Source organism: Anabrus simplex, chromosome 11 (genome assembly GCF_040414725.1).
Source record: "Anabrus simplex isolate iqAnaSimp1 chromosome 11, ASM4041472v1, whole genome shotgun sequence".
In the NCBI taxonomy this organism is placed as follows: Eukaryota; Metazoa; Arthropoda; class Insecta; order Orthoptera; family Tettigoniidae; genus Anabrus; species Anabrus simplex.
The window spans coordinates 60632781-60698972 of NC_090275.1; the positions used below are offsets into that span (position 1 = coordinate 60632781).

The window sequence follows — 66192 nt, forward strand, 5'->3', positions numbered from 1 at the left end:
CCATTTTAAAGACAAGATCACGACACTTACGAAGTTATGTAGCGTACGTAGGCGTTAAAGCCTCGGTTAGATGCTTAACCGTTAGTTCACGACCGGTTAATTTTTAATCAAGGTAAAACGTCACAAATTTCAAAACAGGCCTGAATGCAACTGAAATTCAACTTAACTGAGGTTGACGCACCATGGCTGGAGATATTAAAATCCACTTTTGATTGAATATGTTCCATAACTCAGGTTTCTCACGTGTAGAGAAATCAGTTCCTGCCAAGAGCCGGTGCTGTGTGAATTCGCCAAAAATATGATTGTACTCAGTAGGCAAAAGGTGAAGTTCAATTCTTCGCAGCTTATTTTTCAGTCTTTCCGAATTCGAGATTTACATAAGTCACAAAAAATAATCCCTTACAAGCTGTAAGTAGTCCATGATGCTAGCAAAAAGCAATAAAGGCATGAGAATACTAAGGAGAAGTGGACTATCAGTTTAATAAGAATTTACGAAAATTTTTAAAAATATGACCAACTATTTTCGTGACGTCCAGAAAACCAGCAAATTGGTCAGAACGGATATAACTCAGTGGAACGTTAGAGTTACTTCAGTCTGCAAATAAAGGTCTCTATTAACATGGGATATACGATGTATTGAGACTTAAACTTTCGCTATACGATGATAGAAACTGTTAAATATTTTATGAAAGCGAAAAATGTAAAATAGTATTAAGAATAAACCGCAGGTCAAATTTAAATTTTCACTTAATATGTAACGTAACTCAAAAGAGAAACTAATCCAGTTAAGCGGAAATTAGCGCTATCTCCCGTTAAAATTTAGTGACTATATAATAGGTTATATTTCTAGAAAACAGAACTCAGAGAACTGGAGTAAGTTAAACATTACGTATATATGATCCTCTAATCAATAATAGTCCGGGTCCATGGCTAATTGCTTAGTTTGCTTTCCTTTGGTCACAGTGGTCCCGAGTTCGACTCCCGGCAGGGTCGGAAATTTCAGCCATAATTGGTTAATTCCGCTGGTTCGGGGGCTGGGTATAGGTGTTGTCTTCATCATCATTTTATCCTCATCACGACGGTCAGGTCGCCTACGGGAGCCAAATCGAAAGACCTGCATCTAGCGAGCCGAACTTTTTCTCGGACACTCCCGACACTAAAAGCCATACGCCATTTCATGTTTTTTCATCAATAATAGGGGAGTTCCTCAAGGCAGTATTGGGCCATCATATTTTCCATGTATAAATGATATGAGTAAATACGGGAATCAGAGATAAGGCCTTTTGTGGTTCATGTTATCCTGCATGGCGTAATACAGAAGGTCGTTGGGGATCTCTGGTGACCAATTTGAAGGCCGCCTGCGGTACTGTTATCAATCTCAGGACGTGACAATAGATGCAAAGATGCCGAAGCGGATTCACCCTTACTGGTAGGGCTACGTTACAGCCCTCTCCGATGCTAAATATAGCTATTCTGCAATGCAAGGAATGTGATTTCTTGATATAACAGAATGGGATTAGCGCTGTATTGAATAAGAAAGGCAAAAGCCGTCTGGGTTTATTTACGGATGGGAAAAACTGGCAAATCCACGACCAGCCACCAGCCCTACTCCAGAAGTGGTGAGTAAAGTGAAGGCTCTTATCTCAGGTGGTAACCCTGCCCCACAAAGGACTACCGCACGCAAGTTGGGGATGTCCGTTTCAACAGTTAACACCACAATAAACAAGGACCTGGAATTAGTTGAGCGGCATAATCGTCGAATTCACAAGAAAGCTGTATGAGGGCCAACTGGCAGGGGACAGATAGAAAAATGTGGTGACATTACACGAAGCATATGTGTACCTTAGTGACTGTAACAAACTCCGCTCGATTTACTACCGTCCTAGAGACAAAAACAATTATCAAACATTGTGTAAAGAATGCCAGAAAAGATTTCCAAGAAGTTTCATGATCATCGCTGGTTACTGCTACAATGGCAAGTTAACCATTTGCCGTGTCGCTAATAATGTGTAGGTGAACTATACATACTGTCAGCAAGAGGTTTTAGCACCCATTTACAACACAGATATTCCAGCACTGTATGGGAGAGCAAAAAATCAGATATGGGTACATCAAGATACAGCATCCAGCCACATCTCTCCTTCACCTCGTCTATTCTTAGAGAGAAAGGAGATGGAAACTGAAATATGTGCAATTTCTTTTACTGACAGTCCGCTGAAGGCACCCGATTGATCACCCATGGATTTTTATGTATCTGGACCCCTAAAAAGGGCCTTAGGAACTAGACGTCCACGTACTAACAATGGCCTCTGGAAAGCCTGTCAGGAGGAGTGGGATAAGATAAATATGCTAGCTCTGTGAAAAAGTCTGCTGCATTCTAAATTACGTTGTCGGGCAATAGCTAGAAACGCTGGCTTTTTAATTAATCATGATCTTTGGTGGAGAGGTGGCTATTCAAAAGCTAATTATCCTTCAAACATCGTTTCCACAGATCCCGGGCCATCTTCTGTAAATAGGTTACAGAAATTTGAGTCAAGAAAGACATCGACACTGTTGTAAGGTGGACAGCAAACAATGGTATGATTATAAATGGGGTGAAAAGGAAGGTGTTGGGGGTCACCAAGAGGCTAAGTCCTCTGATTTTTAATTACTTTGTTGATGAGGTGAATGTACCTCGGGGGCGGTGGAATCACTGTAAATACTTAGGTGTTAATATAAGGAAAGGTTTACAGATCTTTTCATATGGTTACGAGGGTAATTAGGGGTTGGAGTAAGGATTCAAGGAAAGGCTGTATAAGTCACTGGGAAGATCATAGTTTATGGGACCCCCACCAGAATTACGTGATACGAGAACTGGAAAAGATCCAAAGGAAATCGGCACGAATTTTCAGGGTGATTTTCGACATACGAGTTGTGTTACGAAAATATTACAATCTTTAGTCCAATAAGTTTGAGTGGCGTTTCAAAAAGTAAGAAAGATGATAATACGAAGATAAAATTGGAATTCAAGAGGAGAATTTTCAGAAAATATTTGTTTATAGGAATAGGAATTAGGGATTGGAATAATTTATTAAGGGAAATGTTCGATGAATTTTCAATTTCTTTGAAAAGACTAGCGAAACAACTGATGGGGAATCTGGTTTCTGGTAGACTGTCCCAAATGCAGATCAGCGGTAATTGAAGAAAATACATTAAATGAAGGAAATGTTAGTATATTTGATCACATAGGGACCAAATCGGAGCGCAACTCAGTCTGGGGTTTCGTTCCCAGAATACTCAACATATTACATTTAAATATCGTCTGTGGTGGAAAGCATTGCAAGAAAGAGAACGAAAGAAGTCTAGAGGTCAAGAAGAAGGATTATTATTCAGGATAGTGGTAGTGGATAGTGATTGTTCATATAAGGTCTAAGCCAACAAAACATTATTACGATTTGCTTGGAATGGCTTGTTGTACTCTTGTTGTTGTAATTGTGGTTGTTGGGTAATTAAGTTTTAACTATACTTCATTATCATTTTTATGTTTAAGGTATGTGTGAATTTGTACACGAACGTGTTGTATTTATAATGTTAAGATAATTGTTAGTAATCGGGCCACTCAATCTACTGTAAATCATAGTGTAAAATTTTAAAATACTTAAGGAACGTGTGAATTTGTAAATGATTTTGCTGGATTTAGAATGTTAAACTAGTAGTATTCCATGTAATACTTCCTTTCCATGGAATTGCATGTTGCATGCTTGTAGTTGTAGTTGTTATTAGTTGTGTTGTTGTGTAATTATGTTTTAACTTCACTTTATTATCACTCTACTGCAAGTGATCATTGTCACCGGGCTATTTTCCAATTGCCTTGTAATAAATAAATAAATAAATAAATAAATAAATAAATAAATAAATAAATAAATAAATAAATAAATAAATAAATAAATAAATAAATAAATAAATAAATAAATAAATAAATAAATAAATAAATAAATAAATAAATAAATTGGAAATATTAAAAAGAAGAATTATAAGGGAAATATTAGGTCCTCTAAGAATTGCAGAATTTTGGAAATTAAGAAGTAACAATGTCATTTACCAGTACATAGAAAACATATCAGAAACAATAAGAAAAAGGAGATTGCTATTTCTTGGACACATTTACAGAATGAATGACAATAGGCTAACTAAACGAATCTTCAAGTACCTTTTGGAAAAGAAATAAACTACCACCTGGATTCAAGAAGTCAAGAAAGACCTGGAAAGGAACAACATACGAGAAGAAGAATTATTGGAAAGAACGATTTTTAGGAAGAAATTCTTACAAATGGAAGGATTCCAAGGGAGGAAGGAAAAGAAAACAGGCACAGAGTGGTCTGAAGACAGGAAAAAGAAGCACAGTGAAACAATGAAAGACTACTGGAAGAAAAGGAAAGAACAACTAAGGAGGAAGAATTGAAATTGTAACGTGGTCCTTAGAAGGCCGGAACGCAAGAAGAAGGAGAATAGATAGATAGATAGATAAATAAATAAATAAATAAATAAATAAATAAATAAATAAATAAAATTTTCTCGTATAACTAACTAACTAAATGAGGCCACAACACTAGTTACAAATCGAGGATTGTGGCGACGTTTAGTAAATTTTCAGAGGCTTGCAGACTGAACGCTGAAAGGCATAACAGTCTATAATGATAATGTATGTATGTATGTATGTATGTATGTATGTATGTATGTATGTATGTATGTATGTAACTAACTATAAAGTGTAGAAAGTTGATTACATTCCCTGTTGTACTTCTAAACATCGTGTATCTAAAACTACTCTGTTTGTTGGATTATTTTAAAATATATAATCAGAAAAAAATACTCTCTAAATTTTTGTTTAAAATTTGAAGACTGAAATAAATCCTCTTAAAAATGAACTATTCAGAGAAACCTACAACCAAATGCAGTTATAAATAGCCACCTGTTTATTATTTAACGAAACGAATCAGATCTGAACGTACTTAAAAATCACAGTTCTAGCCCTTCAGGCAAGAAACAAACTGTTGAAAACATCCGAGGGGTATGGGCTACAAAATTTAGGTAAATAAAATTTAATAATATTTATGATTTTGAAGATGATAGGGATCAGATACCGAGAACGAAGAATTATCTACAATCTGTATAAAAATCAGTCTGCAGTGATAAGAATCGAGGGCTTGGAAAAAGAAGCAGCAATCCAGAAAGGAATGAGGCAAGGCTGTAGTTTGTCCCCTCTCCTTTTCAATGTTTACATAGAACAGGCAGTAAAGGAAATCAAAAAGAAATTTGGAAAGGGAACCACAGTCCAAGGAGAGGAAATTAAAACCTTGAGATTTGCCGATGATATTGTTATTTTATCTGAGACTGCAGAAGATCTCGAGAAGTTGCTGAATTGTATGGATGAAGTCTGGGGTAAGGAGTACAAGATGAAAATAAATAAGTCCAAGACAAAAGTAATGGAGTGCAGTCGAACAAAGGCAGGTGATGCAGGAAATATTAGATTAGGAAATGAAGTCTTAAAGGAAGTAGATGAATATTGTTACTTGGGTAGTAAAATAACAAACGATGGCAGAAGTAAGGAGGACATAAAATGCAGACTAGCACAAGCAAGGAAGAGCTTTCTTGAGAAAAGAAATTTGCTCACTTCAAACATTGACATCGAAATCAGAAAGATGTTTTTGAAGACTTACGTGTGGAGCGTGACATGGTATGGAAGTGAAAGATGGACGATAACTAGCTCAGAAAGAAAGAGAATAGAAGCTTTTGAAATGTGGTGTTACAGAAGAATGCTGAAGGTGAGATGGATAGATCGAATCACGAATGAAGAGATACTGAATCGAATTGGTGAGAGGAGATCGATTTGGCTAAATTTGACGAGAAGAAAAGATAGAATGATAGGACACATCTTAAGACACCCAGGACTTGTTCATCTGGTTTTTGAAGGAAGTTTAGGTGGTAAGAACGGTAGGGGTAGACCAAGGTATGAATATGACAAGCAGATTAGAGCAGATGTAGGATGTAATAGTTACGTAGAAATGAAAAGGTTAGCACAGGATAGGGTGGCATGGAAAGCTCAAGCACACACAATATATTCTTTATTTATTCCTAAAAAATTACAATTCTCTTCTTAATCCTCGTTATCCGGTCGATTAGATTAGCAGTTTGACATTCTCTACCACTACGAGCGCTAATGTCAGTCAATGCAATTCAAAAATAAAAAAAAACGCCTGAGGGTATTGAACCAAGAACACATTACAGAAAGAAAACGATTAAATAAACAAGCAATTTTAGGCTGTTTTCCGGAGCTGAATTTAGGTCGGAAGTGATCTTCGTAATTATTTGATTTTTAGTTTGATAGGGCTACCCAAGATTCTCAATTTGAAAACTTTCCGGGCCCTTCAGACCTTCATTTTTCGGCAAAATTGAGTAAATTGCTTGATTTTTCGGTTTTCGTATTATTGGGAGCCCGACTTTGAATGCTAAGAAACGTTTTTAACATTAAAATGAGTAAATAACATGATTAGGATTGTCAGACCGTCATGTTCAGTAAAGTGCGCCGTGAATAAAATTGATAAAATGTTGTTTCGCCAGACCTTTCAGCATACATTGCATACATTCTACCGCTCCATATTCACTGCACTGTATTATACCACTAGTCTAGACTTTACATTGCTATTATCTTTCTTCTGCCATGCTTGTGGACGTAACACTTATTAAAAGTCTGCCTTTTTTAGTTTGTTTTCGCAGCGCCTTGGCTTTGATCTTGGTAGACTACAAAAGCATTCCAACCACTCCAGATGGTGAGCCTTTCTGAAAGTATTCTTGAAGAAGCCGAAGAAGTTGTCCAGGTGACCTTCAAGTTGCCTCCCCATGTACTTGTCACTTAGACCTCGTAAATTATTCCAGTCTCCGTATGCAAATTTATGACTCAATAAAGTTATAGCTTCAAAAGGTTGCCTGCCAATATCCATTATTATTAACACAGATATGTTGATTTCGAGTAGCTGGCCACATGATAGCCTTCGAATATGCTCAGCTTTGTAGCTCAATAATATGACTAACCTGGCTTCTTAAAAATTCTCACCGAGCTCGATAGCTGCAGTCGCTTAAGTGCGGCCAGTATCCAGTAATCGGAAGATAGTGGGTTCGAGTCCCACTGTCGGCAGCCTTGAAGATGGTTTTCCGTGGTTTCCCATTTTCACAACAGGCAAATGCCTGGGCTGTAACATAATTAAGGCCACGGCCGCTTCCTTCCAACTCCTAGGCTTTTACTATCCCATAAGACCTATCTGTGTCAGTGCGACGTAAAGCAAATAGCAAAAAATAAATAAATAAATAAATAAATAAATAAATAAAAATTCTCACACAGTTACCTGAAGAATGGAGATTATATTGAAGTTTGAACAGCGTGCTTTGAACAATTGGAAGGCCCAAGAATTCGGGAAATTTGGAGAAGAAATTATCATTATTTCTGTTGTAGAACTAAATTTATCATTACAGTAAGGGATAAAAGTGTAGTAAATGAGGCAATGACTAGGATATTTTATTTCAGATCGGGTTAGTTTTGAAGTGATCTAGATAGTCTGAACTGACAATAAATTGTATAGATTTCACGGAACTACTACTACCACTACTACTACTGCAGATTAACATTCAAAGTATTCAAGTTCCTTACTTTCTTCATTAATCCGTTTACCTTCCATGGTTTTTCCCCGGACTCAGCGAAGGATCCCACCTCTACCGCCTTAAGGGCAGTGTCCTGGAGCGTGAGACTTTGGGTCAGCGATACAACTGGGGAGGAGGCCCAGCACCTCGCCGAGGCTACCTCAACTGCTATGCTGAGCAAGGGCAATGTGGATGGTGGAAAGATTGGTAGGCATAGACAAAGAAGAGGAAAGGAAGCTGCCGTTGCCTTAAGTTGGCTACCATCCCGGTATTTACCTGGAGGAGTAGTGGGAAACCACGGAAAACCACTTCGACGAAGACTGAGTGGAACCCGTTCCAGCCTTTGTAAAACTTTTCAAAATTCGTGACAGAGCCGGGAATCGAACCCGGGCCTCCGGGGTTGGCAGCTAATTTTAGTAACCACTACACCACAGAGGTGGACCATTCAAGTTCCTACATACATACATACATACATTATCATTATAGACTGTTATGCCTTTCAGCGTTCAGTCTGCAAGCCTCTGAGAATTTACTAAACGTCGCCACAATCCTCGATTTGCAACTAGTGTTGTGGCCTCATTTACTTCTATACCTCTTATCTTTAAATCGTAAGAAACCGAGTCTAACCATCGTCGTCTTGGTCTCCCTCTACTTCTCTTACCCTCCATAACAGAGTCCATTATTCTCCTAGGTAACCTATCCTCCTCCATTCGCCTCACATAACCCCACCACCGAAGCCGGCTTATGCGTACAGCTTCATCCATCGAGTTCATTCCTAAATTAGCCTTTATCTCCTCATTCCGAGTACCCTCCTGCCATTGTTCCCACCTGTTTGTACCAGCAATCATTCTCGCTACTTTCATGTCTGTTACTTCTAACTTATGAATAAGATATCCTGAGTCCACCCAGCTTTAGCTCCCGTAAAGCAAAGTTGGTCTGAAAACAGACCGATGTAAAGATAGTTTCGTCTGGGAGCTGACTTCCTTCTTACAGAATACTGCTGATCGCAACTGCGAGCTCACTGCATTAGCTTTACTACACCTTGATTCAATCTCACTTACTATATTACCATCTTGGGAGAACACACAACCTAAATACTTGAAATTATCGACCTGTTCTAGCTTTGTATCACCAATCTGACATTCAATTCTGTTGAATTTCTTACCTACTGACATCAATTTAGTCTTCGAGAGGCTAATTTTCATACCATACTCATTGCACCTATTTTCAAGTTCCAAGATATTAGATTGCAGGCTTTCGGTACAGTCTGCCATTAAGACCAAGTCGTCAGCATAGGCCAAACTGCTTACTACATTTCCACCTAACTGAATCCCTCCCTGCCATTTTATACCTTTCAGCAGATGATCCATGTAAACTACGAACAGCAAAGGTGAAAGATTACAGCCTTGTCTAACACCTGTAACTACCCTGAACCAAGAACTCATTCTACCATCAATTCTCACTGAAGCCCAATTGTCAACATAAATGCCTTTGATTGATTTTAATAATCTACCTTTGATTCCATAGTCCCCCAGTATGGCGAACATCTCTTCCCTCGGTACCCTGTCATATGCTTTCTCTAGATCTACGAAACATAAACACAACTTCCTATTCCTCTCGTAGCATTTTTCAATTACCTGGCGCATACTGAAAATCTGATCCTGACAGCCTCTCTGTGGTCTGAAACCACACTGGTTTTCATCCAACTTCCTCTCAACGACTGATCGCACCCTCCCTTCCAAGATGCCAGTGAATACTTTGCCTGGTATACTAATCAATGAGATACCTCGATAGTTGTTGCAATCCTTCCTGTTCCCTTGCTTATAGATAGGTGCAATTACTGCTTTTGTCCAATCTGAAGGTACCTTACCAACACTCCACGCTAATTTTACTACTCTATGAAGCCATTTCATCCCTGCCTTCCCACTATACTTCACCATTTCAGGTCTAATTTCATCTATTCCTGCTGCCTTATGACAATGGAGTTTATTTACTATCCTTTCCACTTCCTCAAACATAATTTCACCAACATCATTTTCCTCCTCCCCATGAGCTTGGCTGTTTGCAACACCACCAGGATGATTTACTTTTACATTGAGAAGATGTTCAAAATATTCCCTCCACCTCTCCAGTGATTCCCTGGGATCTATTATGAGTTCACCTGAATTACTCAAAACACTGTTCATTTCCTTTTTCCCTCCCTTCCTAAGATTCTTTATTACTGTCCAGAAAGGTTTCCCTGCTGCTTGACCTAGCCTTTCCAGATTATTACCAAAATCTTCCCATGACTTCTTTTTGGATTCAACAACTATTTGTTTCGCTCTGTTTCTTTCATCTACGTACAAATCCCTGTCTGCCTCGGCCCTTGTTTGGAGCCATTTCTGATAAGCGTTCTTTTTACGTTTACAGGCTGCTCTCACTTCATCATTCCACCAAGATGTTCGCCTTTTCCCATCTTTACACACAGTTGCTCGTAGGCATTCCCTTGCTGTTTCTACTACAGCATCCCTGTATGCCACCCATTCACTTTCTATATCCTGAACCTGCTTACTGTCAACTGTTCGAAACTTCTCACTAATCATATCCATGTACTTCTGTCTAATTCCCTCGTCCTGGAGATTTTCTACTCTTATTCGTTTGCAGACAGATTTCACTTTCTCTACCCTAGGCCTAGAGATACTTAGTTCACTACAGATCAGATAGTGGTCTGTATCATCGAAAAATCCGCGAAAAACTCGTACATTCCTAACAGATTTCCTGAATTCAAAGTCCGTTAAGATATAGTCTATTATGGATCTGGTGCCCCTAGCCTCCCATGTGTAGCGGTGAATAGCCTTATGCTTGAAGAATGTATTCGTAACAGCTAAACCCATACTAGCACAGAAGTCCAGCAAACGCTTCCCATTCCCATTAGCTTCCATATCTTCCCCACATTTACCAATCACCCTTTCGTATCCTTCAGTTCTATTCCCAACTCTCGCATTGAAATAGCCCATTAGCACTATTCTATCCTTGCTGTTGACCCTGACCACGATGTCACTCAATGCTTCATAAAACTTGTCAACTTCATCCTCATCTGCACCCTCACATGGTGAATACACGGACACAATTCTTGTCCTGATTCCTCCCACTGACAAATCTACCCACATCATTCGCTCATTTACGTGCCTAACAGAAACTATGTTGCGTGCAATGGTATTCCTGATAAAGAGCCCTACCCCAGACTCTGCCCTTCCCTTTCTAACATAATCTCCTACCTCTTCCTCATTATCTCCCCTTACCCGAATATCACTTACTCCTAGCACATCCAGATGCATCCTCTTTGCTGACTCAGCCAGTTCTACCTTCTTTCTTCCATAAGCCCCATTAATATTGATAGCTCCCCATCGAATTCCATTTCGTTCGCCAAGTTGTTTCCGAGGAGTCCCTCGCCTGTCAAATGGGAGTGGGACTCCATTACTCCCATAGGTCCGAGGCTTGCTTAAAGTGTTCTGAGCTCGGTAAATTCATGAAGCAGGATGCTGCCCTCCTTACACATAGTCCAAGTGAGGATCTCTACTCTAACGGGTTATAGACCACCGGTGAATTGTGTAGTCCTAGCCGCCTGAGCACAAGGAGGACCACGACTCAGAATATGTCCGAGATGTCCACTCCCATTCCATAGCAACTGGTATCCCGACTCTCAGGACCAGTTACTAGTTCATCCAGCCGTTGCCCATGGTTCACGAACTAGGACGTGACTACAGTAACCCACACAATGAACCATTCGAGTTCCTTTGGGAGGAAAATTCAACAACCTGGATTCAAGAAGTCGAGAAAAGTTTGGGAAGAAATATATACGAGAAGAAGAAATCAAAGAAAGATATATATGTTTAGAAATAAGGTGTTAATGGAAGGATTCCAAGGCAAAATGGTAAAGAAAGCAGGTACAAAGTGATCTGTGGAAGAAAAGAAGAAACACAGCGAAAAGAAAGGGGAAACATCAGTGGCTGCAGAATAATAATAATAATAATAATAATAATAATAATAATAATAATAATAATAATAATAATAATAATAATAATAATAATAATAGCCGAATCAGTAATGGAGTGGTGAGTGTGATTAGTTGCCACCTCTGGAGGCCCGGGTTCGATTCCTGGCTCTGCCACGGAATTTGAAACGCGGTACGAGGACTGGAACGGGGTTCACTCAGCATCGAGAGCTCAACAGAGTAGAGGGGTTTCGATTCCTACCTCGGCCATCCTCGAAGTGTTTTTCCATGCTTTCCCACTTCTTCTCAAGGTAAACGCCGGGATGGTACCTAACTTAAGGCCACGGCCACTTCCTTCTCTCTTCCTTGTCTACTCCTTCCAATCTTTCTATCCCCCCGCCCCCACACACAAGACCACTGTTCAGTGGAGCAGGTGAGGCTGCCTGGGTGAGGTAATGGTCCTCATTGCCAGTTGTATCACCGAACAAATGTCTCACGATCCAGGACACTGCCCTTGAGGCAGTAGAGGTGGGATCCCTCGCTGAGTTCGAGGCAAAAATCAACCCTGGAATGTAAACGGATTAAATAATAATAATAATAATAATAATAATAATAATAATAATAATAATAATAATAATAATAATAATAATAATAATAATAATAATAGGTTGATTCCATCATGCTATCAAGTTTAAAGTATTGGGGACATCGATCTATGTCGGTGTCATGGTTACAACTGAAGTAGTGAGGTTGCTGAAGATGTTGGCGAGCTGTGCCTGTTTTTGGTGCGCGAGAGGTATTTTATTTCCCTCAAACCCTCCGGACAAGTCCGGCGAGCCTCCCAATTCGCCACCTGGGACGCGCCTGTTAGGGGAACAGGCTGAAACCCTTGATATGTAGAAATTTCATCATCCGTATTGAAGTGTGATTACAATAATTGAAATTAAGAGGGTTCCTCCTATTCAATACAAAGATATTTATTAACGTGAATGAATCGCATATCGTTCACATGAGGTACTAGTTTTGGCACCAAACTTGTGCCATCATCAGCCAACAAGTCAAATCGGGCAAACACAATATAACCTTAAAACAACTTTAAAACACACTATAACACCTGCACAGATGAATATGAAATAAAATATGGTACATGCTGATGTTGCATTTCAATTTAAAATCCGTTAAAGTGATGATGACTCCGTTGTTGTATACCCATGAAGGTTTGTCCAGCTTGTATATGTCTTTAGTTTTTTTTAAACTGTTAAATTATGCTGCGGAGTTTAATCCCATATGAAGTTGACACATTGTGTATTCTGTAGTTTGGTTTCGAAAATTAACATCCATATGATGAACTTGGTTAGATACAAAGAATTAATTCCCACTTCAATATGGGTTTTGCAGCCTGAGTCGTCAGTCTATAGACTACCTTGATGCAGCCCTCAATGCCACCCTTCCCTGTGCTAATCTGTTGATTTCTGCATCCTACACATACTCTGATAAGCTTGTCGTAATCATACCTTGGTCTACCACTACCGTTCTTACCGTCTACATTTCTCTCAAAAATTAACTGAACATGTGCTGAGTGCCTGCAGATGTGCCATATCATTCGATCGCATGTTCTGGTCAAATTTACCCAAATGGATCTCCTCTCACCAAGTCGATTCAATTTCGATCTACCTTCAACATTCTTAAGTAACACCACATTTCAAAAGATTCTATTCTCCTTTCTATGAACTAGTTATCGTCCATGTTTCACTTGCATACAATTCAATGCTCCAGCCTAAAGTTTTGAAAATCATCTTTCCATTTCCTCTATCAATGCTCGAAGTGAGAAAATTTATTATTTTCTTAAGAAAGTCGTTCCTTGCTTGTGCTAGTCTGCATTTTATGTCCTCCTTACTTTTGCTATCGTTAGTTATTTTACTACCCAACTAGCAATATTCATATACTTCCTTAAAGACTTCATTTCCTAATATAATATTTCCTGCATTGGCCATAGCATGGAAAAGATAAATATGGTGTGGATATTAATCCAGATCTTATGCAAGAATCCGGAAGCCTTTGGAAGGTAGGTTTACTGGCGGATGTTAGGTATCTCATGGAAGGGATTGTGCCCAGTACCGAGATGATGGACAGGCTACATAAAAAAGACGTAAGTATTACCGTCTACCGGAAGGCAATAGCTTGAATATTTCGGATACGTGATACGCAACGAAAAGTTAAAACAAATATGACTTCAGGGACCTGACTGATGAAGGACCTGAAAGACCGGTACCAGAAAAACTTCCCTGAGCTACAATATCCAGAAGCTTAAAGCGTAAAGTGTCATTTCCCGTAAACTTTTGAGTGTGGTAAACTAACAAATTGGCCAAAATATGGAACAGAATATATTATCTGGGGGTAATGATGTGGTGTGGATATTAACTCAGATCTTATGCAAGAATCCAAAAGCCTTTGAAATGTGGCTTTACTGGCTTCGATAGAAGATGACACACGAAAAAAAGAAAAGATGTGATAAAGTCAATTTTGGAAATCTCATTGTGGCTGACGTGCAAAACTTTCAAAAATATAAATTTAACATTTCTCTTATTTCAATGTGCTGCTTTTTTTAATGTACCTCGCTAAAGTTTGTATTCAACTCCTGGGCAACACTGTTACCTCTACACGTCTGAAGTTTGATAATGTTTCTACGTACTGTATGCTTGTCTCATTGGCTTTCATGAAGTGCCCTAAATCCTTTTCCCCTTCTGTCTCTGCCAAAGAATTCTTCCCAAAGTACTGCTGTCTGTTAGATCATCAGCCCAGAGGCTGGTTGAATCCTCAAGTTGCACCACGAAGGTTATGCGGTGATATGGAAACCGCAAAAGCAATGGCATCACCAAAATGAGGCGTACTAAGCAAGATGAGGAGTGAGGTAGTTTGCCATTGCTTTTCTTACTGGGCCAGAACGTGCTATTGCAGCACGACTGATCCTATGAGCAACACCTTTCATAACACTCAAACACACTGGTCATGATCCGCATGTCATTACACAGCACCGCCCATACCCCAGCAGCTCCCATATTGTCACAGGCATGGATGAGAGTGAGACTTCCGTGGAAGCTACACGTTTGCTCTAGCCTGTAACAAGAGACACATGCAAAAGGACTGAATCCATCAAAAATGGCAGTAGGCGGAAAGAAGTACTAAATTAAAAAAAAAATCCTGTAAGTTCATCCACCAGATCTCAGTATTTTAAATCTTCTTGAAGTATTTTTTCCTGTTCATCTCTTATTTCGTTGTCTTTCGAGGTTTTGGGCGTTGTAAATCTCTTTGCTGTGACTTTCAAGTCTCAATAGAGCTGAATAGGCTATACAATTTTCTTCACTTCTTCCCAACATGCTTATGATTTTCTCTCCATGTCTCTCTCCCTTCCTCGTCTTCATTAGTGTCCAGAAATATTCTTTCTATTATTATTAATTAATCGGTTGACCGTCCAGTGCTCGTTTTTCCCTCGAACTCAGCGAGGGATCCCACCTCTACCGCTTCAAGGGCAGTGTCCTGGAGCGTGAGACATTGGGTCGGGGATACAACTAGGGAGGAGGATCAGCACCTCGCCCAAGCATCCTCACCTTCTACACTGAACAGGGGCCTTTTGAGGAATAGGAGGATTAGAAGGGTTCGGCAAGGAAGTGGAAAGGGAGCTGCCATGGCCTTAAGTTAGGTACCATCCAGGCATTTTACCTGGATGAGAAGTGGGACACTACGGATAACACCTTCGAGGATGGCTGAGATGGGAATCGAACCCCTTCTACTCAGTTGACTCCCGATACTGAGTGAACCCCGCTCCAGTTCTCATACCATGTTTCAAATTTCGTGTCAGATCCGGGAATCGAAGCCGGTGGTGGAAGCTAATCACACTAACCACTATACCACAGAGGCGGACACCAACAATTATTCAACTCTACAATACATTGACACCCTCTAGACTTGAATGTGCTACTGTTATATGTAACCAATGTACAATAAAGACATCGAAATAATAGAAAGAGTTCAGAAACATTCACTGACATTTTTTTGTTGAGAAAATATGGTAAATTTCCTTTTGATATGAGCTACTAGGGTCAGCTCATAGATGCCCATTTCAAATCTCTTAGGTCGTGTAAGGATATGTGATATTATATTTATGTAAATAGTTGTCAATATCATTTTTGATAATTCGTATTTTATTTCATTATTAATGTCAAATTTCCGCTGGTGACTTTCACTTACGATCTACCGAGAAGATGTGAAAACAGTCGCTCACAATAACTCACCATTTCACGGAAAATGCAACAAGTATAATAGCATTGCCATGAACAGCATGAATCGATATTTTGCCTCCAACAAGCAGAATTTTGTGCAACTGCTTAGATTCATGATTTATGTAGTAAAGTTTAAAATGTGGTCTATGAACCAGTAGTTAATTTCGTTCGTTCGTAATCTGTTTACCCTACAAGGTCGGTTATTCCCTCGGACGCAGCCAGGGATCCCACATCTACCGACTCAAGGGCAGTGTCTTGGAACTTCAGACTCTGGGTCTGGGGATACAACTGGGGAGGATGACCAGTACCTCCTCCAGGCGGCCTCACCTGCTATGCTGAACAGGGGCCTTGTGGAGGGATGGGAAGTTTGGAAGGGATAGACAAGGAAGAGGAAAGGAAGAGGCCGTGGCCGTTAGGTACCATCCCGACTTTGCCTGGAGGAGAAGTGGGAAACCACGGAAAACCACTTCCAGGATGGCTGAGGAGGGAATTGAAACCCCCTCTACTCAGTTGACCTCCAGGGGCTGAGTGGACCCCGTTCCAGCCCTCGTACCACTTTTCAAATTTCGTGGCAGAGACGGGAATCTAACCCGCGCCTCTGGGGGTGGCAGATAATCACATTAACCACTACACTACAAAGTAGGAGTTATTAGTAATTATTACATGAAATTGTTACCATCCTTGCCATCATAAAGTTCTTTTTTATGTATTAATAACGCATATCTCATTATTATAATAATTCTTAAAATAAAAAGTATAGGTATTGTTATGTCTTTAATTTGTAAGGTGTACTGCAGTTGGAGACTTCTTCTCTGGTCTATGCTTATCATGAAAATTAAAATTAAAATATCAAGCTCACTCTGAATACATCTGCCTTTTGAAAACAGGCAATTATTTCCACAAATTCTCAGTTTGAGATTCTCTTTCCTTCTTCGCTTAAGAAGTTGGAAAAGTCTATCTTTACGTTGGTAAACGAGTGCAGTATTTCAATTTGGACGCGACGTACTTGTCCTGTCCTCGGTGGTGGGGGCGGGAGGAAGGTCACAAAACCACTGGCTACTTGGTATAAAAGAGAAGAACATTGAAGGAGCCAGTATCTGTCTCATCTGTAGCCAGCACTGACCACACAGGCACCAAACCACAGCATCATCATGAAGTTCTTGGTAAGATACAACTACCGTAATTACGTACTTTGGTTCATCATTAATATAGCAATTGATTGGCTACGAAACACAACAGCCTTTCAAGGTTTTTTCCCTTGCTCTTCCCTTTCTAGCCAGAGATAGTTTAGCCTCTGTCTTATTTCTGACCTGCTCTTTTGGAGAAATCTTAGGCCTATCTGGGCGAATATCGAGATCCTCGAGATGACTCACTTTTTCCCAGATATCAATTATTGTGATATATGCCGTATCTCATTCCTAGTGCACTTCTTGAAGCCACATAGGTTATACCTCCTCTTCTCTTGAAGGATGAGAATTAATGTGTTCGTCATCTTATCGATGCCTATAGTTCATTACTAGAGCCGGGAATTTTAGGCAGTAATAGGTCAGAGTGTCCGCCTCTGTGGTGTAGTGGTTAGCGTGATTAGCTGCCACCCCCGGAGGTCCGGGTTCGATTCCCGGCTCTGCCACGAAAATTTGAAAATTGGTACGAGGCCTGGAACGGGGTCCACTGAGCCTCGGGAGGTCAACTGAGTAGAGGTGGGTTCGATTCCCACCTCAGCCATCCTCGAAGTGGTTTTCCGTGGTTTCCCACTTCTCCTCCACGCGAATGCCGGGATGGTACCTAACTTAAGGCCACGGCCGCTTCCTTCCCCCTTCCTTGTCTATCCCTTCCAATCTTCCCATCCCTCCACAAGGCCCCTGTTCAGCATAGCAGGTGCGGCCGCCTGGGCGAGGTACTGGTCATTCTCCCCAGTTGTATCCCCCGACCAAGAGTCTGAATCTCCAGGACACTGCCCTTGAGGCGGTAGAGGTGGGATCCCTCGCTGAGTCCGAGGGAAAAGCCAAACCCGGAGGGTAAACAAATGATGATGATGAATAGGTCAGAGTGCAAACTTACTTCAGGGAGTAACAAGAGTACATTAATCTGCACAACGGCTGTGCTTTGAGGTTTGCTTGAACATTAGGGGTAAGGCCCATCAGAACCCATATAATGTATGTTATTCTCGCTACGTTGAGAAAGAGCTGGCTAGTGGTCACTTCCTAATAACTAAATTGGTTCACACGCTAACCTGTTACTGCATGTAATCCGGGCTCGTTTCATTACTGTTCTAGTATCTGCATCTAGGACTAATTTAACTAGGCTATGATTTCCGTAAGTAAAATGGCCAATTTCTTCACGTCCCTTGAGTAGCACGAGATCATCCACGAACGGTCCAGCTCCATGGCTAAATAGTCAGCATGCTAGCCTTTGGTCACAAGGGTGCCTGGTTCGATTCCAGTCAAGGTCGGGAATTTTAACCATGATTTGATTAATTTAGCTGGCACGGGGTCTGGGTATATGTGTCGTCATCACCATCATTTTTTTGTTTTCTATTTACTAAGTTTTACATTTCCTCGCTCTTTTCCCTAACCCTTTCATGAATGGCCGCTATTCAAATTTTCAAGTCTGATTCCTTTCCTTCATTTGCGAAGTTATTCTCCTCCATATTAAGTTTTCAGCTTCTCACATGAGGTCACTTTCCTTTTTACCTATTATCCATCATCCATTCCCACATAGCAGATCAGTTCAAGCGAAGAAATTTCGTAAGCGAACTAATAGCTGAAAGATCGGATGCAAAGTTATTCAGTATACAAAGCATGTTTTAATTACTGAGATGATTATGTTTACCTTTAAGAGATGATTAATGTTTGTTCAGATGTCATCATCATCATTGTGGTCATGTGACAGCATTTCGTTCTATCCTTCATTCAGAATATTTCTGCTACGTTTTTTATTGTTGGCTATTCTTTGTCTAGCCACATTTGTTCGAAGATTAGATTCCATTTTCTGGATCTATTATTTCGAGGTTTTCCGGTAGACTGGTTCTCCTGTCGACACTTTTCTAGCCGCCATAATCATCCACTTTTTTCAACAGCTACAATGTAGGTTTGGGTTTTGGTATTCCTTAATTCTCGAATTCCTTTCTCTCCATGCAGCGGTTTTTTTTATGGGGCCAAATTCTGCCTCGGCGTTATCTTTTCAAAACTATAAATCCTTGTTGCACCTTCATCATTGTACTTCCATGTTTCGACAAAGTGAGTTAACACGGTAAGATCATGGTTTTGTGTGTCCTTGATAATATTGTACTAACATACAGTTTATCATATGAGCAAGGATTTTCAGGAAGAAAAAGGTTGGAATGCAATCTTACTAAAGCGAGTAACAAGTATACACTATATTGTATAACGATTATGCTATGAGATTTGCATAAATATTAGGAGTATAGGCTATCAAAATCCCTAGAATGTATGTTTCTCTTTCTACATTGTGGAAGAGCGGGCTAGTCGACATTTCCTGCTCAATAAATAGCTTGCATTCTAACGTATTACTGCCTGAACATCCGGAGTCTATATCATATGTGCCTCTGATTTCTATGTACTTCATTTGTTGATACAGGGATCCCTCCTCGTGGCCATCGTCGCCCTGGTTGTCGTCGCTTCTGCCGTCGAAGAGTCCAGCAAGGAAAAGCGTGGTGTGGCTGGTCTCGCCTACCCCGGTTACGCCGGTCTGGGCTACTCCAACCTGGGTTACTCTAACCTGGGCTACACCAACTTGGGATACTCTGGACTCGGCTACTCCGGACTGGCCTACCCTGCCTACGCTGGTGCCTATGGTGGTGCCTATGGTTATGCTGCTGCTCCTCATTACATCGTCTAGATCACTTCTCGTCTCCCGTGAAAATTCTCTCTCTCTCTGTATTTCACTTCTCCTTCCTAATAAATTGAGCACTCTGTAAAACGTGTGACTTTCAATTTTTATTTCGTAACAACTAAACTGAAGATTGCCTTATGATTGTTCCTTTCATTTGAGTTCACGTTCCTGTTTTCCTAACCAGCCCTAACTAAAATAAAATTTCAGCTGGTCCTCAAATTTCAATAATAAGTGCTGAAATAGGAGGCACAAAACAATTTGTTACCGGATCGTTTGAGAACTGATCTGAGTAATTTATATTAGAAATGCACGTCTTGATGTGCGAACGAAAACTACATTGAGTAACACATTTGACATTGCTTACAAGAGTGTTGTAAAATCTTCTAAAGAATATTTTTGAACATGTTCATGCAAATCCAAAATGATAAAATTTCTTAATAGGATCACATCTTTAGTTCTTCAGGTGCAGTTTTCAAATGAATCTCGATATCTAGGGTGACAATTTCCAGAGACGAGGAATGAGGAACGGAAAACGGGAAAGCAGCAGAATTTTGAAGGACAGAGGATAGCATATAATTTTGAGACAGAATTAAATCCTCTTTCTGATATAATCAAGTCTTAAAGCTACGGATCATCCGAATATTTGTGTAACCAACAAAATGTGTGACAAGCAGGCTGCGATGTCAGGTATGGATGGATGGCCCGACAGCGTTACCTAGCAACCGTGCAGGCTATGTCTTATTGCTGGTGGTCATCTGAAATTAGTCTGATGGGTGGCCATGACCGAGAAACGTATAAGACATGTTTTTGGCCATTTTGTTTTCCCATAGGTAATTTTGACAGCATAATTCTTTGAACGTATTACATTTAAAATTTGTTTTATAAACCATGTTTTACATTTTGAACACTAAAAGGGAAATTTGTAATGATTGCAGGCATAGATAGAGTACAGAACGACAAATGTCTTAGTAGTTTACTTGTGGACATACTAACGTATTTGCAAAATCATTTTTTTTGTATTTTATTAGTTATATTAATCTTTTCGAAAAATTACTGCAAGGAGTGAAGCATTGGTTTGATTCTTCAATTTACCTAGCATCAAAAACACAGCAGTGTTAGTCCAACATTAAGTTTCGGCATATCACATCTACGTAATAAAAATCCTTACCCAGATGTTAGTATGGGCAACGTTTCATTATCGATTATTGAAATCATCGGAAACCATCGTGAGAACCAGAAAACCGAGATGGTTGCCTTGGGGTTAGGGGCTCGCATCTTGCATTCAGGAGACAGTGGGTTCGAATAACATTGCAGGCAGCCCTGAGGATGGTTTTGCGTGCTATCTCATTGTCTCACCGAGACAATGCCGGGGATGTGCCTTAATTAAGGCCACGGCCAATTACTTCCCATTCCTAGCATTTTCCTATGCCATTATCGCCATAAGACCCACCTGTGTCCGTGCGACGTGAAGAAAAAACAAAAAGTCAGTAAATGAAACATAGAGAAAACAGTTAATTTTAATTAACTAAAAAATAATATTTGCGGGCAATAACTGGTTTCTTTCTCGGAGTATTTTATAAAAACTCGAAACACAAGATTGTCCCTCAGCATTCGGGACAGGGGATCATGATATTAAAATCTTATTCCTTACCTTGTTTCATTAACAAAAACCCTTCTATAACTGTTATTGGATAATAATAATAATAATAATTCCTCGGCCACCGTGTTGCAGTCATTTAGATTTGATTTCATTATGACTACCTGCGTGTTACTTGCGGTGTTCTGTTGTACTTGGTGAGATGCCCTGTTCCTTCGTTGAATGATCAGAATAGTAGAGCCCTGTATTCGATTCCCGAACGGACCAGGTATTTTATCTGCATCTGATTAAAACGCTCCGTCTATGAGGTTAACAATTTGCGTTCGTCTTAATAAATCTTCGTTTACATAGGACACTCAATCAGCACTGATGTACACAGTAGGGAAATCATCCTTTCACATAGCGCTCGTGTCTGGAAACTAACTGAGAAAAAGTGCATCATTATATTCCAAATGTTTTTACAGGCATGTGATGGCGACACAGTTATAATGATGGTACGTTGGTACATAGTGCATGGCATACCGCTCCTCACCATTAGCTACCCTCTTCAGCCAACCGGATCACTTGCTCCAGGTTGGTATTCAGCAGGGTTTCTAAGGCATCAGATCAGCGGAAAGTAAAGCTTGTCATGTCGTGACTTCTCGTTGGAATTCCCTTGGGCCACCAATTCTCCACGTAGGGGCGCGAGCAAAGTGCCCAAAGAACGACTTTTGCATTAAGTTTTACGTCTCATGTAGATGAGATAACGCGAACTTCGTTACAAAGATGGATGCGCCAGTTCTATATGTTATCCACGGAATGCGAAACGTACGTTGTCAGCATCACAGCTCAAATGTCTCTACTCGGTGGTGGGCAGCGTTGCGTAAAATCCGGCCGTGGCCTTAGGTACCTTTCCCGCATTTGCCTGGAGGGGAAGGTAGGAAACCACAGAAAACCACTTCCAGGATGGCTGAGGTGGGAATCGAACCCACCTCTACTCATTTGACCTCCCGAGGCTGAGTGGACCCCGTTCCAGTCCTCGAAGCCGGGCCTCCGGGGGTGGCAGCTATTCACACAGAGGCGGACATGTAAACACACAACAGGAGATATTTAAGTAAACTTTGTGGAACCAAGGTCTGCAATGTTATATCACGCTTTGCACTCACCAAACTAGTTCTTCTCCACGCCAGTGACTCATGTCAGGCGACTCAACATGAGTAAGATGTAAGTCCGCAAGCAAGGGATTTTTGGCATTGTAGCCCGGATAGCTCAGTCGGTAGAGCATTAGGCTTTTAACCTAAGGGTCCAGGGTTCGAGTCCCTGTTCGGGCGGTAATTTTTATCCGCCCCTGTACATTTCAACTATTGGTCTCTAACGGGTAGCTATCGTTTGAAATTATCGTTGTATAAGATGCCATAGTTGTTCCCAACTCTTTCACCGAGTCTGTTGCTATTTTCATACCATTTTCATATCATGATCAAATGTAATAATTAATACACAAGATCAACAGTGTTCGCCTCTGTGGTGTAGTGGTTAGTATGATTCCCGTCTCTGCCACGAAATTTGAAAAGTTGTACGAGGGCTGGAACGGGGTCCACTCAGCCTCGGTCAACTGAGTAGATGGGGGTTCGATTCCCTACTCAACTATCCTCGAAGTGGTTTTCCGTGGTCTCCCACTTCTCCGGGTAAAAGCCGGGATGGTACCTAACTTAAGGCCGCGGCCGCTTCCTTCCTTCTTCCTTGTCTATCCATTCCAATCTTCCCATACCCCTGCAAGGCCCCTGTTCAGCATAGCAGGTGAGGCCGCCTGGGCGAGGTACTCCCCAGTTGTATCCCCCGACCCAGAGTCAGAAGCTCCAGGACACTGCCCTTGAGGCGGTAGAGGTGGGATCCCTCACTGAGTCCGAGGAAAAAACGGACCCTGGAGGGAAAACAGATTACGAACGAACAAAATTTAATATTACACTTCGAGGTGACGGTGCATTATATTCCGTAACCTTCTTTTTCGACATCAAAATTTCACGTCTGTTCTCAGATATAAGTTCCCTGTAACCAAGTGTCCTGATAGGCCTCCGAAGAGGCATGGTGCAGGTTATTCTATTTGACGCCCATGTGCGACCTGCAACATCTGAATGCGAGATGATGATGAGCTAGGGAGGTGAAATATTTCGGCAGATAGTCTAATCCTGTCGAATAACAACAAGGGGACTGTTCGGAGCTTAACGTCTCAAGTGATTCCTCCTTCGGAAAGTAAAGATCATTTACAGAGAATAGGGAATCTCAAAGCCACCTCTATATTATGACATTGCTCCCTTGCTTCAACACTTTATTGATTGGCTGCATTATTTCCCACTCTCATTCGCTGAATTCGTCTCTGATAATTTATGATTCCCTTGGATAATGATACAATTAATTGAGTACCTCTTTCGCATTAGTATGAGGTATAAGATTAGCTGCCACCCCCGGAGGCCCGGGTTCGTTTCCCGGCTCTGCCACGAAATTTGAAAAGTGGCATGAGGGCTGGAACGGGGTCCACTCAGCCTCGGGAGGTCAACTGAGTAGAGGAGGGTTCGATTCCCACCTCAGCCATCCTGGAAGTGGTTTTCCGTGGTTTCCCACTTCTCCTCCAGGCAAATGCCGGGATGGTACCTAACATAAGGCCACGGCCGCTTCCTTCCCTCTTCCTTGCCTATCCCTTCCAATCTTCCCATCCCTCCACAAGGCCCCTGTTCAGCATAGCAGGTGAGGCCGCCTGGGCGAGGTACTGGTCATTCTCCCCAGTTGTATCCCCGACCAGGAGTCTGAAGCTCCAGGACACTGCCCTTGAGGCGGTAGAGGTGGGATCCCTCGCTGTGTAAGGGGGAAAAGCCGACCCTGGAGGGTAAACAGATGATGATCATGATGATGAGGTATAAGCCTCTATATGTGCTCGTCAGTTACACAGAGGGAAAGATGCAGTGAAACTAGGGATGCTCCTGAAGGTATGAATTGGAAGGGTTTTGTTTAAATTTAACTCCCCAGTAAGTAAAAATTATTCTGAAAGTTAGGAGCTTGTCCGCCTCTGTGGTGCAGTGGTCAATGTGATTATCTGCCATCCCCGGATGCCCGGATTCGATTCCCGGTTCTGGCACGAAATTTGAAAAGTGATACGAGGGCTGGAATGGGGTCCACTCAGTCTCGGGAGTTCAACTGAGTAGAGGTGGGTTCGATTCCCAAGTCAGCCATCCTGGAAGTGGTTTTCCGTGGTTTCCTACTTCTCTTCCAGGCTAATGCCGGGATGGTACCTACCTTAAGGCCACGGCCGCCTCCTTCCCTCTTCCTTGCCTATCCCTTCCAATCTTCCCATCGCTCCACAAGGCCCCTGTTTAGCATAGTGGGTAAGGCCGCCTGTGCGAGGTACTGGTCATCCTCCCCAGTTGTATCCCCGACCCAGAGCCTGAAGCTCCAGGACACTGCCCTTGAAGCGGTAGAGGTGGGATCCCTGGCTGCGTCCGAGGAAAAAATCAGCCCTGAAATGTAGACGGATTAAATACTACTACTACTACTACTACTACTACTACTAATAATAATAATAATAATAATAATAATAATAATAATGTCTTACCATCTGACTAAAAATGTCTATAACAAAAGATCTATATCTCTGAATGCATAAATCAAACACTATTGCACTGTCATCCGGCCAGAGGCTCTATATGCAGCGGAGTGTCTCGCCATGAACAAAAAGGCATGATGGAGGCCAAGGAAAGAAAAAAATTTGAGAAAAATCTTAGGCTCAGTCGAAGACAACGGCGTGTTTAGAAGACAGCACAACCAGGAGTTGTACTCGCATGTGGAGGAAATAACCGACGTGATGCGAAAAAGGATGATTACTTTTTATGGACACATGGCCCGAATGAAGTCAACACGGTTAACCAACCGCATTTTCACTTTCCTCCAAGAGAAAAAGGCAAAAAGGGCATGGTTCAGTGAGGTACAGAAAGAGCTGCAGAAGATTGGGATCTCATTTGAAGATATCCAGGAGAGTTGACCCGCTTAATAAAAAAACTCCAAGAACATCAGAGTTTCCAACCAAAGCCGACGCTGAAAACTGGGAAGGCATGGACGAAAGAGCGAAAGGAGCAACACCGTATACGAATGAAGGAATACTGGACCAACATTAAAGCTCAAAGGAAACAGTTGGAATGACGTGGTCCTTAGCTGGTCGAAACGAAATGATGATAATAATAATAATAATAATAATAATAATAATAATAATAATAATAATAATAATAATAATAATAATAATAATAATAATAATAATAATAATCGTGCCGGAAAGTCCACCTCGACGTCGCGCATTCAAAATTAGCGCCTAAATGAACTCCTCTATCGAACTGAAGTGGAAACAGGAAATTAGAACTTGAATCAGAAGATGTCACCACCGAAAAATTATGTAATTTTGTTATTGTGAAGCTTCCTAAACTGACTGAATTTCTCCTTGTTTTGGTTTGCTCTACATCAAGAAGTTCTAAATAAGTACTAAAATTAAAAAGAAATCCTGTAAGTTCATCTACTAGATCTCAGTATTTTAAATTTTCTTGAAGAATTTTTTCCTGTTCATCTCTTATTTCGTTGTCTTTCGAGGTTTTCTGCGTTGTAAATCCTTTTGCTGTGACTTTCAAGTCTCAATAGAGCTGAATAGGCTATACAATTTTCTTCACTTCTTCCCAACATGCTTATGATTTTCTCTCCATGTCTCTCTCCCTTCCTCGTGTTCATAACTGTACAGAAATATTCTTTCTATTATTATTAATTAATCTGTTGACCGTCGAGTATTCGTTTTTCCCCTCAGACTCAGCGAGGGATCCCACCTCTACCGCTTCAAGGGCAGTGTCCTGGATTGTGAGCCATTGGGTCGGGGATACAACTAGGGAGGAGGATCAGCACCTCGCCCAAGCATCCTCACCTGCTACACTGAACAGGGGCCTTGTGACGAACAGGAGGATTAGAAGGGTTCGGCAAGGAAGTGGAAAGGGAGCTGCCATGGCCTTAAGTTAGGTACCATCCAGGCATTTTACCTGGATGAGAAGTGGGACACTACGGATAACACCTTCGAGGATGGCTGAGATGGGAATCGAACCCTTTCTACTCAGTTGACTCCCGATACTGAGTGAACCCCGCTCCAGTTCTCATACCATGTTTCAAATTTCGTGTCAGATCCGGGAATCGAAGCCGGTGGTGGAAGCTAATCACACTAACCACTATACCACAGAGGCGGACACCAACAATTATTCAACTCTACAATACAATGGCACCATCTAGACTTGAATGTGCTACTGTTATATGTAACCAATGTACAATAAATATATCGAAATAATAGAAAGAGTTCAGAAACATTCACTGATACTTTTTTGTTGAGAAAATATGGTAACTTTCCTTTTAATATGAGCTACTAGGGTCAGCTCATAGATGCCCATTTCAAATGTCTTAGGTCGTGTAAAGATATGTGATATTATATTTATGTAAATAGTTGTCAATAGAAATTTTGATAATTCGTATTTTATTTCATTATTAAAGTCAAATTTCCGCTGGTGACTTTCACTTACGATCTACCGAGAAGATGTGAAAACAGTCGCTCACAATAACTCACCATTTCACGGAAAATGCAACAAGTATAATAGCATTGCCATGAACAGCATGAATCGATATTTTGCCTCCAACAAGCAGAATTTTGTGCAACTGCTTAGGTTTATGATTTAGATAGTAAAGTTTAAAATGTGGTCTATGAACCAGTAGTTAATTTCGTTCGTTCGTAATCTGTTTACCCTACAAGGTCGGTTATTCCCTCGGACGCAGCCAGGGATCCCACATCTACCGACTCAAGGGCAGTGTCTTGGAACTTCAGACTCTGGGTCTGGGGATACAACTGGGGAGGATGACCAGTACCTCCTCCAGGCGGCCTCACCTGCTATGCTGAACAGGGGCCTTGTGGAGGGATGGGAAGTTTGGAAGGGATAGGCAAGGAAGAGGGAAGGAAGCGGCCGTAAGTTAGGCACCATCCCGACTTTGCCTGGAGGAGAAGTGGGAAACCACGGAAAACCACTTCCAGGATGGCTGAGGAGGGATTTGAAACCCCCTCTACTCAGTTGACCTCCAGGGGCTGCGTGGACCCCGTTCCAGCCCTCGTACCACTTTTCAAATTTCGTGGCAGAGACGGGAATCTAACCCGCGCCTCTGGGGGTGGCAGGTAATCACACTAACCACTATACTACAAAGGAGGAGTTATTAGTAATTATTACATGAAATTGTTACCATCCTTGCCATCATAAAGTTCTTTTTTATGTATTAATAACGCATATCTCATTATTATAATAATTCTTAAAATAAAAAGTATAGGTATTGTTATGTCTTTAATTTGTAAGGTGTACTGCAGTTGGAGACTTCTTCTCTGGTCTATGCTTATCATGAAAATTAAAATTAAAATATCAAGCTCACTCTGAATACATCTGCCTTTTGAAAACAGGCAATTATTTCCACAAATTCTCAGTTTGAGATTCTCTTTCCTTCTTCGCTTAAGAAGTTGGAAAAAGTCTATCTTTACGTTGGTAAACGAGTGCAGTATTTCAATTTGGACGCGACGTACTTGCCCTGTCCTCGGTGGTGGGGACGGACGAAGATCACACAACCACTGGCTACTTGGTATAAAAGAGAAGAACTTTGAAGGAGCCAGTATCTGTCTCATCTGTAGCCAGCTGACCACACAGGCACCAAACCACAGCATCATCATGAAGTTCTTGGTAAGATACAACTACCTTAATTACGTACTTTGGTTCATCATTAATACAGCCATTGATTGGCTACGAAACACAACAGCCTTTCAAGGTTTTTTCCCTTGCTCTTCCCTTTCTAGCCAGAGATAGTTTAGCCTCTGTCTTATTTCTGACCTGCTCTTTTGGAGAAATCTTAGGCCTATCTGGGCGAATATCGAGATCCTCGAGATGACTCACGTTTTCCCAGATATCCTCTATTGTGATATATGCCGTATCTCATTCCTAGTGCAGTTCTTGAAGCCACATAGGTTATACCTCCTCTTCTCTTGAAGGATGAGAATTACTGTGTTCGTCATCTTATCGATGCCTATAGTTCATTACTAGAGCCGGGAATTTTAGGCAGTAATAGCTCAGAGTGTCCGCCTCTGTGGTGTAGTGGTTAGCGTGATTAGCTGCCACCCCCGGAGGTCCGGGTTCGATTCCCGGCTCTGCCACGAAAATTTGAAAATTGGTACGAGGGCTGGAACGGGGTCCACTCAGCCTCGGGAGGTCAACTGAGTAGAGGTGGGTTCGATTCCCACCTCAGCCATCCTCGAAGTGGTTTTCCGTGGTTTCCCACTTCTCCTCCAGGCGAATGCCGGGATGGTACCTAACTTAAGGCCACGGCCGCTTCCTTCCCCCTTCCTTGTCTATCCCTTCCAATCTTCCCATCCCTCCACAAGGCCCCTGTTCAGCATAGCAGGTGAGGCCGCCTGGGCGAGGTACTGGTCATTCTCCCCAGTTGTATCCCCCGACCAAGAGTCTGAATCTCCAGGACACTGCCCTTGAGGCGGTAGAGGTGGGATCCCTCGCTGAGTCCGAGGGAAAAGCCAAACCCGGAGGGTAAACAAATGATGATGATGAATAGGTAAGAGTGCAAACTTACTTCAGGGAGTAACAAGAGTACATTACTCTGCACAACGGCTGTGCTTTGAGGTTTGCTTGAACATTAGGGGTAAGGCCCATCAGAACCCATATAATGTATGTTATTCTCGCTACGTTGAGAAAGAGCGGGCTAGTCGTCACTTCCTAATAACTAAATTGGTTCACACGCTAACCTATTACTGCATGTAATCCGGGCTCGTTTCATTACTGTTCTAGTATCTGCATCTAGGACTAATTTAACTAGGCTATGTTTTTCGTAAGTAAAATGGCCAATTTCTTCACGTCCCTTGAGTAGCACGAGATCATCCACAAACGGTCCAGCTCCATGGCTAAATAGTTAGCATGCTGGCCTTTGGTCACAAGGGTGCCGGGTTCGATTCCAGTCAGGGTCGGGAATTTTAACCATGATTTGATTAATTTAGCTGGCACGGGGTCTGGGTATATGTGTCGTCATCACCATCATATTTTTGTTTTCTATTTACTAAGTTTTACATTTCCTCGCTCTTTTCCCTAACACTTTCATGAATGGCCGCTATTCAAATTTTCAAGTCTGATTCCTTTCCTTCATTTGCGAAGTTATTCTCCTCCATATTAAGTTTTCAGCTTCTCACATGAGGTCACTTTCCTTTTTACCTATTATCCAATATCCATTCCCACATAGCAGATCAGTTCAAGCGAAGAAATTTCGTAAGCGAACTAATAGCTGAAAGATCGGATGCAAAGTTATTCAGTATACAAAGCATGTTTTAATTACTGAGATGATTATGTTTACCTTTAAGAGATGATTAATGTTTGTTCAGATGTCATCATCATCAATATCATCATCATCATCATCACTGTGGTCATGTGAACAGCATTTCGTTCTATCCTTCATTCAGAATATTTCTGCTACGTTTTTTATTGTTGGCTATTCTTTGTCTAGCCACATTTGTTCGAAGATTAGATTCCATTTTCTGGATCTATTATTTCGAGGTTTTCCGGTAGACTGGTTCTCCTGTCGACACTTTTCTAGCCGCCATAATCATCCACTTTTTTCAACAGCTACAATGTAGGTTTGGGTTTTGGTATTCCTTAATTCTCGAATTCCTTTCTCTCCATGCAGCGGTTTTTTTTATGGGGCCAAATTCTGCCTCGGCGTTATCTTTTCAAAACTATAAATCCTTGTTGCACCTTCATCATTGTACTTCCATGTTTCGACAAAGTGAGTTAACACGGTAAGATCATGGTTTTGTGTGTCCTTGATAATATTGTACTAACATACAGTTTATCATATGAGCAAGGATTTTCAGGAAGAAAAAGGTTGGAATGCAATCTTACTAAAGCGAGTAACAAGTATACACTATATTGTATAACGATTATGCTATGAGATTTGCATAAATATTAGGAGTATAGGCTATCAAAATCCCTAGAATGTATGTTTCTCTTTCTACATTGTGGAAGAGCGGGCTAGTCGACATTTCCTGCTCAATAAATAGCTTGCATTCTAACGTATTACTGCCTGAACATCCGGAGTCTATATCATATGTGCCTCTGATTTCTATGTACTTCATTTGTTGATACAGGGATCCCTCCTCGTGGCCATCGTCGCCCTGGTTGTCGTCGCTTCTGCCGTCGAAGAGTCCAGCAAGGAAAAGCGTGGTGTGGCTGGTCTCGCCTACCCCGGTTACGCCGGTCTGGGCTACTCCAACCTGGGTTACTCTAACCTGGGCTACACCAACTTGGGATACTCTGGACTCGGCTACTCCGGACTGGCCTACCCTGCCTACGCTGGTGCCTATGGTGGTGCCTATGGTTATGCTGCTGCTCCTCATTACATCGTCTAGATCACTTCTCGTCTCCCGTGAAAATTCTCTCTCTCTCTGTATTTCACTTCTCCTTCCTAATAAATTGAGCACTCTGTAAAACGTGTGACTTTCAATTTTTATTTCGTAACAACTAAACTGAAGATTGCCTTATGATTGTTCCTTTCATTTGAGTTCACGTTCCTGTTTTCCTAACCAGCCCTAACTAAAATAAAATTTCAGCTGGTCCTCAAATTTCAATAATAAGTGCTGAAATAGGAGGCACAAAACAATTTGTTACCGGATCGTTTGAGAACTGATCTGAGTAATTTAGATTAGAAATGCACGTCTTGATGTGCGAACGAAAACTACATTGAGTAACACATTTGACATTGCTTACAAAAGTGTTGTAAAATCTTCTAAAGAATATTTTTGAACATGTTCATGCAAATCCAAAATGATAAAATTTCTTAATAGGATCACATCTTTAGTTCTTCAGGTGCAGTTTTCAAATGAATCTCGATATCTAGGGTGACCATTTCCAGAGACGAGGAATGAGGAACGGAAAAGGGGAAAGCAGCAGAATTTTGAAGGACAGAGGATAGCATATAATTCTGAGACATAATTAAATCCTCTTTCTGATATAATCAAGTCTTAAAGCTACGGATCATCCGAATATTTGTGTAACCAACAAAATGTGTGACATGCAGGCTGCGATGTCAGGTATGGATGGATGGCCCGACAGCGTTACCTAGCAACCGTGCAGGCTATGTCTTATTGCTGGTGGTCATCTGAAATTAGTCTGATGGGTGGCCATGACCGAGAAACGTATAAGACATGTTTTTGACCATTTTGTTTTCCCATAGGTAATTTTGACAGCATAATTCTTTGAACGTATTACATTTAAAATTTGTTTTATAAACCATGTTTTACATTTTGAACACTAAAAAGGAAATTTGTAATGATTGCAGGCATAGATAGAGTACAGAACGACAAATGTCTTAGTAGTTTACTTGTAGACATACTAACGTACACTGACTGACAGAGCAAATGCAACACCAAGAAGGAGTGGTCAGAACTTTATGCCAATTGCAGGGTAGACTGACGTCACTGAGGTATGCTCATGATGTGAAATGCGCCGCTGTGCTGCGCACGTAGCGAACGATAAATGGGACACGGCGTTGGCGAATGGCCCACTTCGTACCGTGATTTCTCAGCCGACAGTCATTGTAGAACGTGTTGTCGTGTGCCACAGGACACGTGTATAGCTAAGAATGCCAGGCCGCCGTCAACGGAGGCATTTCCAGCAGACAGACGACTTTACGAGGGGTATGGTGATCGGGCTGAGAAGGGCAGGTTGGTCGCTTCGTCAAATCGCAGCCGATACCCATAGGGATGTGTCCACGGTGCAGCGCCTGTGGCGAAGATGGTTGGCGCAGGGACATGTGGCACGTGCGAGGGGTCCAGGCGCAGCCCGAGTGACGTCAGCACGCGAGGATCGGCGCATCAGCCGCCAAGCGGTGGCAGCCCCGCACGCCACGTCAACCGCCATTCTTCAGCATGTGCAAGACACCCTGGCTGTTCCAATATCGACCAGAACAATTTCCCGTCGATTGGTTGAAGGAGGCCTGCACTCCCGGCGTCCGCTCAGAAGACTACCATTGACTCCACAGCATAGACGTGCACGCCTGGCATGGTGCCGGGCTAGAGCGACTTGGATGAGGGAATGGCGGAACGTCGTGTTCTCCGATGAGTCACGCTTCTGTTCTGTCAGTGATAGTCACCGCAGATGAGTGTGGCGTCGGCGTGGAGAAAGATCAAATCCGGCAGTAACTGTGGAGCGCCCTACCGCTAGACAACGCGGCATCATGGTTTGGGGCGCTATTGCGTATGATTCCACGTCACCTCTAGTGCGTATTCAAGGCACGTTAAATGCCCACCGCTACGTGCAGCATGTGCTGCGGCCGGTGGCACTCCCGTACCTTCAGGGGCTGCCCAATGCTCTGTTTCAGCAGGATAATGCCCGCCCACACACTGCTCGCATCTCCCAACAGGCTCTACGAGGTGTACAGATGCTTCCGTGGCCAGCGTACTCTCCGGATCTCTCACCAATCGAACACGTGTGGGATCTCATTGGACGCCGTTTGCAAACTCTGCCCCAGCCTCGTACGGACGACCAACTGTGGCAAATGGTTGACAGAGAATGGAGAACCATCCCTCAGGACACCATCCGCACTTTTATTGACTCTGTACCTCGACGTGTTTCTGCGTGCATCGCCGCTCGCGGTGGTCCTACATCCTACTGAGTCGATGCCGTGCGCATTGTGTAACCTGCATATCGGTTTGAAATAAACATCAATTATTCTTCCGTGCCGACTCTGTTTTTTCCCCAACTTTCATCTCTTTCGAACCACTCCTCCTTGGTGTAGTATTTGCTCTGTCAGTCAGTGTATTTACAAAATCATTTTTTTGTATTTTATTAGTTATATTCATCTTTTCAAAAAATTACTGCAAGGAGTGAAGCATTGGTTTGATTCTTAAATTTACCTAGCATCAAAAACACCGCAGTGTTAGGCCAACATTAATTTTCGGCATATCACATCTACGTAATAAAAATCCTTACCCAGATGTTAGTATGGGCAACGTTTCATTATCGATTATTGAAATCATCGAAAACCATCGTGAGAAGCAGAAAACCGAGATGGTTGCCTTGGGGTTAGGGGCTCGCATCTTGCATTCAGGAGACAGTGGGTTCGAATAACATTGCAAGCAGCCCTGAGGATGGTTTTGCGTGCTATCTCATTGTCTCACCGAGACAATGCCGGGGATGTGCCTTAATTAAGGCCACGGCCACTTATTTCCCATTCCTAGCATTTTCCTATGCCATAAGACCCACCTGTGTCCGTGCGACGTGAAGAAAAAACAAAAGTCAGTAATTGAAACATAGAGAAAACAGTTAATTTTAATTAAATAAAAATAATATTTGCGGGGCAATAACTGGTTTCTTTCTCCGAGTATTTTATAAAATCTCGAAACACAAGATTGTCCCTCAATATACGGGACAGGCAATCATGATATTATTCCTTACCTTGTTTCATTAACAAAAACCCTTCTATAACTGTTCTTGGATAATAATAATAATAATAATAATAATAATAATAATAATAATAATAATAATAATAATAATAATAATATTAATAATAAGTCCTCGGCCACCGTGTTGCAGTCATTTAGATTTGATTTCATTATGACTACCTGCGTGTTACTTGCGGTGTTCTGTTGTACTTGGTGAGATGCCCTGTTCCTTCGTTGAATGATCAGAATAGTAGAGCGCTGTATTCGATTCCCGAACGGACCAGGTATTTTATCTGCATCTGATTAAAACGCTCCGTCTATGAGGTTAACAATTTGCGTTCGTCTTAATAAATCTTCGTTTACATAGAACACTCAATCAGCACTGATGTACACAGTAGGGAAATCATCCTTTCACATAGCGCTCGTGTCTGGGAAGTAACTGAGAAAAAGTGCAACAAAATGTTGGAAGTACAGGGTGACCAAAATATAACTATTCAGTGCATTGTAGATAATATTTAGGAATGACATAGGGGTTTCAACTGTTTGAATACGTTCACAATCCGAACACTCGTGTCTGGAGCACGGTAAACCCTAAGAGTGGAAGAAAATGGCTCTACACGATCAAAAGGTCGGGATATGGTGTTCGATAAGTTAGCCGCGTGATACTGGGGCAATTTTCTTCCACGACACCATCAACACAGGACGTTACCACATTGAAATTCTTCAACATTTCGTGGCCCAACTCAATGAGTATGAGAATGAAGAGCACTAGTTCCAGAAAGTATTCAACAATAGGAAGCATCGTGTTCAAGCATGTCTTCAGGCCACAGAATTACATTTTCAATATCTGTAGACTGTCATAAGAACCACTTCAAATTTCAAGTGTAAAGTGCGTACTGTACGGTTAGTTTTTGGACATCTTGTAGTAGAAGCAGTTTTATGTGAACAGTTGACACAGAAACTGTTACTGTGTTAGGCGACGTGTGGCTATTCTTTTCTGTACACCCCAAATGCATCACCAGAAATATCTCACACGCAGACATCGTACAACATCAAGCGCTGAATGCACATTCTTCTGCCTCTAAAGAACAGTTTGCTTCTCCCAGGTTTGAAGCCATGAGCTTGGATTCCGGAGACCGACACTCTACCACTGATCAACAGGGGTAACTGATGATTTTGTTGCTCATACACTCAACTATTTGGCTATCATCATTATATTCCGAACGTCTTTACAGGCATGTGATGGCGACACAGTTATAATGATGGTACGTTGGTACATAGTGCATGGCATACCGCTCCTCACCATTAGCTACCCTCTTCAGCCAACCGGATCACTTGCTCCAGGTTGGTATTCAGCAGGGTTTCTAAGGCATCAGATCAGCGGAAAGTAAAGCTTGTCATGTCGTGACTTCTCGTTGGAATTCCCTTGGGCCACCAATTCTCCACGTGGGGGCGCGAGCGAAGTGCCCAAAGAACGACTTTTGCATTAAGTTTTACGTCTCATGTAAATGAGATAACGCGAACTTCGTTACAAAGATGGATGCGCCAGTTCTGTATGTTATCTACGGAATGCGAAACGTACGTTGTCAGCATCACAGCTGAAATGTGGTGGGCAGCGTTGCGTAAAATCCATGTATTTTTGCATAGGACATAAAAGGGAACACCGATGTAAACAGGAACAAAAAGTAATAATTTTCAGAAATAAAAATTAACGCCCGCCTCTGTGGTGTAGTGGTTAGTGTGATTAGCTGCCACCCCCAGATGTCCGGGTTCGATTCCCAGCTCTGCCACGAAATTTGAAAAGTGGCATGAGGGCTGAAACGGGGTCCACTCAGCCTCGGGAGTTCAACCGAGTAGAAAGGGTTCGATTCCCTCCTCAGCCATCCCGGAAGTGGTTTTCCGTGGTTTCCAACTTCTCCTCCAGGCCTCCTCCGAACAGGGACTTGAACCCTCTCCTCCTTTAGGCCACGGCCGCTTCCTTCCTCCTTCCTTGTCTATCCATTCCGAGCTTCCCATCCCCCCGCAAGGCCCATGTTCAGCATAGCAGGTGAGGCCGCCTGGGCGAGGTACTGGTCATACTCCCCAGTTGTATCCCACGACCCAGAGTCAGAAGCTTCAGGACACTGCCCTTGAGGCGGTAGAGGTGGGATCCCTCACTGAGTCCGAGTAAAAAACCGACCCTGGAGGGAAAACGGATTACGAACGAACAAAATTTAATATTACACGCCGATTCAAATATCCCCAAGAGGTGACGGTGCATTATATTCCGTAACCTTCTTTTTCGACATCAAAATTTCACGTCTGTTCTCAGATATAAGTCCCTGTAACCAAGTGTCCTGATAGGCCTCCGAAGAGGCATGGTGCAGGTTATTCTATTTGACGCCCATGTGCGACCTGCAACATCTGGGAGCGAGATGATGATGAGCTAGGGAGGTGAAATATTTCGGCAGATAGTCTAATCCTGTCGAATAACAACAAGGGGACTGTTCGGAGCTTAACGTCTCAAGTGATTCCTCCTTCGGAAAGTAAAGATCATTTACAGAGAATAGGGAATCTCAAAGCCACCTCTATATTATGACATTGCTCCCTTGCTTCAACGCTTTATTGATTGGCTGCATTATTTCCCACTCTCATTCGCTGAATTCGTCTCTGATAATTTATGATTGTATGTGTGCACGTAATAACTGTGAAGCCCGGATAGCTCAGTCGGTAGAGCATTAGGCTTTTAACCTAAGGGTCCAGGGTTCAAGTCCCTGTTCGGGCGGGTTTTTTATCCCTTGGATTATGGTACAATTAATTGAATACCTCTTTCGCATTAGTATGAGGTATAAGCCTCTGTATGTGCTCGTCAGTTACACAGAGGGAAAGATGCAGTGAAACTAGGGATGCTCGTGAAGGTATGAATTGGAAGGGTTTTGTTTAAATTTAACTCCCCAGTAAGTAAAAATTATTCTGAAAGTTAGGAGCTTGTCCGCCTCTGTGGTGTAGTGGTCAGTGTGATTATCTGCCATCCCCGGAGGAACGGATTCGATTCCCGGTTCTGGCACGAAATTTGAAAAGTGGTACGAGGGCTGGAATGGGGTCCACTCAGTCTCGGGAGGTCAACTGAGTAGAGGTGGGTTCGATTCCCAAGTCAGCCATCCTGGAAGTGGTTTTCCGTGGTTTCCTACTTCTCTTCCAGGCTAATGCCGGGATGGTACCTAACTTAAGGCCACGGCCGCCTCCTTCCCTCTTCCTTGCCTATCCCTTCCAATCTTCCCATCGCTCCACAAGGCCCCTGTTTAGCATAGCGGGTAAGGCCGCCTGTGCGAGGTACTGGTCATCCTCCCCAGTTGTATCCACGACCCAGAGTCTGAAGCTCCAGGACACTGCCCTTGAAGCGGTAGAGGTGGTATCCCTGGCTACGTCCGAGGCAAAAATCAGCCCTGAAATGTAGACGGATTAAATAATAATAATAATAATAATAATAATAATAATAATAATAATAATAATAATAATAATAATAATAATAATAATGTCTTACCATCTGACTAAAAATGTCTATAACAAAGGATCTATATCTCTGAATGCATAAATCAAACACTATTGCACTGTCATTCGGCCAGAGGCTCTATATGCAGCGGAGTGTATCGCCATGAACAAAAAGGCATGATGGAGGCCAAGGAAAGAAAAAATTTGAGCAAAATCTTAGGCTCAGTCGAAGACAACGGCGTGTTTAGAAGACGGCACAACCAGGAGTTGTACTCGCATGTGGAGGTAATAACCGACGTGATGCGAAAAAGGATGATTACTTTTTATGGACACATGGCCCGAATGAAGTCAACACGGTTAACCAACCGCATTTTCACTTTCCTCCAAGAGAAAAAGGCAAAAAGGGCATGGCTCAGTGAGGTACAGAAAGAGCTGCAGAAGATTGGGATCTCATTTGAAGATATCCAGGAGAGTTGACCCGCTTAAGAAAAAAACTCCAAGAACATCAGAGTTTCCAACCAAAGCCGACGCTGAAAACTGGGAAGGCATGTACGAAAGAGCGAAGGGAGCAACACCGTATACGAATGAAGGAATACTGGACCAACAGAAAAGCTCAAAGGAAACAGTTGGAATGACGGTGTCCTTAGCTGGTCGAAACGAAATGATAATAATAATAATAATAATAATAATAATAATAATAATAATAATAATAATAATAATAATAATCGTGCCGGAAAGTACACCTCGACGTCGCGCATTCAAAATTAGCGCCTAAAAGAACTCCTCTATCGAACTGAAGTGGAAACAGGAAATTAGAACTTGAATCAGAAGATGTCACCACCGAAATATTATGTAATTTTGTTATTGTGAAGCTTCCTAAACTGACTGAATTTCTCCTTGTTTTGGTTTGCTCTACATCAAGAAGTTCTAAATAAGTACTAAAATTAAAAAGAAATCCTGTAAGTTCATCTACCAGATCTCAGTATTTTAAATTTTCTTGAAGTATTTTTTCCTGTTCATCTCTTATTTCGTTGTCTTTCGAGGTTTTCTGCGTTGTAAATCCTTTTGCTGTGACTTTCAAGTCTCAATAGAGCTGAATATGCTATACAATTTTCTTCATTTCTCCCCAACATGCTTAAGATTTTTTCTCCATGTCTCTCTCCCTTCCTCGTCTTCATTAGTGTCCAGAAATATTCTTTCTATTATTATTAATTAATCTGTTGACCGTCGAGTATTCGTTTTTCCCCTCAGACTCAGCGAGGGATCCCACCTCTACCGCTTCAAGGGCAGTGTCCTGGAGAGTGAGACATGGGTCGGGGATACAACTAGGGAGGAGGATAAGCACCTCGTCCAAGCATCCTCACATGCTACACTGAACAGGGGCCTTGTGACGAATAGGAGGATTAGAAGGGTTCGGCAAGGAAGTGGAAAGGGAGCTGCCATGGCCTTAAGTTAGGTACCATCCAGGCATTTTACCTGTGCTACTGTTATATGTAACCAATGTACAATAAAGATATCGAAATAATAGAAAGAGTTCAGAAACATTCACTGACATTTTTTTGTTGAGAAAATATGGTAAATTTCCTTTTAATATGAGCTACTAGGGTCAGCTCATAGATGCCCATTTCAAATCTCTTAGGTCGTGTAAAGATATGTGATATTATATTTATGTAAATAGTTGTCAATATCATTTTTGATAATTCGTATTTTATTTCATTATTAATGTCAAATTTCCGCTGGTGACTTTCACTTACGATCTACCGAGAAGATGTGAAAACAGTCGTTCACAATAACTCACCATTTCACGGAAACTGCAACAAGTATAATAACATTGCCATGAACAGCATGAATCGATATTTCCCTCCAACAAGCAGAATTTTGTGCAACTGCTTAGATTCATGATTTGTGTAGGAAAGTTTAAAATGTGGTCTATGAACCAGTAGTTAATTTCGTTCGTTCGTAATCTGTTTACCCTACAAGGTCGGTTATTCCCTCGGACGCAGCGAGGGATCCCACATCTACCGACTCCAGGGCAGTGTCTTGGAACTTCATACTCTGGGTCTGGGGATACAACTGGGGAGGATGACCAGTACCTCCTCCAGGCGGCCTCACCTGCTATGCTGAACAGGGGCCTTGCGGAGGGATGGGAAGTTTGGAAGGGAGAGACAAGGAAGAGGAAAGGAAGAGGCCGTGGCCGTTAGGTACCATCCAGGCATTTGCCTGGAGGAGAAGTGGGAAACCACGTAGAACCACTTCCAGGATGGCTGAGGAGGGAATCGAACCTCCCTCTACTCAGTTGACCTCCCGAGGCTGCGTGGACCCCGTTCCAGCCCTCGTACCACTTTTCAAATTTCGCGGCAGAGCCGGGAATCGAATACCGCCCTCCGGGGGTGGCAGCTATTCACACTAACCACTACACCACAGAGGCGGACTTATAGTAATTATTACATGAAATTGTTACCATTCATGCCACCATAACGTTCCTTTTATGTATTAACGCCTATTTCATTATTATCATTATTAATATGAAAAGCATATTATTGTTATATCTTTAATTTGTAAGGTGTACTGTAGTTGGAGACTTCTTCTCAGGTCTATGATTATCATTAAAATTGAAATTAAAATATCAAGCTTTGCCTTTTGAAAACAGGCAATTATTTCCACAAATTCTCAGTTCGAGATTCTCTTTCCTTCTTCGCTTAAGAAGCCAGAAAATGTCTATCCTTTACGTTGGTAAATTTCGTGCAGTATTTCATTTTGGACGTGACGTACTTGTCCTGTCCTCGCTGGTGGGGAGGGATGAAGGTCACACAACCACTGGCTACTTGGTATAAAAGAGAACAACTTTGAGGGAGCCAGTATCTGTCTCATCTGTAGCCAGCACTGACCACATAGGCACCAAACCACAGCATCATCATGAAGTTCTTGGTAAGATACAGCTACCTTAATTACGTACTTTGGTTCATCATTCATACAGCCATTGATTGGCTACGAAATACAACAGCCTTTCAAGGTTTTTTTCCTTGCTCTTCCCTTTCTAGCCAGAGATCGTTTAGCCTCTGTCTTATTTCTGATCGGATCTTTTGGAGAAATCTTGGGCCTATCTGGGCGAATATCGAGATCCTTTACCTCTTAATGACTCACTTTTTCCCAGATATCCTCTGTTGTAATATATGCCGTATCTCATTCCTAGTGTACTTCTTGAAGCCACATAGGTTATATCTTCCTCTTCTCTTGAAGGATGAGAATTACTATTTTTTATTTTGCTAGTGGCTTTACGTCGCACCGATACAGATAGGTCTTGTGGCGACTATGGGATAGGAAAGGCCTAGGAGTTGGAAGGAAGCGGCCGTGGCCTTAATTAAGGTACAGGCCCAGCATTTGCCTGGTGTGAAAATGGGAAACCACGGGAAACCATCTTCAGGGCTGCCGACAGGAGAATTACTATGTTCGTCATCTTATCGATCCGTATAGTTCATTACTAGAGCCGGGAATTTTAGACAGTAATAGGTCAGAGTGCAAACTTACTTCAGGGAGTAACAAGAGTACATTAACCTGCACAACGGCTATGCTTTGAGGTTTGCTTCAACATTAGGGGTAAGGCCCATCAGAACCCATATAATGTATGTTATTCTCGCTACGTTGCGAAAGAGCGGGCTAGTCGTCACTTCCTAATAACTAAATTAGTTCACACGCTATCCTATTACTGCATGTAATCCGGGCTCGTTTCATTACTGTTCTAGTATCTGCATCTAGGACTAATTTAACTAGGCTATGATTTCCGTAAGTAAAATGGCCAATTTCTTCACGTCCCTTGAGTAGCACGAGATCAACCAATAACGGTCCAGCTCTATGGCTAAATAGTTAGCATGCTGCCCTTTGGCCACAATGGTCCCGCGTTCGATTTCAGGCAGGGTCTGGAATTTTAACCATGATTTGGTTAATTTAGCTGGCACGGGGGCTGGGTGTATGTGTCGTCTTCATCATCATTTTTTGTTTGTTTTTTATTTACTAAATTTTACTTCATTTTCTCACTCTTTTCCCTAACCCTTTCATGGATGGCCGCTATTCAAATTTTCAAGTCTGATTCCTTTCCTTCATTTTCGAAGTTATTCTCCTCCATATTAAGTTTTCATCTTCTCACATAAGGCCACTTTCCTTTTTACGTATTATCCAACATCCATTCCCACATAGCAGCTCAGTTCAAGCGAAGAAATTTCGTAAACGAACTAATGACCGAAAGATCGGAATCAAAGTTATTCAGTATACAAAGCATGTTTTAATTACTGAGATGATTATGTTTACCTTTAACAGATGATTAATGTTTGTTCAGAAGTCATCATCATCATCATCATCATCATCATCATCATCATCATCATCATCATCATTGTGGTCATGTGAACAGCATTTCGTTCTATCCTTCATTCAGAATACTTCTGCTACGTTTTTATTGTTGGCTATTCTTTGTCTAGCCACATTTGTTCGAAGATTAGATTCCATTTTCTGGATCTATTATTTCGAGGTTTTCCGGTAGACTGGTTCTCCTGTCGACACTTTTCTAGCCGCCATAATCATCCACTTTTTTCAATAGCTACAATGTAGGTTTCGGTTTTGGTATTCCTTAATTCTCGAATTCCTTTCTCTCCATGCAGCGGTTTCTTTTATGGGGCCAAATTCTGCCTCGGCGTTATGTTTTCAAAACTATAAATCCTTGTTGCACCTTCATCATTGTACTTCCATGTTTCGACAAAGTGAGTTAACACAGTAAGATCATGGTTTTGTGTGTCCTTGATAATATTGTACTAACATACAGTTTATCATATGAGCAAGGATTTTCAGGAAGAAAAAGGTTGGAATGCAATCTTACTAAAGCGAGTAACAAGTATACACTACACTGTATAACGATTATGCAATGAGATTTGCATAAATATTAGGAATACAGGCTATCAAAATCCCTAGAATGTATGTTTCTCTTTCTACATTGTGGAAGAGCGGGCTAGTCGACATTTCCTGCTCAATAAATAGCTTGCATTCTAACGTATTACTGCCTGAACATCCGGAGTCTATATCATATGTGCCTCTGATTTCTATGTACTTCATTTGTTGATACAGGGATCCCTCCTCGTGGCCATCGTCGCCCTGGTTGTGGTCGCTTCTGCCGTCGAAGAGTCCAGCAAGGAAAAGCGTGGTGTGGCTGGTCTCGCCTACCCCGGTTACGCCGGTCTGGGCTACTCCAACCTGGGTTACTCTAACCTGGGCTACACCAACTTGGGATACTCTGGACTCGGCTACTCCGGACTGGCCTACCCTGCCTACGCTGGTGCCTATGGTGGTGCCTATGGTTATGCTGCTGCTCCTCATTACATCGTCTAGATCACTTCTCGTCTCCCGTGAAAATTCTCTCTCTCTCTCTCTGTATTTCACTTCTCCTTCCTAATAAATTGAGCACTCTGTAAAACGTGTGACTTTCAATTTTTATTTCGTAACAACTAAACTGAAGATTGCCTTGTGATTGTTCCTTTCATATGAGTTGACGTTCCTGTTTTCCTAACCAGCCCTAACTAAAATAAAATTTCAGCTGGTCCTCAAATTTCAACAATAAGTGCTGAAATAGGAGGCACAAAACAATTTGTTACCGGATCGTTTGAGAACTGATCTGAGTAATTTAGATTAGAAATGCACGTCTTGATGTGCGAACGAAAACTACATTGAGTAACACATTTGACATTGCTTACAAGAGTGTTGTAAAATCTTCTAAAGAATATTTTTGAACATGTTCATGCAAATCCAAAATGATAAAATTTCTTAATAGGATCACATCTTTAGTTCTTCAGGTGCAGTTTTCAAATGAATCTCGATATCTAGGGTGACCATTTCCAGAGACGAGGAATGAGGAACGGAAAAGGGGAAAGCAGCAGAATTTTGAAGGACAGAGGATAGCATATAATTTGAGACAGAATTAAATCCTCTTTCTGATATAATCAAGTCTTAAAGCTACGGATCAACCGAATATTTGTGTAACCAACAAAATGTGTGACAAGCAGGCTGCGATGTCAGGTATGGATGGATGGCCCGACAGCGTTACCTAGCAACCGTGCAGGCTATGTCTTATTGCTGGTGGTCATCTGGAATTAGTCTGATGGGTGGCCATGGCCGAGAAACGTATAAGACATGTTTTTGACCATTTTGTTTTCCCATAGGTAATTTTGACAGCATAATTCTTTGAACGTATTACATTTAAAATTGGTTTTATAAACCATGTTTTACATTTTGAACACTAAAAAGGAAATTTGTAATGATTGCAGGCATAGATAGAGTACAGAACGACAAATGTCTTAGTAGTTTACTTGTAGACATACTAACGTATTTGCAAAATCATGTTTTTGTATTTTACACTGACTGACAGAGCAAATGCAACACCAAGAAGGAGTGGTCAGAACTTTATGCCAATTGCAGGGTAGACTGACGTCACTGAGGTATGCTCATGTTGTGAAATGCGCCGCTGTGCTGCGCACGTAGCGAACGATAAATGGGACACGGCGTTGGCGAATTGCCCACTTCGTACTGTGATTTCTCAGCCGACAGTCATTGTAGAACGTGTTGTCGTTTGCCACAGGACACATGTATAGCTAGGAATGCCAGGCCGCCGTCAACGGAGGCATTTCCAGCAGACAGACGACTTTACGAGGGGTATGGTGATCGGGCTGAGAAGGGCAGGTTGGTCGCTTCGTCAAATCGCAGCCGATACCCATAGGGATGTGTCCAGGGTGCAGCGCCTGTGGCGAAGATGGTTGGCGCAGGGACATGTGGCACGTGCGAGGGGTCCAGGCGCTGCCCGAGTGACGTCAGCACGCGAGGATCGGCGCATCCGCCGCCAAGCGGTGGCAGCCCCGCACGCCTCGTCAACCGCCATTCTTCAGCATGTGCAAGACACCCTGGCTGTTCCAATATCGACCAGAACAATTTCCCGTCGATTGGTTGAAGGAGGCCTGCACTTCCGGCGTCCGCTCAGAAGACTACCATTGACTCCTCAGCATAGATGTGCACGCCTGGCATGGTGGCAGGCTAGAGCGACTTGGATGAGGGAATGGCGGAACGTCGTGTTCTCCGATGAGTCACGCTTCTGTTCTGTCAGTGATAGTCACCGCAGACGAGTGTGGCGTCGGCGTGGAGAAAGGTCAAATCCGGCAGTAACTGTGGAGCGCCCTACCGCTAAACAACGCGACATCATGGTTTGGGGCGCTATTGCGCATGATTCCACGTCACCTCTAGTGTGTATTCAAGGCACGTTAAATGCCCACCGCTACGTGCAGCATGTGCTGCGGCCGGTGGCACTGCCGTACTTTCAGGAGCTGCCCAATGCTCTGTTTCAGCAGGATAATGCCCGCCCACACACTGCTCGCATCTCCCAACAGGCTCTACGAGGTGTACAGGTGCTTCCGTGGCCAGCGTACTCTCCGGATCTCTCACCAATCGAACACGTGTGGGATCTCATTGGACGCCGTTTTCAAACTCTGCCCCAGCCTCGTACGGACGACCAACTGTGGCAAATGGTTGACAGAGAATGGAGAACCATCCCTCAGGACACAATCCGCACTCTTATTGACTCTGTACCTCGACATGTTTCTGAGTGCATCGCCGCTCGCGGTGGTCCTACATCCTACTGAGTCGATGCCGTGCGCATTGTGTAACCTGCATATCGGTTTGAAATAAACATCAATTATTCGTCCGTGCCGTCTCTGTTTTTCCCCCAACTTTCATCCCTTTCGAACCACTCCTCCTTGGTGTTGCATTTGCTCTGTCGGTCAGTGTATTAGTTATATTCATCTTTTCACAAAATTACTGCAAGGAGTGAAGCATTGGCTTGATTCTTAAATGTACCTAGCATCAAAAACACCGCAGTGTTAGGCCAACATTAATTTTCGGCATATCACATCTACGTAATAAAAATCCTTACCCAGATGTTAGTATGGGCAACGTTTCATTATCGATTATTGAAATCATCGAAAACCATCGTGAGAAGCAGAAAACCGAGATGGTTGCCTTGGGGTTAGGGGCTCGCATCTTGCATTCAGGAGACAGTGGGTTCGAATAACATTGCAGGCAGCCCTGAGGATGGTTTTGCGTGCTATCTCATTGTCTCACCGAGACAATGCCGGGGATGTGCCTTAATTAAGGCCACGGCCACTTACTTCCCACTCCTAGCATTTTCCTATGCCATTATCGCCATAAGACCCACCTGTGTCCGTGCGACGTGAAGAAAAAACAAAAAAAATCAGTAATTGAAACATAGAGAAAACTGTTAATTTTAATTAAATAAAAAATAATATTTGCGGGGCAATAACTGGTTTCTTTCTCGGAGTATTTTATAAAATCTCGAAACACAAGATTGTCCCTCAATATACGGGACAGGCAATCATGATATTATTCCTTACCTTGTTTCATTAACAAAAACCCTTCTATAACTGTTCTTGGATAATAATAATAATAATAATAATAATAATAATAATAATAATAATAATAATAATAATAAGTCCTCGGCTACCGTGTTGCAGTCATTTAGATTTGATTTCATTATGCCTACCTGCGTGTTACTTGCGGTGTTCTGTTGTACTTGGTGAGATGCCCTGTTCCTTCGTTGAATGATCAGAATAGTAGAGCCCTGTATTCGATTCCCGAACGGACCAGGTATTTTATCTACATCTGGTTAAAACGCTCTGTCTGTGAGGTTAACAATTTACGTTCGTCTTAATAAATCTTCGTTTACACAGAACACTCAATCACCACTGATGTACACAGTAGGGAAATCATCCTTTCACATAGCGCTCGTGTCTGGGAAGTAACTGAGAAAAAGTGCAACAAAATGTTGGAAGTACAGGGTGACCAAAATGTAACTATTCAGTGCATTGTAGATAATATTTAGGAATGACATAGGGGTTTCAACTGTTCGAATACGTTCACAATCCGAACACTCGTGTCTGGAGCACGGTGAACCCTAAGAGTGGAAGAAAATGGCTCTACACGATCAAAAGTTCGGGATATGGTGTTCGATAAGTTAGCCGCGTGACACAGGGGCAATTTTCTTCCACGACACCATCAACACAGGACGTTACCACATTGAAATTCTTCAACATTTCGTGGTCCAACTCAGTGAGTATGGGAATGAAGAGCACTGGTTCCAGAAAGTATTCAACAATAGGCAGCATCGTGTTCAAGCACGTTTTCAGGCCACAGAATTACATTTTCAATATCTGTAGACTGTTAAGAACCACTTCAAATTTCAAGTGTAAAGAATGTACTGTATGGTTAGTTTTTGGACATCTTGTAGTAGAAGCAGTTTTATGTGAACAGTTGACACAGAAATTGTTACTGTGTTAGGCGACGTATGGCTATTATTTTCTGTACACCCCAAATGCAACACCAGAAATATCTCACACGCAGACATCGTACAACATCAAGCGCTGAATGCACATTCTTCTGCCTCTAAAGAACAGTTTGCTTCTCCCAGGTTTGAAGCCATGAGCTTGGATTTCGGAGACCGACACTCTACCACTGTTAACAGGGGTAACTGATGATTTTGTTGCTGAGACACTCAACTATTTGGCTATCATCATTATATTCCAAACGTCTTTACAGGCATGTGATGGCGACACAGTTATAATGATGGTACGTTGGTACATAGTGCATGGCATACCGCTCCTCAGCATTGGCTGCCCTCTTCAGCCAGCCGGATCACTTGCTCCAGGTTGGTATTCCGCAGGGTTTCTAAGGCATCAGATTAGCGAAAGTAAAGCTTGTCATGTCGTGACTTCTCGTTGGAATTCCCATGGGCCACCAATTCTCCACGTAGAGGCGCGAGCAGAGTGCCCAAAGAACGACTTTTGCATTAAGTTTTACGTCTCATGTAGATGAGATAACGCGAACTTCGTTACAAAGATGGATGCGCCAGTTCTGTATGTTATCCACGGAATGTGAAACGTACGTTGTCAGCATCACAGCTCAAATGTCTCTACTCGGTGGTGGGCAGCGTTGCGTAAAATCCATGTATTCTTGCATAGGACATAAAAGGGAACACCTGTGTAAACAGCCACAAAAATAATAATTTTCTGAAATAAAAATGAATATAAAAATTAATGTCCGCCTCTGTGGTGTAGTGGTTAGTGTGATTAGCTGCCACCCCCGGAGGTCCGGGTTCGATTCCAGGTCTGCCACGAAATTTGAAAGTGCTACGAGGGCTGGAACGGGGTCCACTCAGCCTCGGGAGGTCAACTGAGTAGAGAGGGTTCGATTCCATCCTCAGCCATCCTGGAAGTGGTTTTCCGTGGTTTCCCACTTCTCCTACAGGCCGTGGCCTTACGTTAGGTACCTTTCCGGCATTTGCCTGGAGGGGAAGGTAGGAAACCATAGAAAACCACTTCCAGGATGGCTGAGGTGGGAATCGAACCCACCTCTACTCATTTGACCTCCCGAGGCTGAGTGGACCCCGTTCCAGCCCTCGAAGCGGAGCCTCCGGGGGTGGCAGCTATTCACACAGAGGCGGACATGTAAACACACAACATGAGATATTTAATTAAACTTTGTGGAACCAAGGTCTGCAATGTTATATCACGCTTTGCACTCACCAAACTAGTTCTTCTCCACGCCAGTGACTCATGTCAGGCGACTAAACATGAGTAAGATGTAAGTCCGCAAGCAAGGGATTTTTGGCATTGTAGCCCGGATAGCTCAGTCGGTAGAGCATTAGGCTTTTAACCTAAGGGTCCAGGGTTCGAGTCCCTGTTCGGGCGGTAATTTTCATCCGCCCCTGTACATTTCAACTGTTGGTCTCTAACGGGTAGCTATCGTTTGAAATTATCGTTGTATAAGATGCCATAGTTGTTCCCAACTCTTTCACTGAGTCTGTTGCTATTTTCATACCATTTTCATATCATGATCAAATGTAATAATTAATACACAAGATCAACAGTGTTCGCCTCTGTGGTGTAGTGATTAGTATGATTAGCTGCCACCCCCAGAGGCCCGGGTTCGATTCCCGGCTCTGCCACGAAATTTGAAAAGTGGTACGAGGACTGGAACGGGGTCCACTCAGCCTCGGTCAACTGAGTAGATGGGGGTTCGATTCCCTACTCAACTATCCTCGAAGTTGTTTTCCGTGGTCTCCCACTTCTCCGGGTAAAAGCCGGGATGGTACCTAACTTAAGGCCGCGGCCGCTTCCTTCCTTCTTCCTTGTCTATCCATTGCAATCTTCCCATACCCCCGCAAGGCCCCTGTTCAGCATAGCAGGTGAGGCCGCCTGGGCGAGGTACTGGTCATCCTCCCAAGTTGTATCCCCCGACCCAGATTCAGAAGCTCCAGGACACTGCCCTTGAGGCGGTAGAGGTGGGATCCCTCACTGAGTCCGAGGAAAAAACGGACCCTGGATGGAAAACAGATTACGAACGAACAAAATTTAACATTACACGCCGAGGTGACGGTGCATTATATTCCGTAACCTTCTTTTTCGACATCAAAATTTCACGTCTGTTCTCAGATATAAGTTCCCTGTAACCAAGTGTCCTGATAGGCCGCCGAAGAGGCATGGTGCTGGTTATTCTATTTGACGCCCATGTGCGACCTGCAACATCTGAATGCGAGATGATGATGAGGTAGGGAGGTGAAATATTTCGGCAGATAGCCTAATCCTGTCGAATAACAGCAAGGGGACTGTTCGGAGCTTAATGTCTCAAGTGATTCCTCCGTCGGAAAGTAAAGATCATTTACAGAGAATAGGGAATCTCAAAGCCACCCTCTATATTCTGACATTGCTCCCTTGCTTCAACGCTTTATTGATTGGCTGCATTATTTCCCACTCTCATTCGCTGAATTTGTCTCTGATAATTTATGATTGTATGTATGCACGCAATAATTGTGAAGCCCGGATAGCTCAGTCGGTAGAGCATTAGGCTTTTAACCTAAGGGTCCAGGGTTCAAGTCCCTGTTCGGGCGGGTTTTTTATCCCTTGGATAATGGTACAATTAATTGAATACCTCTTTCGCATTAGTATGAGGTATAAGCCCCGGTATGTGCTCGTCAGTTACACAGAGGGAAAGATGCAGTGAAACTAGGGATGCTCCTGAAGGTATGAATTGGAAGGGTTTTGTTTAAATTTAACTCCCCAGTAAGTAAAAATTATTCTGAAAGTTAGGAGCTTGCCCGCCTCTGTGGTGTAGTGGTCAGTGTGATTATCTGCGTCCGAGGCAAAAATCAGCCCTGAAATGTGGACGGATTAAATACTACTACTACTACTACTACTAATAATAATAATAATAATGTCTTACCATCTGACTAAAAATGTCTATAACAAAAGATCTATATCTCTGAATGCATAAATCAAACACTATTGCACTGTCATCCGGCCAGAGGCTCTACAGTATATGCAGCGGAGTGTCTCGCCATGAACAAAAAGGCATGATGGAGAAGGAAAGAAAAAATTTGAGCAAAATCTTACGCTCAGTCAAAGACAACGGCGTATTTAGAAGACGGCACAACCAGGAGTTGTATTCGCATGTGGAGAAAATAACCGACGTGATGCGAAAAGGGATGATTACTTTTTATGGACACATGGCCCGAATGAAGTCAACACGGTTAACCAACCGCATTTTCACTTTCCTCCAAGAGAAAAAGGCGAAGGGGGCATGGTTCAGTAAGGTACAGAAAGATCTGCAGGAGATTGGGATCTCACTTGAAGATATCCAGGAGCGTTGACCCTCTTAAGAAAAAAACTCCAAGAACATCAGAGTTTCCAACCAAAGCCGACGCTGAAAACTGGGAGGGCATGGACGAAAGAGCGAAAGGAGAAACACCGTATACGAATGAAGGAATAATTGACCAACATAAAAGCTCAAAGGAAACAGTTGGAATGACGGTGTCCTTAGCTGGTCGAAACGAAATAATAATAATAATAATAATAATAATAATAATAATAATAATAATAATAATAATAATAATAATAATAATAATAATAATAATAATCGTGCCGGAAAGTACACCTCGACGTCGCGCATTCAAAATTAGCGCCTAAAAGAACTCCTCTTTCGAACTGAAGTGGAAACGGGAAATTAGAACTTGAATCAGAAGATGTCACCACCGAAATATTATGTAATTTTGTTATTGTGAAGCTTCCTAAACTGACTGAATTTCTCCTTGTTTTGGTTTGCTCTACATCAAGAAGTTCTAAATAAGTACTAAAATTAAAAAGAAATGCTGTAAGTTCATCTACCAGATCTCAGTATTTTAAATCTTCTTGAAGTATTTGTTCCAGTTCATCTCTTATTTCGTTGTCTTTCGAGGTTTTCTGCGTTGTAAATCCTTTTGCTGTGACTTTCAAGTGTCAGTAGAGCTGAATAGGCTATACAATTTTCTTCACTTCTTCCCAACATGCTTATGATTTTCTCTCCATGTCTCTCTCCCTTCCTCGTCTTCATTAGTGTCCAGAAATATTCTTTCTATTATTATTAATTAATCTGTTGACCGTCCAGTGTTCGTTTTTCCCTCAGACTCAGCGAGGGATCCCACCTCTACCGCTTCAAGGGCAGTGTCCTGGAGAGTGAGACATGGGTCGGGGATACAACTAGGGAGGAGGATCAGTACCTCGCCCAAGCATCCTCACCTTCTACACTGAACAGGGGCCTTGTGACGAATAGGAGGATTAGAAGGGTTCGGCAAGGAAGTGGAAAGGGAGCTGCCATGGCCTTAAGTTAGGTACCATCCAGGCATTTTACCAGGATGAGAAGTGGGACACTACGGATAACACCTTCGAGGATGGCTGAGATGGGAATCGAACCCCTGCTACTCAGTTGACTCCCGATACTGAGTGAACCCCGCTCCAGTTCTCATACCATGCTTCAAATTTCGTGTCAGATCCGGGAATCGAAGCCGGTGGTGGAAGCCAATCACACTAACCACTATACCACAGAGGCGGACACCAACAATTATTCAACTCTACAATACATTGACACCCTCTAGACTTGAATGTGCTACTGTTATATGTAACCAATGTACAATAAAGATATCGAAATAATAGAAAGAGTTCAGAAACATTCACTGACACTTTTTTGATGAGAAAATATGGTAAATTTCCTTTTAATATGAGCTACTAGGGTCAGCTCATAGATGCAAATTTCAAATCTCTTAGGTCGTGTAAAGATATGTAATATTATATTTATGTAAATAGTTGTCAATAGCATTTTTGATAATTCGTATTTTATTTCATTATTAAAGTCAAATTTCCGCTGGTGACTTTCACTTACGATCTACCGAGAAGAAGTGAAAACAGTCGCTCACAATAACTCACCATTTCACGGAAAATGCAACAAGTATAATAGCATTGCCATGAACAGCATGAATCGATATTTTGCCTCCAGCAAGCAGAATTTTGTGCAACTGCTTAGATTCATGATTTTTGTAGTAAAGTTTAAAATGTGGTCTATGAACCAGTAGTTAATTTCGTTCGTTCGTAATCTGTTTACCCTACAAGGTCGGTTATTCCCTCGGACGCAGCGAGGGATCCCACATCTACCGACTCAAGGGCAGTGTCTTGGAACTTCAGACTCTGGGTCTGGGGATACAACTGGGGAGGATGACCAGTATCTCCTCCAGGCGGCCTCACTTGCTATGCTGAACAGGGGCCTTGTGGAGGGATGGGAAGTTTGGAAGGGATAGGCAAGGAAGAGGGAAGGAAGCGGCCGTAAGTTAGGCACCATCCCGACTTTGCCTGGAGGAGAAGTGGGAAACCACGGAAAACAACTTCCAGGATGGCTGAGGAGGGAATTGAAACCCCCTCTACTCAGTTGACCTCCAGGGGCTGAGTGGACCCCGTTCCAGCCCTCGTACCACTTTTCAAATTTCGTGGCAGAGACGGGAATCTAACCCGCGCCTCTGGGGGTGGCAGGTAATCACATTAACCACTACACTACAAAGGAGGAGTTATTAGTAATTATTACATGAAATTGTTACCATTCATGCCACCATAACGTTCTTTTTTTAATGTATTAACGCATATCTCATTATTTTTATTAATATAACAAGTATGCGTATTGCTATTTCTTTAATTTTTAAGGTGTACTGTTGTTGGAGACTTCTTCTCAGGTCTATGCTTATCATTAAAATTAAAATATCAAGCTTTCGTTGAATACACCTGCCTTTTGAAAACAGGCAATTATTTCCACAAATTCTCAGTTCGATATTCTCTTTCCTTCTTCGCTTAAGAAGTTGGAAAAAGTCTATCTTTACGTTGGTAAACGAGTGCAGTATTTCAATTCGGACGCGACGTACTTGCCCTGCCCTCGGTGGTGGGGGAGGGACGAAGGTCATACAACCACTGGCTACGTGGTATAAAAGAGAACAACATTGAGGGAGCCAGTATCTGTCTCATCTGTAGCCAGCACTGACCACACAGGCACCAAACCACAGCATCATCATGAAGTTCTTGGTAAGATACAACTACCTTAATTACGTACTTTGGTTCATCATTAATACAGCCATTGATTGGCTACGAAACACAACAGCCTTTCAAGGTTTTTTTCCCTTGCTCTTCCCTTTCTAGCCAGAGATCGTTTAGCCTCTGTCTTATTTCTGACCTGTTCTTTTGGAGAAATCTTGGGCCTATCTGGGCGAATATCGAGATCCTTTACCTCTTAATGACTCACTTTTTCCCAGATATCCTCTGTTGTAATATATGCCGTATCTCATTCCTAGTGCACTTCTTGAAGCCACATAGGTCATATCTTCCTCTTCTCTTGAAGGATGAGAATTACTTTTTTCTTTTTTTTTTGCTAGTGGCTTTACGTCGCACCGACACAGATAGGTCTTATGGCGACTATGGGATAGGAAAGGCCTAGGAGATGCAAGGAAGCGGGCGTGGCCTTAATTAAGGTACAGCCCCAGCATTTGCCAGGTGTGAAAATGGGAAACCACGGGAAACCATCTTCAGGGCTGCCGACAGGAGTATTACTATGTTCGTCATCTTATCGATCCGTATAGTTCATTACTAGAACCGGGAATTTTAGGCAGTAATAGGTCAGAGAGCAAACTTACTTCAGGGAATAACAAGAGTACATTCATCTGCACAACGGCTATGCTGTGAGGTTTGCTTAAACATTAGGGGTACGGCCCATCAGAACCCATAGTGTGTATGTTACTCTCGCTACATTACGAAAAAGCGGGCTAGTCCTCACTTCCTAATAACTAAATTGGTTCACACGCTAACCTATTACTGCATGTAATCCGGGCTCGTTTCATTACTGTTCCAGTATCTGAATCCAGGCTATGATTTCCGTAAGTAAAATGGCCGTTTTATTCACGTCCCTTGACTAGCACGAGATCATCCAATAACGGTCCAGCTCCACGGCTAAATAGTTAGCATGCTGGCCTTTGGCCACAAGGGTCCCGGGTTCGATTCCAGACCATGATTTGGTTAATTTAGCTGGCACGGGGGCTGGGTGTAGGTGTCGTCTTCATCATCATTTTTTGTTTTTTATTTACTAAGTTTTACTTCATTTTCTCACTCTTTTCCCTTACCCTTTCATGGATGACCGCTATTCACATTTCCATGTCTGATTCCTTTCCTTCATTTCCGAAGTTATCATCATCATCATCATCATCTGTTTACCCTCCAGGGTTGGCTTTTCCCTCGGACACAGCGAGGGATCCCACCTCTACCGCCTCAAGGGCAGTGTCCCGGAGCTTCAGACTCTTGGTCGGGGATACAACTGGGGAGAATGACCAGTACCCCGCCCAGGCGGCCTCACCTGCTATGCTGAACAGGGGCCTTGTGGAGCGATGGGTATATTGGAAGGGATAGGCAAGGAAGAGGGAAGGAGGCGGCCGTGGTCTTATGTTAGGTACCATCCCGGCATTCGCCTGGAGGAGAAGTGGGAAACCACGGAAAACCACTTCCAGGATGGCTGAGGTGGGAATCGAACCCACCTCTACTCAGTTGACCTCCCGATGCTGAGTGGACCCCGTTCCAGCCCTCATACCACTTTTCAAATTTCGTGCCAGAGCCGGGAATCGAACCCGGGCCTCGGGGGTGGCAGCTAATCACGCTAACCACTACACCACAGAGGCGGACTTCCGAAGTTATTCTCCTCCATATTAAGTTTTCAGCTTCTCACATAAGGTCACTTTCCTTTTTACCTATTATCCAACATCCATTCCCACATAGCAGCTCAGTTCAAACGAAGAAATTTCGTAAGCGAACTAATAACTGAAAGATCGGATCCAAAGTTATTCAGTATACAAAGCATGTTTTAATTATTGAGACGATTATGTTTACCTTTAACAGATGATTAATGTTTGTTCAGAAGTCATCACCATCATCATCATCATTATCATCATCATTGTGGTCATGTGAACAGCATTACGTTCTAGCCCTCATTCAGAATATTCTTCCTACGTTTTTTATTTATGGCATTTCTTTGTCTACCCACAAATGTTCGAAGATTAGATTCCATTTTCTGGATCTATTTGATTCGAGGTTTTCCGGTAGACTGGTTCTCCTGTCGACACTTTTCTAGCCACCGTAGTTATCCACGCTTTTCAATAGCTACAATGTAGGTTTCGGTTCTACTTTTCCTTAATTCTCGATCGTTCCTTTCTCTCCATGCATCGGTTTCTTTTATGGGGCCAAATTCTGCTTCGGGATAATGTTTTCAAAACTGTAAATCCTTGTTGCACTTTCATCACTGTACTTGATGTTTCGACAAAGTGAGTTAACACGGTAAGATCATGGTTTTATGTGTTCTTAATAATATTGTACTAACATACAGTTTATCATTTGAGCAAGAATTTTCAGGAAGAAATAGGTTGGAATGCAATCTTACTGAAGCGAGTAACAAGTATATACTACTGTATAACGATTATGCTATGAGTTTTGCATAAATATTAGGAGTACAGGTTATCAAAACCCCTAGAATGTATGTTTCTCTTCCTACATTATGTAAGAGCGGCTAGTCGACATTTCCTGCTCACTAAAATAGTTTGCATTCTAACGTATTACTGCCTGAACATCCGGAGTCTTTAACATATTTGCCCCTGATTTCTATGTATTTCATTTGTTGATACAGGGATCCCTCCTCGTGGCCATCGTCGCCCTGGTTGTCGTCGCTTCTGCCGTCGAAGAGTCCAGCAAGGACAAGCGTGGTGTGGCTGGTCTCGCCTACCCTGGTTACGCCGGTCTGGGCTACTCCAACCTGGGCTACTCTAACCTGGGCTACTCGAACCTTGGATACTCTGGACTCGGCTACTCCAGACTGGCCTACCCTGCCTACGCTGGTGCCTATGGTGGTGCCTATGGTTATGCTGCTGCTCCTCATTACATCGTCTAGATCACTTCTCGTCTCCCCTAAAAATTCTCTCTCTCTGTAATTCACTTCTCCTTCCTAATAAATTGAGCACTCGGTAAAATGTGTGACTTTCAATTTTTATTTCGTAACAACTAAACTGAAGATTGCCTTGTGATTGTTCCTTTCATTTGAATTCACGTTCCTGTTTTCCTAACCCGCCCTACCTAAAATAAAATTTAGTAGACTGAACCTCTATTCAACTGGTCCTCAAATTTCAAGAATTAAGAGCTGAAAAAAAGACACAATAACACTTTATTACCGGACCGTTTGAGAACTGATCTGAGTAATTTAGATTAGAAATCCACTTCAACACATTTGACATTGCCCACAGTACTGTTGTATTCTTCTAAAGAACATTTTTGAGCTAGTTCACGCAAATAAATATGATAACATTTCTGTACATGACTTAGTTCTTCAGGTTCAAGTCTCCAAATGAATCTTGACATATAGGGTGACTGTTTTGGCAGGCGAGGAATGAGGAACGGAAAAGAGGGAAACAGCGGAATATTGAAGGACACAGGATAGCATATAATTTTGAGTCAGAATTCAATCCACTATCTGATATAATTAAGTCTTAGAGCTGCGGATCTTCCGAATATTTGTGTAACCAATTAGTGTCCTGTAACCAAATTTGTGACGAAAGTGTAACCTAGCTAACATGCAGGCTGTGATGTGAGGTATAGATGGATTGCCAGACAGTGTTACGTAGCAATCTTGAAGGCTGTAAAGTAAAGTATGGTTGGATTGCCCGACAGCGCTATCTAGCAACCGTGCAGGATATGTCATATTGCTGGTGGTCATCTGAAATTAGTTTGATGGATGGCCATGACCGAGAGATATTTATGACAAATTTTTGACCCTTTAATTTTCCGATAGGGAATTTTGAGAGCATATTTCTTTCATTTCCTTACATGCAAAATTTGTTTTATAAACCACGTTTTACTTTTTAAACACTAAAGAGGAAATTTGTAATGTTTGCAGGCATAGATAGAGTACAGAAAGACAAATGACTTAGTAGTTTACTTTTAGGCCTACTAACGTATTTGTAAAATCATTTTTTATATTTTACTAGTTCTATTCCTGTTTTCACAAAATTACTGCAAGGAGTGAAGCATTGGTTTGATTTTCAATGTAGCTAACGTCAAAAACACCGCAGTCTTAAGCCAACATTAATTTTCGGCATATCACATCTAGGTAATAAATTTCCTAACCCAGATGTTAGTATGGGTAACGTTTCACTATCGATTATTGAAACCATCGAAAACCATCGTTAGAGGCAGAAAACCGAGATGATTACCTTGGGGTTAGTGGTTCGCAGCTGTGATCTTGCATTCGGGAGATAGTGGGTTCGAATAACATTGTCGGCAGCCTTGAGGATGTATTTCCGTGGTTTCTCATTGTCTCACCGGGCAAATGCCGGGGATGTGCCTTAATTAAGGCCACGGCCACTTCCTTTCCACTCCTAGCTTTTTCCTATGTTATTATATCCATAAGAACCACCTGTGTCCGTGGGACGAGAAGCAAAAAATAAACAGTAATTGAAACACGGAGAAAACAATTAATTTTAATTAACTAAAACTAATATTTTCGGCGCAATAATTGGTTTCTTTCTCGGAGTATTTTATAAAATCTCGAAATACAGGATTGTCCCTCAGTATTCGGGACAGGCGATCATGATATTAAATTCTTATTCCTTACCTTGTTTCATTAATAAAAACCCCTCTGTATCTCTTCTTGCCTAATAATAATAATAATAATAATAATAATAATAATAATAATAATAATAATAATAATAATAATAATAATAATAATAATAATAATAATAATAATAATAGTAAAGCCTCGACTATCGTGTTGTAGTCATTTAGATTTGGTTTCATAGTGACTATCTGCGTGTTATTTTCGGCGTTCCGTTATACTTTGCCAAATGCCCTGTTCCTTCTCTGAATGGTCAGAATAGTGGAGCCCTGTGTTCGATTCCCGACCGGGCCAGGTATTTTATCCGCATCTGATTAAAGCATTCTATCTCGGAGGATACCAATTTGCGTTTGTCTTAATAAATCTTCGTTTACATATAACACTCAATCACCACTGATGCACACAGTAGGAAAATCATCCATCCACATAGGGCTCGTGCCTGGGAATTAACTGGGAGAAAGACCAACAAAGAGAACGAAATACAGGGTGTCCAAAATGTAGCTATTCAGTGCAATGTAGATTATATTTAGGAATGCCATAGGGGGGGGGGGGAGGTTCAACAGTTCGTACACGTTCACAATGCGAACACTCGTGTCTAGAGCACTGAAAACACTAAGAGTGGAAGAAAATTGCTCTACACGATCAGAAAATTGGGATATGGTGTTCGTTAAGTTAGCCGCGTGATACGTGGCCAATTTTCTTCTACGACACCATCAACACAGGACGTTACCACATTGAAAGTCTTCAACATTTCGTGGCCCATCTCAGTGAGTATGAGAATAAAGAGCACTGGTTCCAGAAAGTATTCAACAATAGGAAGCATGGTGTTCAAGCACGTCTTCAGGCCACAGAAAGACATTACCAAAATCTGTAGCGAAAACTTGACTGTTGCAGTGTTGCCAACTTATATTTTCAAGATCCGCTAAATACTACTAAAAATCCGCTAAAATTCCGCCAAGAAATCCGATCTCAAAAATGTGCAATAATAATAATAATAATAATAATAATAATAATAATAATAATAATAATAATAAAGAAATGGCGTATGGCTTTTAGTGCCGGGAGTGTTCCAAGACATGTTCGGCTCGCCAGGGGCCGGTTTTTTGATTTGACCCCGTAGGCGACCTGCGCGTCGTGATGAAAATGAAATGATGATGACGACTACACATACACCCAGCCTCCATGTCAGGGAAATTAACCAATGATGGTTAAAATTCCCGACCATGCCGGGAATTGAACCCGGGACCCGTATGACCAAAGGCCAGCACGCTAACCATTTAGCCATGGAGCCGGAAATAATAATAATAATAATAATAATAATAATAATAATAATAATAATAATAATAATAATAATAATAATAATGTTAATAATAATAATAATAATAATAATAATAATAATAATAATAATAATAATAATAATAAATGTCTGCACTCATATGATCTGTGAGTTTCACTGGGATTAACCCCTGCCTGCGAACCGGCGAGCTAAAACTTGTAGGTGTTTTAGTGCCGGGTGCGAACTAGGTGAATCTCCTACCCCAAGGGCCACACACAGAGAACAGGCCAGTTCAAGCGGTCTTCCATCATAGCATAAATATAAATGCTACTCTCTTACAGTTTCATTATCTGTCGTCATTCGTCAACTAAGAGATAAGTACCCTTTCCGCACGCATTACAAATTTTTGATCCCATAATCTCTTAACATCAAATCCAAATAAGATGTTTTCCTCATGTGACTGCTAGCTCCTGACAAGAAATCCGGAATAGCTCGGAGACAGACTGGAGTACAAATTTTTTAAAAACGTAAAATAGATAAAACGCTAAATTCCGCAATAATAAATCTAGATTTCCGCCAAAAAATCCGCTGTCCGCTAAATTATATATTTCTCCGCCGACAGTCTTCTAATTCCGCCAAATTTAGCGGAAAATCCGCTAAGTTGGCAACACTGGACTCTTGTAAGAATCACTTCAAATTTCAAGTGTAAAGTGCGTACTGTACGGTTAGTTTTTGGACATCTTGTAGTAGAAGCAGTTTTATGTAAACAGTTGACACAGAGACTGTTACTGTGTGAGGCGACCTATGGCTATTATTTTCTGTACACCCCAAATGCATCACCGGAAATATCTCACACGCAGACATCGTACAACATCAAGCGCTGAATACACTTTCATCTGCCTCTAATAATCAGTTTGCTTCTCCCAGGTTTGAAGCCATGAACTTGAATTCCGGAGACAGACACTCTACCACTGATAATAGGGATAACTGATGATTTTGTTGCTTAGACACTCAACTATTTGGCTATCATCATTATATTCCGAACGTCTTTACAGGCATGTGATGGCGACAATGCTATGATTATGGTGCGTTGGTACGTAGTGCATGACATACCGCTCCTCACCATTGGCTACCCTCTTCAGAGAGCCGGATCGCTTGCTCCAGGTTGGGATTGTGTTGGGTTTCTAAAGCATCAGATCAGCGGGTTGGCGGCTTGACGCGTCGTGATTTCTTGTTCGAACTGCATTGGGCCACTAACTTCTCTATGTAGGGTCTGCGAGCAAAGTGCCCAGAGAACGACTCTTACATTAAGTTCTACGTCTCATGTAGATTAGATAACACGAACTTCGTTACGATGATGGATGCGCTAGTTCTATATGCTACCCATGGAATATGAACGTACGCTGTCAGCATCACAGCTCAAATGTCTCTGCCCGGTGGTGGTCAGCGTTGAATAAAATCCACGTATTTGATGCATAGGACAGAAACTAAATGAGAGTTGGTGTTAATATGCAGAAATAAAAATTATTAAAAAAAATAACATTACACGCCGATTCGAATGTCTCCAAGAGGTGACGGTGCATTATGTTCCATGATCTCTTTTCCGACATTAACATTTCAAGTCTGATCTGAGGTATAAGTTATCTCGGTAATCAAGTGTTCTGATTGGCCTTTGGTGCAGGTCTTTCTATTTGATGCCCATGGGTGACCTGCAACATGTGTGTGTGTGTGTGTGTTTGTTGATGGTGTTGAGGTAGGGAGAGGGCGAAATGTTTTGGCAGATAGCCTAATACTGTCGAACAACCGCAAGGGGACTGTTCGGAGCTTAACGTCTCAAGAGATTCCTCCCTCGGAAAGTAAAGGTAATTTACAGAGAATAGGGAATCTCAAATCAACCTCCATATTCTGACATTGATCCCTTGTTTCCAGGCTTTATTGATTGGCTGCATTATTTCCCACTTCCTCTCTGATGATTTATGAATGGATGCGTGCACGCACGGACTGTGAAGACCGAATAGTTCAGTCCCTAGAGCAATAGGCTCTTAACCTGAGGGTCAGGGGTTCGAGTCCTTGTTCGGGCGCATTTTTTATACCTTGGTTAATGCTATAATTCATAGAATACCTCATTCACATTAGTATGAGGTATAAGCCTCTGTATGTGCTCATCAGTTACACAGAGCAATGGATGCAATGAAACTGGGGATGCTCCCGGAGGTATGAATTGGAAGGGTCGTGTTTAAATTTAACTCCCCAGTAAGTAAAAATTCTCCTGAAAGTTAGGAGCTTGTCCACCTCTGTGGTGTAGTGGTTAGTGTGATTAGCTGCCAACCTCAGAGGCCCGCGTTCGATTCCCGGTTCTGGCACGAAATTCGAAAAGTGGTACGAGGGCTGGAACGCGGTCCACTCAGCCTCGGGAGGTCAACTGAGTAGAGGTGTTTTCCCTGGCTACGTCCGAGGCAAAAATCATCCCTGGAATGTAGACAGATTTAATAATAATAATAATAATAATAATAATAATAATGGGTCCTAGGAGTCAACCAAGGAGGGGTCTTTACGGCCCTGGCAAATGGGAGTGAAATGCGTCGTTGCGACCATCTGCAACAATAAACTATTGGATTCAGCAAGATAATCCAATTAGCCTCTTTCACTCTAACTCCAGCACGTAACCTACAATAGGTTCCCGTGTTAAGCCGAGCAACCCAGTGGAAGGTAGGGTATCCAATCCCAGCCAGAAACTGGGTCGGTGAACCGATCAGTGCTAGGGGCTCCAGGGCTAACAACCTTAATAATACCTCGGTCGGTGCGAAGAATCCCCGACCCCAGTCTACATGTTTTCAACTGTGAAAAATATGGAGGAAATCTCAGCTAAAGCTACTAATCCAGGTGGTAGCCAATCCACCGTGGTCTTATACGACGTTAGCGGGCCTTCGGATTCTGGGTAGCCTGCACCGACATGTTCGGACGTATCGGAGACTCCACGAAAGATCAAACATAGAGCCAAGAATTTCTTTGCTACCTTTAATGCAAATTCTCTGCAGAAGATTGGAAAACTGAAACAACTCACAGATATCCTATCGGAACAGCAAATTTTGATTGAAGCAATTCAGGAAACGAGATTTACAGATGAGCAGGCGTTTGAACCTGGCAAACGTGTCATACAAACTGCCCCCCACCTCGGCACAGAATTTGTAGTCTACAAAACGATTCTGGACTCAACAACAAATTTCACCTCTGTGAATAGCAGAGTCTCGACTCTGTCGTTTCGAAACACAAACAAAACGTATACTATTGTGAACGTTCATGCACCGATCAACCAAGCGAACAAGACAGATCCGGAGGGAACTGATGGATTCTGGGAAGAACTTGAGGAGATTTTATCCAAGATTCCAGACAAACGTACCATAATCGTGCTTGGAGATTTCAATACCCAGGTAGGCAAAGAAAGAAAGTTCCGAAATATCGTTGGAAACTATCCTGCTCACCAGAGAACAAATCGTAACGGAGAAAGGCTAATAGAGTTGTGTAAGGCATTTAACCTCGTTATGAAATCTACTCCTTTTTAAAACCTGCCCAAGAAACAGAAGACCTGGGAACCCCCAAATCACCACCTTGGTGAATTCAAAATTGATCATGTCGCGATCGCACAGAAGGTTCAAAGAGAAATTCAGAACGTGAAAGTTCTAAAACATGCAAAACTGGACTCAGATCACTATCTAACCAAGATAAAAAATCAAACTGCTCCCGAGAAATACAGGGAGATTTCGGCCCAAAAAGATTGAAAGATTCGATAGAGAAAAACTAGGATCTAACCATGAGTTCACGCAGAAACTACAATCCGTGGATGCAGAAAACTGGGAATAACCGCGCGAGGCCCTGGCAAAAACAGTTAAAGAGACGGTTGAACTTACTAAGTCCAGGAAGCATGCTTGGTGGAACAGTGAATGCGATCCAGCGAGAAGGCAAAGACAGTTCACCTGGCAGAAATGGGACTCGCTGAAAAATCAGGTCAACTGGACAAACTTCTTGAATGAGAGAAAGTGTGCAGCAAAAACAGTCCGCAGCATTAAACGTGCTTTTGATAAACACCAGTTGGCTCAAATTGAGCAGGATTTCGAGAAAAACAATACACGCGACAATTTTTATAAAACAATTAAAAACCACTTGATGAAATACGACCCACCGAGCCTACAGTTCAGAGATTCCAATGGAAAAAATAGCTTTCTTAACTGCGAGGCCCGTATATCCAGATTCACATATGAAGATAAAACACAAGTCCACCCAGATTCAGCTCACCTACGAAGGAGGAAGTCAGATAGATTATCCAATCCTTGAAGAACAATAAAGCGCCGGGTGAAGATTCGATAATAGCTTAATTGTGGAAGTTTGCTAGTGACAATGTAGTGGAGATATTAACGGACATAATACACAAAATCTGGAATACTGAAAGACATCCAAGTAACTGGACATCTGCCCTAATTCACCCACTTCATAAGAAAGACGGCAAGTCGGATTTTAACAACTATGGTGGTATCTCTCTCTTACTTATGACCTACAAAATTCTCTCGAAAGCTCTGCAGATCAGGGCAGAAGAACAGCTAGATCCAGAGATAGGTGATTACCAAGGAGATTTCAGGAAAGGATGGTCATGTCTGGAGCAGATTATGAATATGAAATCTGTCCTTTCATATCTTAAACTAAGGACCAAGCTTTCCGTAGTAACGTTCATTGACATTAAGAAGACCTACGATTCAATTGACAGAAGTACCCTAATTCAGATCTTAAAGGAATTTGGCTTGGATGGTAAAACAAGAGTGACCATCCAGCGGACTCTCACCAACACCATCTCAAAGGTGAAGTTCAGAGGAGAGACTTCAGATGCCTTTGAAATACCGACAGGAGTTAGGCAGGGAGATGGTCTATCACATCTGTTGTTCAACTGCGTTCTTGAGAAAGTGATCCGCGAGTGGCGCAAAGTTATGAGTTATGAAGGAGTCGAAAGCGGGGTCAGACTAGGCCACAAAAACAAGAACCTTTCAATTGATTGTCTAGTATTTGGAGACGATCTCGCGGTTTTCACTGATTTCTTGGATGTGACCACGAAGCAGATCAACCAGCTTCAAACACAAGCTGCAAAGGCGGGCCACCAGATCTCCTTTGGTAAAAAATCAATTCAATATACACGTCAAACGTTCGCCAAGTGAGCTAGAAGGGAAACTATCTTGGTGAATGGATAGAACCTAACATGTCCGAAAACGAAGCCTTTGCTTCACTCATGAATAAAATGGAAATGGCTTACCATCTGACTAAAAACGTCTATAACAAAAGATCTATATCTCTGAATGCATAAAACAAACATAATTGCACTGTTATCCGGCCAGAGGCTCTATATGCAGGGGAATGTCTCACAAAAAAAAAAAAAAAAAAAGGCTTGATGGAGAAAATGGAGGCCAAGGAAAGAAAAATCTTGGAGAAAATCTTACATCCAGTCGAAGACAACGGCGAGTTTAGGAGACGGCACAACCAGGAATTGTATTCGCATGTCGAGAAAATAACCGACGTGATGCGAAAAAAGGATTATTACTTTTTATGGACACTTGGCCCGAATGAAGTCAACACGGTTAACCAATCGCATTTTCACTTTCCTCCAAGAGAAAAAGGCAAAAAGGGTATGGCTCAGTGAGGTACAGAAAGTTCTGCAGGAGATTGGGATCTCATTTGAAGATATTCAGGAGCGTGACCCGGTTAAGAAAAAACTCCAAGAACATCAGAGTTTCCAACTAAAGCCGACGCTGAAAACTGGGAAGGCATGGAAGAAAGAGCGAAAGGAGCAACATCATCTACGAATGAAGGAGTACTGGACCAACATTAAAGCTCAAAGGAAACAGCTGAAATGACGTGGTCCTTAGCTGGCCGAAACGAAATAATAATAATAATAATAATAATAATAATAATAATAATAATAATAATAATAATAATAGCGTTTGGCCTCTGGAGAGGCCTGGTTCAGGTCTTTCGAATTGACGCCCATGACTGACCTGCACATCTGTAAGGACGGGATCCTATCGAAAATGGTATCTAATGTTCAAAACGGCATACGGATTCATTCATACAGTGTTCCGGAGCCATAGGTATTAACCAATGAAAATTAAAATTCAAGATTCGGCCAGCAATCGAACTCGGGATACCTTGGACCAAGCTCAGAATGCTCATCATTTAGTCGCGGAGCCGGACCATATAAGTAAACTCATATTAATGGAGACGCTTTTAAAATAAAGAAGTACGGAAAGTAGCTGCTGAAGAGTAAAGTGTCATTTCCCGTGCACTTCTGAGTGTTGAAAAGAGACAATATGGTCATCATTTTGTATGAATCGTCAGTCTATAGACTGGCTTGATGCAGCCCTCAATGCCACCCTTTCCTCTGCTAATCTTTTGATTTTTACATAGCTACTACATTCTACACCTACTCGGATATGCTTGCTGTAATCTTACCCTGGTCAACCACTACAGTTCTTACCATCTACACTTCCCTCAAAAACTAACTGAACAAGTCCTGGGTGTCTTATTTATTTATTTATTTATTTATTTATTTATTTATTTATTTATTTATTTATTTATTTATTTATTTATTTATTTATTTATTTATTTATTTATTTATTTATTTATTTATTAAGTGGCGAAGTTAGGGCTCTTCGCCCTCTCTTACACTTAACCGTATACGATTTTTTTATTTTTACAGTATTCGTCTAAAATATCATTGCAATAAATTACTCTTATTAAGATAAGTAAGTCAGATAATGAATTACAATAATACAATTAATTAAGATTACTACTGATGAAAAATTATAGGATAAATAGAGAGTGGATAATAACAAAAAAATTATCAACTTATAACCTAAAGAATATATCCACAACTAGCGTAAAAGAAAATGTATTCAAATATAAGGCTAAAATAAATTAAATGAAGACGAGTTCTATCATTCTAACACATCTTCTCGTCAAATTTAGCGAAATCGATCTCCTGTCATCAATTCGATTCAATTTCGTGATTCGATCTACTCATCTCACTTAGAGTATTCTTAAGTAACGACCACATTTCAACAGCTTCTATTCTCTTTTTTTTTTGTGAACTAGTTATCGTTCATGTTTCACTTGCATACAATGAAACGCTCCAGCTTAAAATCTTGAAAAACATCCTTCCATTTCCTCTATCAATGTTAGAAGTGATAAAATTTAGTTTCTCAAGAAAGCCCTTCCCTGCTTGTTCTAGTCTGCCTTTTATGCCCTCCTTGCTTCTGCTATCGTTAGTTATTTTACTATCCAATTAATAATATTCATCTACTTCCTTTAAGACTTCATTTCCTAATCTAATATTTCCTGGAAAAAATAATTTTATGTGGTGTAATGATATGGTGTGAATATTAACCCGGATCTTGTGCAAGATCCGAAAGCCTTTGGAAGGTGGGTTTTCTGGAG

The 66192-nt window shown here is 41.9% G+C and overlaps 2 protein-coding genes and 4 non-coding genes across 6 annotated transcripts; all 6 read left to right on the forward strand.

Annotated features, from left to right (window-relative positions):
* Nucleotides 1–17045: 17045 nt before the first annotated feature.
* Nucleotides 17046–19846, forward strand: LOC136883199 (lamprin 1.8-10). The gene is made up of 2 exons (XM_067155392.2): nt 17046–17090; nt 19528–19846. The coding sequence occupies exons 1-2, from the start codon at nt 17079–17081 to the stop codon at nt 19786–19788; spliced, it is 273 nt and encodes a 90-aa protein (XP_067011493.2). The 5' UTR covers nt 17046–17078; the 3' UTR covers nt 19789–19846.
* A 2770-nt stretch (nt 19847–22616) lies between these two features.
* On the forward strand, nt 22617–22689 carry TRNAK-UUU (transfer RNA lysine (anticodon UUU)). The gene has a single exon. It is a non-coding gene; the product is annotated as a tRNA-Lys (tRNA).
* A 5412-nt stretch (nt 22690–28101) lies between these two features.
* Nucleotides 28102–30915, forward strand: LOC137502698 (lamprin 1.8-10-like). The gene is made up of 2 exons (XM_068229676.1): nt 28102–28137; nt 30597–30915. The coding sequence occupies exons 1-2, from the start codon at nt 28126–28128 to the stop codon at nt 30855–30857; spliced, it is 273 nt and encodes a 90-aa protein (XP_068085777.1). The 5' UTR covers nt 28102–28125; the 3' UTR covers nt 30858–30915.
* A 5666-nt stretch (nt 30916–36581) lies between these two features.
* TRNAK-UUU (transfer RNA lysine (anticodon UUU)) lies at nt 36582–36654 on the forward strand. Its single transcript has one exon. It is a non-coding gene; the product is annotated as a tRNA-Lys (tRNA).
* Nucleotides 36655–48075: 11421 nt separating this feature from the next.
* TRNAK-UUU (transfer RNA lysine (anticodon UUU)) lies at nt 48076–48148 on the forward strand. Its single transcript has one exon. It is a non-coding gene; the product is annotated as a tRNA-Lys (tRNA).
* Nucleotides 48149–49274: 1126 nt separating this feature from the next.
* TRNAK-UUU (transfer RNA lysine (anticodon UUU)) lies at nt 49275–49347 on the forward strand. The gene has a single exon. It is a non-coding gene; the product is annotated as a tRNA-Lys (tRNA).
* Nucleotides 49348–66192: the final 16845 nt, after the last annotated feature.